The 72,089-nt window shown below is 35.7% G+C and overlaps 4 protein-coding genes across 4 annotated transcripts; 3 read left to right on the top strand and 1 right to left on the bottom strand.

Moving 5' to 3' along the window:
- The first annotated feature begins 1,003 nt into the window (after positions 1-1,003).
- Positions 1,004-1,570, top strand: LOC145578209 (uncharacterized). Its single transcript, XM_081635568.1, has one exon. It carries the CDS (start codon positions 1,004-1,006, stop codon positions 1,568-1,570), a length of 567 nt encoding a protein of 188 aa, XP_081491694.1.
- A 45,078-nt stretch (positions 1,571-46,648) lies between these two features.
- Positions 46,649-54,662, top strand: LOC145579388 (receptor-like protein 4). The gene is made up of 9 exons (XM_081636633.1): positions 46,649-46,933; positions 47,802-48,860; positions 49,507-49,654; positions 52,246-52,317; positions 52,529-52,600; positions 53,330-53,401; positions 53,486-53,563; positions 53,655-53,836; positions 54,150-54,662. The coding sequence occupies exons 1-9, from the start codon at positions 46,852-46,854 to the stop codon at positions 54,263-54,265; spliced, it is 1,881 nt and encodes a 626-aa protein (XP_081492759.1). The 5' UTR covers positions 46,649-46,851; the 3' UTR covers positions 54,266-54,662.
- Positions 54,663-56,711: 2,049 nt separating this feature from the next.
- Positions 56,712-57,506, bottom strand: LOC145579387 (ethylene-responsive transcription factor 12-like). The gene has a single exon (XM_081636632.1). It carries the CDS (start codon positions 57,449-57,451, stop codon positions 56,966-56,968), a length of 486 nt encoding a protein of 161 aa, XP_081492758.1. The 5' UTR covers positions 57,452-57,506; the 3' UTR covers positions 56,712-56,965.
- A 1,564-nt stretch (positions 57,507-59,070) lies between these two features.
- On the top strand, positions 59,071-59,736 carry LOC145578208 (uncharacterized). Its single transcript, XM_081635567.1, has one exon. The coding sequence runs from the start codon at positions 59,071-59,073 to the stop codon at positions 59,734-59,736; it is 666 nt and encodes a 221-aa protein (XP_081491693.1).
- Positions 59,737-72,089: the final 12,353 nt, after the last annotated feature.

Below are 72,089 nucleotides of genomic sequence, written 5' to 3'. Positions count from 1 at the left end.
AAAAGCTACCGCCGAACAGGCCCAAAAGCTAATATTTCTAACTTTTCATAAAAGCTACCTTCACCACTAAAATCTACCATAACTACTATTTTGCCAAACACTCACATTTTTTGTGAAGTAGTGGTTTGATCGAGTCAAACCACTAAAAGTTACGCAAAAGAGAGTGCCGAACACGCCCTATAAGGCCATAACCATAAACCATGTTCATCTTTTAACTGTAAAAAAAATCTTATTAGAGCATCTCCAATGGTGTTTTTTAAGTACCTGCTTGCAATTATGAGAAATAATAAAAGTATTGCTTGACCATTGGAACACTATTGAAATATGAGAAGTATAGCTGAGTTAAACTACACTGCTTGGAAATTTTCAGGATTTATAAATTATTTTAAAATATTGGAGAGTGGGGGACACGGTTAATTGTCCATTATACGTGATCTACAATTGCTATATAAAAAGATAATGCAACATCTTTTTTTTTTATTTTTTTTTTTATCTTTTTCTAAAAAAAAAAAAATACATTTTAAAATATAATTTTCATCTTTATCTCAAGTCTCAACTGACATATATGTAGTTGATGTTGACTAATCTTTATCCTAGCTTATAGGTAGACTTTTTTATTCTTTTTTTTAAAAAAAAATGGACTAACATTCACTCGTACAAATTCACTTGTACCTATATTTTACAAGATTATAGGTATTTTTCATTGAATTTTTTTTTTGACAATTTTTAAATTAAAATTTTTTAATTACTTTATATAATAACAAATTAGACTTTGTCAATAAAAGATTTGTCCAAAATTTTAGCCAACGTACAATATTTGGTAACCACATTTAACTTTGAATTATTAGACTTCATCAATAAAAGATTGCTTAAAATGCATGAGGAATACCATGGCTTTCCGAGCATGCTTGGAAGTCTTGATTGTATGCATTGAGCATGGAAAAATTGCCCTACTAGATGGAAAGGACAATACACTCGAGGTGATTATGGATATCCAACAATAATGCTTGAAGCTGTGGCCTCAATAGATCTATGGATTTGGCACGCATATTTCGGTGTTGTTGGATCCAACAACGACCTTAATGTGCTATGTAGATCAAATTTGTTTCAAGAGAAATTGCAAGGACGAGCTCCGGAGGTTAATTTTACCATTAATGGCACTGAGTATGAAACGGGATATTATCTAGTTGATGGTATATATCCTAAGTGGGCTGCATTTGTTAAAAAAATTTCACATCCTCGGGACTCGAAGAGGCTTTTGTTTAAGGAAAAGCAAGAGAGTGCAAGGAAAGATGTTGAGAGGGCATTTGAGGTACTCCAATCTCATTTTGCTATAGTTCGTGGGCCTGCACGTTGCTGGCATAAATGCAATGTCCACGATATTATGGATGTGTGTATTATATTACACAATATGATTGTTGAAGACGAGCGTCACACTTATAACAAAAATTTTTCTAATGATAAATTTTCACCAAGTGTTGTTGATGATGTAAATCAAGGACATGAGGAGAATTTTGAGTCATATCTTGAAAAAGATGCAACAATCCGAGATAGACAAATGCATCACTAGCTAAAGGCTGATTTAGTGGAGCATATTTAGTCACGTTTTGTTAGCTATAACTTGAATTGATCTTAAGTTGCTAAGTTTTTTTTTTGTTTTTTTTTTTTGTTTTGGTTTAAGGAATGTTGTTTTGTTAATTAGTTTTATTCAGTGTATTTGTCAAATGTTGATTACAAAATATGCAAATAAATTTAGGGAGAAAGGTTATCAATATTTTTTTTTTTTTTATGGAAAAGGTTATCAATTCTCTTGATGAAAATATTATATACTTCGTATAAGCTCAAATAATCAAATCGCAAGCAAGTCATCTTATAATACGAGTACAAAACAACTTATATGAAATTATATTATTGGAGTAAATTTTAATATTGATAGTAGGCACAACTTATGAAATTATATTATATATTGGAATTTTTTGGTAAAAGTAAGTAAATTAGGAATAAAATTTTTAGCTCATGTAGTGTAGTAAATAAAGTATTACATGCAGTTACAAAATTATATAGCCAACCATTGGAGTACTTTGTAGCTTGAAATAATGATGTGGCAAATCAAGCAACAACTTCTTGTAGCTTGCCATTGGATTACTTTGTAGCTTAAATAGGTTGTAGCTTTAAAAGTTAACAGGACAAAGCAAGCTACAAGCCTTTGTAGCTTACCATTGGAGATTTGCTCTTAATAACTATCATCTCAAAAATAAATAAATGAAAAAAAAAAACTTCCCTTTTTTATCATAAAGTTTCACTCACCAATATTTAATTCTTTTTTAAGTTTTTATTCTTCAATCACCATGATCGGTTTTTTTTTTCCATAAGACAATGAAGACACTGTTAATTTATTATGCTTGGATATGATAAACTTGCAAGAAATAATTTGAGAGTATGAACTATTAGATGGAGTGGAATTCTTAATAGTTAGTTTATTAGCAAAAAAAACTTGCCTTCTTTATTTTTATTCTTTTAAATAGTATTTGTATCATCATCCATCCATAAAAGATTGATGAAATTTTCAAATTTTAACAGAAAAAATAATTGTAGCACAATGTAAATTTGTAAAAAGTTACAAATATCAATCATGTAAATCTAATTTTCTTTTTAAATTGTTGATAAAAAAGAATATGCAATCAATTTTTTCTATAAATACAACTATAATTCAGATATAATCTCGTGTTATTATTGCACATGCATATATTGCGTGTATCTCTTAGCTTGTCATAACTAAATATTAATGCCTCGAAGTTTAATCAATATGAAGTAGGTTTTCAAAGACAAATATCGTAAGTGTCACAACCATCACTAACCACCACACTCAAAAGGTTAGTGACTTCATGACTTTTTTTTCCAAAAAAACAACTCTAATTAATTATCATCAAAACGACAAACAATTGGTTCTACGGTATTGATTCTAATACAAGAACAAATTAGATATCTAATTAATGTAGAAATTATCATACCCTTAACACTTAGTTAGGGTCCGTTTATTATCGTTGTGGTTTTCTTTTTTGGGTTTTTTTTTTTCAAAATCATATGATATATGTCATATAATGAATCAAAAATTAGTTTAACTTATTAAAATCATGATGATTTTGAAAACTGACAACAGAAAAGTTGAAACACCTTTTAATTGTTTTCTTTTTTAGTATTTTGTTTTTTTAAAAAAAAATCAGAAAACAAAAAACGATGTCAAACAAGCCCTTATTTAAAAATTTGTTTAGTCATGCAATTCAAAATTAAAATAAGTACCCCCCCTTTTTATTTTATTACTTCTTGCTCCATTTTTCTTTTGTGGCCATATTGTATTACTTGTTCCTGTTCCATTTTCTGATTTCAAATAGTTCACAATATTATACTAATTGGCCTTTTCACCACATACCCCTGAGTTTTTAATTCACCATATACCACTAAAAATTTTCAAATTCACCTTATAACCTTCAGTTTCATGAAAATGTCACAACATGCTCTTTCCATTTACTCAGTTAGTCATTAACGTTAATAGTGCCACGTGGCGGCTTGTAATTGGTTCTTATTAATATTATTTATTTAATTAATTAACTTTAGAAAAATTATTTTAAAAAAAAAACACCACCAACTTAGCCGCCGCCGCTCTCAACCCAGCAACGACCCCCACCCTCGGCTGGCGGTGCTTGGTCCACTTCCCGGTTGGCCGTTGACCATTCTCCTCCCCCATCGGCGACAACCCCGACCCCAGCCACCACCTTAGCACAACCACCACCTTAGCAAAATTCCCCAACCACCACCTTAGCAAAATTCCCCAACCACCACCTTAGCCATATTTCCCTCTCCACCCTACAAACCACCACCCCGAAATCCCTTCGATGGCAACCCAAACCTTCGTACACACGTTGTCGTCGCCCATATTGCCGAAAACCACCACCCCGAAACCCTAATACATCGAAATTGAAACCCTAAATTTTTGTTTAGGGTTTCGGCGTACATGGTGGTTTGTGGGTGAAGATGGCACCAGAGGGACAAATTAGGTTCGCTGGCCGGTGGTTAGGGAAGGGTTTTCAAGGGAGATAGGGGGTTTTTAGGGTTCGGGCACGGTGGTCCAAGGGGATAGGAAGACTGTCACAGGGGAGTTCTTGTCGGATTATGTGCCAGCGTGAGGGTTATGGTCAAATTTTGCGCTAGCATGGGGGTTTTATTCGAATTTCGCGCGCGGCGTGGTGGCTGATTAGGGGGACGTGGGTAGCTGGTTTTTTTTTTTTTAATTTTTTTGATAATTATTTTAACATTAAATAATGTAAAAGGCAACCAATTATATGTTTCCACGTGGCATTGTTAGCCTTAATGATTAGCGATGTTAACGTACATTAGTCATTAACGACATGTTGTGACATTTTCATAAAATTGAAGGTTATACGGTGAATTTAAAATTTTTTGGTGGTATATGTGAATTAAGTAAAAACTCAGGGGTATATGGTGAAAAACTCGTTTACTAATTTCATCTCCCCAACTATCATACTTTAATATATATATTTCTATATTTTTTTCTTCTCTCAACTATCATATTTTATTCTTCCACCAACCCTACATCCTTTATTATTTTACTATTTTTTTCTAAAATTTTGCGCATGGAGAAATGGACCAAGTGAAATACAAAGGGAGAACCCACGTAAGGGAACAGTAAAATTATAGTTATTAATTCAGTATTCGTAGCTATTATCCTTAAAATCTGTAACAAGAAAGTCACGATTAATAATCTAAAATCATACTTGTAGGAAGAAAATAAAATTAGTATATAATCAATACAAAGATCATAACTATTAACAAGAAACAATGTCGATGTCATCATCACGATAATAATTTTAGCCCCAAAATTACAGTTGTTGATTTACAAAATTATACTTAGACCCGGTTCACTTCACCTTATAAAATAATATTCAATAAAAATATGTAACTTCAAAGAAAAAATATAATAGAGAATCAGTAAAACATAATTTTATTTCAATAAAAATAATTTCTAATTAATTTAGTAAAAATAATTTAAGTAATATAAAAAAAATCATATCACGAAAATAAGGTGAAGTGAACAAGGTCTAACACTCTAACTTCTTAAGAATTTTTTTTTTTGGATAATGTATATATATAAAAATAACTTGGCCTCAAGCCCGTCTCTTGGGTGGTTTTTTCTGACCCACAGAACAGCGGCCCCAAAATTTTAAGGCCCAAAAGATAAAGTTTATTGTGTAACCCAAAAAAAAAAATCATTTTCTGCTTAATAGCTTATGGCTATAATGCTCACCATTACCAACACAAAAATTCAACAAACTCTACAATTTTCCATGATTTTATATGATTCTAATCTCTTTTTCCCCAAAATACAATTAATTTTTTTAATTATCACCCTCATATTCCCATGAATAATTTCCTTGACTTGATTCTCCCTTCCCCTTCCCCTTCCCTTCCTCCCCCCTATTCAGCAAGCAACAATGAGGATAAAAAACCATCAAATATCATGTGAATCATGTCTATTAAACTATTTATTTCAATGTCTCAAACAATCAACCGAAAATAATGATGTTTATCAATCATTTTTTAAAATAAATTATAGTATTAGAATTAAGCTTTCTATTCCTTTTCTCACACTATATATTCGTTTTATTCCACGGCAAAAGGGAATATTTGGGTAATGGAAGCAAATGAATTCTTTAATTTTGTTGTTGATGACTTTCCTTAGTCAATTAAAATCCAGGTTGTATCTATTTTGTTTTTAATGCTCTAATTTGAAATTAATTTTTGTTGGTTTTTCAATTCTTGTAATTATCATTGTATATCAGATGACTATATGAGTATGAAATTTGTTATAATAGGGGCCTAAATTTTGTTCTTAGCACAGGGTCTCTAAATTTCCCGAGATGGCCCTACATAACCTTAACACCATTGCAATACTTGTTAATAATGTCGTTGTCTCTTTGTTAGGGGTGTCCGTTCAGTTTTCGGTTTGGATTTAGTGCAAATCCGATCCAATTTGAAATATACTTCGGTTTTCAATTTTCCAATCTGATCTGATCCGAATCTCTCTCCCAATCCAATCCGAATTAAAATTCGATTATTTGGATCCGATTCGAAAATCCGAATTATAAAACATTATTTTTTAGCGTCTAATACAATTATAGAAATAAAGCTTTAATATAAATAAAAGTCTTCAAAATCATGATTAAAATAAATAATTCAACATTTATTCATTAGTTAATAAATACAAAGTCACCCTAATTTATTTTATGCAGCAGTGAGTATTTGAACTAAACTTCAAAAAAAAAAAAGAAATCCACATTAATACAAGCTTAATTTTACAATTCGGTTTTTGGTTTGGATTGGATCCAATTAGGGTCAATCCAATCCGAAAATCCGAATTTTTAAAAAATCTCAATCTAATCCTGTTTAGGGAAAAAATACACCCCAACACGTGGTCCAATCCCATAATGACACGTGGCCCAATAAAAGGGTGACACGTGTTGTAACACCCCCAAATCTCCCTCTACGGAAATACCAGTATAATGCGTATAATTATACCGTAGAGATAGACTTAGGCGTATTACCACCGCGTGATAATGCAAGGCTACTCAAACTTACCAAATAAACCAATACTTTGCAGCAGAAACTTCAAAACTCTACTTTATTTAATAATAGACTATAAATAGTAACCATTGTCATGAATAATAAATACAAGGACCAACACATCCTAATCTAGGTGAACCATTCCCGGGACTCCAAATGCTCATTTATGACTTCACCTGAAATTAGTCAACACTGCTTACCATTAAGGTAAACAGGGCAAACCAAAACAAAATAAGAAATACGGATTAGCAAAATATGCTAAGTACGATAAGTGCAAGATAACTAAACTCAATTTATTAGCAAACATGCTTTTGAAATCAATTCCATCCTTTCCAATGATTTAACCAATAATTCCAACTCAAAATTCCAAACCAATTTCAATAATCAATATCAATAGTCAATTTAATAAACCAATTCCTCTTTAAAACCAATTCCTTTTAATCCAATTCCTTTAAAACCGATTCCTCACCCAAGTGTACACACCCCCCAAGCTAGTCTCCTTATATTACAAGGCTATTCTTGAGGAAAGACCCAGTCATACAAAGTCCAAGGCCTTATTAATAAACCAAATCCGCATAGTGGGATTACCAACATGCTTGTAAAGCATTAATAATAATAATTCAATAAATCCTCTTTAAATCCAATAATTCCAACTTTTAATAATAATAATTCAAACTCCCTTTTTATTTAAATCCACATGCTTTCAAAATCAAACCTTTTAAACATGAATAATAATTTTAATTATTTAAAACATGATATAAAATCAATACTCCAATTTATTTATCAAAACCAATTTATTTAAACATGCTTTTATTTCATAAATCATAATTCAATTCAATTTAATTCAATCATCATAAAATCATTCAAACATGTTTATTCAAACCAATCACTTTCAAGGTATCTAGCCACCTAACGTACCTTGATCCTTGCTTAGCAAAATCACACAAAAAGAACCTCAAGAATCTTGATCGAACACACCCTACAAATAAATATAACCTTAATTAATATAAGGTTAACAAATAATCACAATAATTAAACTAAAAACCTCCCAACTATATGTACATGAACCTTTTAAATTAATTTATCGTAAACACCATTAAAAATCTGATTTATATAATTAAAACTACTCATAATAATTTTTATAAATCCCCTATAATAATAATAATAATAATAATAATAATAATAATAATAATAATAATAATTGAATAAGAGAAGAGAAGAAGAAAAGATAAGGAACCAAGAAAAAGAGAAAAATTGGATTTGTGTTGGAAAGAATAGGCAGAACTTGCAGAGGTTATAACTCCTTCGATATAACTCCGTATTGGGTGATTCTTGAGCCTAACCTCAAGGATTTTTTGAGAGGAACAATCTTCTGCTAAACGTCAATACCCCAAAAACTGACCAGAAGTGCCCGAAAATTGGTTTAAAAAATAAACGGGATGATTTGTGTAAAAAGAGGAGAAGAAAAGTAGAGAATTGGTGTGAAGAATGTGAGAGGTATGGAGGGGTATTTATAGGCTAGCTCATGCAAGAATTATGGCAAGAGAATGTGGGAAGAATTATGGCAAGTAGGGTTTAAGGGATTACTTGGAGAAGTGAGTAAAAGAATTAAGGAAAGTTTGGATATTAAGGTGATTGTGTATAATTGAATATGGAATGTATGTATGTCATGAAAAATAATAAGGAAATTGGAATTACTTGGGGAATAATTAAGAAGAATGAATGGCAAGAAAATATGATGATTAGATATTAAAAAGATGGAGAATTAGAATTAAGGAAAATAAGAGATTTTGGGAGATAATTAAAAATACAATTTTACCAAATAAATTCCCCCAAAATAATTCAAAAGGGCCGAAAATATTGAGCTTACCATAGCTCAAATTTTCGGATTCCTCTAGGTATATTTAGGAAGATTTTTCTCAGTTTTTAAGGAATAAATAATTGTATAAATAATATAGAATAAATAATTAATTAATAAAATACCAATTATTCATCAATAAATGACCAAGAAAAATCAGATTTTCCATACATGGAAAATTCGAAATTCCTAGCTAATTATTAGGAATTTTCGGCCATCAAAAATAATTAATAAAATATTATTTTGCTTTAATTAAAATATCCAAAAAATGTAAATAATCCGGTTTTTAAAATAGGATAAATGGATGATAAATCTTATCCAAAATAATGATTAGTTTTCAAATACTTTTGGCGCCAAAATTCAAATATTATTTTGGCTCCAAATAATTAATTTACTAAAATACCCTTTTTATAAAATAATTCCTAAATAATTAAATAGAAAATACGTATGAAAATACGGGGTATTACAGTCTACCCCCCTTAAAATAAGTTTCGACCCGAAACTTAGCCAAAAGAAACGAAAATCATTTTGAAATTATTGGTTCATGCACATCCTAACTTGACTCAAGACTCCAACCAAACTCAAGTAAGACTCGAAAGCACTCAAAAATGACTCGAAAAGAAGACGCGCGAAACTCTATCGCCCTCTACCCCCCTTAAAAGGAGTTAAGCCCCCGTAACTGAAGGAGTTATGTCTTCGATAAGTGCAATTACTAGATATATCAAAGGATCACAGTTATGGAGATAATAAGTTCATACTATAAGGTTGCCAATGTCTATTGCTAGATAAGACAATTGGACTTTGGGCTTGTCAAATGGTCCAAAGCCTTATAGGATGGATCCTACAAGGTCACACACTAGAGTATTGGGTTAAACAAGTTAAAGGCCCATTATTGGGCCTCATGAGTATATGACACACCTTATGTTTGGGCTTGGATTGTAAGTAGGGTTCAATTAGGATTTGGACATGGTTTTATTTCTAGATATGATCTATAAATATAAACCATGCCTAGGGTTGCATGATATAACAATTTACACACTGTGAATTGTCAGACAAGCAACCAAGAGATCCCAAACCCTAATTCTCTCTCATTTTCGGCCCTCCCTTTCTCCTCCCCTATTCCGTGCGTCTCCCCTCCATTGGTGGTGCGTGGGTGGTGTTGTGGTGTGCTCGTGACTCTAATCTCTGTTGAAGGTTGATTGAAGCGTTCGGTCACAACTAACTAGCATTAGTGGAGGTTTAATCCGTGCTCGTGGACTAAGTAGAGGAATCACACGTGGGGTTCTTTGTCTCCCTTGTTCTTGCTCGATCACTAGTGGAATCACGCTTCAAAGGTACAATTCTTACTTCTTTATGTGTTATGCATGAGATCCTTAGTTTGGTGCTATATGAATATGATTCATGTTAATTCCGCATTTAGTACCTATAATCTCCTACAGTGGTATCAGTTAGCCTCTTGCATTTACATATATTGAGTAATAATTCTTTGATAATCCACAATTTTAATTCAATTAGGATGGAGAATAATTTAATTATGGGTCAATTGTTATTTTAAATGTGATTTAACAATATAGAATCATTAAAGGTGTTTAATTTGCTCCATATTAGCCATAATTTGATCCGTTTTTGCCCCATAAAAATCGAAAAAATTCGAACCCCATAAACCCTAATTTCGAAAATTTCGAAATTTTAAACCCTAATTTGTGAAATTTTGTGTTTAATTTTGATTTATTTCGATGGTAATATGTTTAAGGAATTTAATCTATTTGATTACATGTTAAAATTATGAATTTTTCATGATCAAATTATTTAATTTAAGTGTTAAATTAAATTGGGGATTAATTTCATCAAGAACCCTAATTTCAAAATTGAATATGATTTAGTTTTGGAATTAATTGGACCACATAAAGTTTAATTTATTTTTACAAAAATCTGTTTTGTTTTAATTAATTAAAATCAATCAAAAAAAAGAGGTGAAATTACAGCAGCAGCCACCGCGGCTGGGTGGCGCTGCCACGGCGGTGCTGCTGCTGGTGGTCCAGGAGGGAGGGGCGGGGCTGGGGTCAGGCAGCAAAGGGGCAGCGCAGCAGTGCACCACCTCGTTGCGTGTGCTGCTGCTGCTGTTCCTGCGTCACTGCAGGGGCAGCGCACACCGCAAGGTGTGCGGCCACCGTGGCTGGCTTCGGCTGGCCACACCACGGTGGCTGACGCGGTTTTTTCAAAAAAAAATAAATTTTTTTTTATTATTTTATTTTAGATAAAATCAGTTTTCAAATTTTAAAAAAAGGATAAGTTTAAATTTTGAAAAGATAATTAACAAAATTAAAGTTGTTATTTTTGTTAAGTTTGGATAATTATGGAGCAAAAGATTCTATTTGGATAATAATTGATTAAATAATGTGATTATCTCATAATTATTTATGGATAATAATTGATTTAAAATATGTGATTGGTTAGTAATTAGGATAGAATTTCCTAAATTAGTTAGGATAATCATGGAAAATAAATATGATTTATCTTCCATAATTCAAATAAGATTTGATTCTATCTCATACCTAAATTAAAATATATGATATTTTATGGTTGGTCATGAATAATATATGACATTATCTAATTACAGTAATTAATTAATTAAAATATGAGATGTTTATCGCCATGTTTCCTTTATTATGATTATTTGATGTTATAGTTTAGGAAAGCATGATGAGTGATTTATTATATGGCACATTATAATATATGATATTGTTTATTGCTATATATAGACTAGTATGGCCCATAGATTCTAAATACGATATGCGCATCGTGATGTATTTTTGTAATCTAAATACGGTCTGCGTACCGTTAAGTATTTTTGTAATTTATTTTATTTTATTTAAGTAGTAGATAGAGTAGAATAAAATTACAGGTTGCAGTTGATCCAAAAGCCAATGAAGTGAAGGCCCAATGGAGCAAGATGGATGAGATCCATGGAGGTTCAAGTGGGAGCATTTTGCTTTATTAGTTTTCTTAGGATTAAGGGGCCATACTATGTCATGTTTTGTTGCATTAGTAGATTATGCATGTTTAGGTTTATTTATGTTGCTTGATGATGCGCTAGAGTTCACTATATAATCACAACATAATAAATCTAGATCCCAGTAATATTGAGGCAGCTTTTCCAATTAAAAACCCGATGAAACCTTTGACATTTGTGATGGGTCATGCCAAAGCTGGGCATCATAATTTTCATTGGGGAGTGGGGGTAGGACAAATTCTACACTTTTAATTGGTTATACTCAACAGGGTTACCTAAAGACAAAGTTTAGAACCTTGAAGCTAAGGGTAATAATTAAACATGTGATGATTAATTATTCAACCAAGAATTACAAGAGTTGTAATCAGTAAAGAGTTTACTCACCTTGAAAATGTAATGGTTGATGGCAGGGCCAAAGTCCGGTTAATTATTGCACAAATAAAGGATCTTGGAATCATTTTATTCAATAGGGATCATTTAAAATTGAATAAAATGCTTTAAAGTTACCAATAAATTCTAAAATTACTTATGGTACTTTAAATTTATTAAACATAATTATTGAATTTTGCCTCGTTTTGTTTTTGTTTGTAGATGAATAACTTATATGACAACACAGATTTACCAATGAAACTCAATTTAAGGCTAAATCTCAGAAACTACAGGCAATGGGAGGGCGAATTGAGAAATGTTCTCACAAGCCACAAGCTTGAAGCTCGTCTATATGTACCCATTGAGAACAAGTGTGCTCTTGGTCAGGACCCTGAAATGCATGCAAAATTAGTTTTGGATGCACAAAAGGTCAAGTACCTAATACTGGAATCTATTCCAAACTATTGGTATAATAGGTTCAGACGGTATGAGGTGACCAACTTGCATCAATGTCTTCGTGCTATCTGTAGAGGTGGCATGGGGGCATTGGGTAGTGGAGGTGTCAACGATCCAAATGTAAGAGAGATCGTTAACTCGATCCCTCAGATTTACTATTCCTGGGCTGACAGTTTAAGGTATGAGACTTACAGGATTCATGGTAAGATAATGGCAAAGAAACTCTTACCTGGTCAGTCAGTGAGGAACCATGTCAATGAATTGGTAGATATGATCAATCAAATGGATGTCCTCGGGAAACCGATCGATGATGATTCTGCGCGTGACATTATTTTGTTCTCACTCCTTGCTGGTTTTGACATTGTAAGACTCTCTCATAATGATGAGGGATCATCAGCAAATTTGATCAATATCTTACTTAACCATGCTGAGGAGTACCTGATAAGGAGAGATTGCCAGTGCTTCTTTTGTGGTGGATGGCAAGCCCATACACCAGGGTGTCCCCATTACACACCAGTGAAAACAGAAGGTAAGGAGTTACTTGATGTTTTTGTTGTAGAGATTAATCTTACTTCATCTTCCACTTGGGTATTCGATACCGGTTGTGGTGCTCATATCGTTAATGACGTGCAGGGCTTGAAAGGAAGTAGGAAGCTAGATCCAGGGGAAGTAACACTTCGAGTAGGAAATGGAGCAAAAGTTGATGCACTTGCTATTGGGAGTTATCATTTGAGACTTCCTTCTGGACTCATTTTAGTACTTAATAACTGTTATTTCGTTCCCATCATTACTAAAAACATTATTTCAGTTCCAGTTTTAGATACTGAAGGTTTTTCATTTGAAATAAGAGACAAACGTTGTTTTATTTCGAAAGAAAGTATGTTATATGCTAATGCTAAGTTAATCAATGGCTTGTATGTTTTAGAATATGCAACTCATGTCTACAACATAGATCATAAAAAGCAGAAAACAGATGGTTCAAACCCAACTTACCTATGGCATTGTAGGCTTGGACATATTAACCAAAAGCGCGTTCAGAAATTACATAAGGATGGACTCCTTTCTTCTTTTGATTATGAATCATTTGAAAACTGTGAGTCATGCTTGCTTGGAAAAATGACTAAGTCACCCTTTACGGGTATAGGTGAAAGAGCTAGTGACCTTTTGGGACTCATACATACAGATGTGTGTGGACCAATGAGTTCAAAAGCTAGGGGTGGATATAATTACTTCATTACTTTCACTGATGATTTAAGTAGATATGGTTACATTTACTTAATGAAGAACAAGTCGGAAGCCTTTGAAAAGTTCAAAGAATTCCAGAATGAAGTACAAAATCAACTTGGGAAAACAATTAAGGCATTACGATCTGATCGTGGTGGCGAATATTTAACCCAAGAATTTGATGAACATCTGATTAATTGTGGAATACTTTCACAATTAACCCCTCCAGGGACACCTCAATTAAATGGAGTGTCAGAAAGGAGAAATAGGACTCTACTAGATATGGTTAGGTCCATGATGAGCTTTACTGATCTTCACATATCATTTTGGGGATATGCATTAGGAGCAGCTGCGAATATACTAAACAGAAGCCCAACCAAAGTAGTTGAGAAGACACCATATGAGTTATGGACTGGAAGAGTTCCGAAATTGTCTTATCTCAAGATTTGGGGATGTGAGGTCTATGTAAAACGTTTACAAAGCGACAAATTACACCCAAAATCAGACAAGTGTTTCTTTGTGGGTTATCCTAAAGAAACAAAAGGGTATTACTTCTACAATCGCGAAGATAACAAAGTGTTTGTTGCTCGCGATGGTGTCTTTCTAGAAAAGGAATTTCTATCTAGAAAGCCAAGTGGGAGTAAAGTGCTTCTCGAAGAAATTCGAGACGAGCAACAAATGGATGTGGATAACACCACGTCAGAGGCGAGGGCGCATGAAATGATTAATCATGCGTCTGAGCAAGCTAATTCCACCAGCGAGACTCCTATCGTCCCACTTGAATCTAATTCATGCGAAAATCTTCAAGGAGTTGGAGAGAAAATTTCTACTGTTGCTCCTACCCTACGTAGGTCTACCAGAATCAAAAACAAACAGTTTGTCGAGGTTCTGTTAACTGAGGATTCTGAAATCTTCTTATTGGAGAATGAGGAACCCACAACCTACAAGCAAGCTTTGGTGAGCCCCAACTCAGATAAATGGCTTGAGGCCATGAAATCCGAAATGGAATCGATGTCTGAAAATAAAGTGTGGACCCTAGTAGACTTGCCTAATGGGGTAAAACCCATTGGTTGCAAATGGGTCTACAAGATTAAAACAGACAAGGATGGAAATGCCTACATCCATAAAGCAAGACTGGTTGCAAAAGGGTACAGACAGATTCATGGTATTGACTATGATGAAACTTTTTCCCCAGTAGCAATGCTTAAGTCCATTCGGATTCTTCTAGCGATCGCCGCATTTTTCGATTACGAAATTTGGCAGATGGATGTCAAAACCGCCTTCTTGAATGGGTTCTTGACGGAGGAAGTGTATATGACACAACCTGAGGGTTTTGAAGATCCAGAAAATCCTAGAAAGGTATGCAAGCTTGAGAAATCCATTTATGGATTGAAGCAGGCATCCAGGAGTTGGAATTTTCGTTTTTATGAAGCAATCAAAAGGTTTGATTTTGTCAAAAGTGAAGAGGAACCTTGTGTATACAAGAAGTCTAGTGGGAGCAGCATAGTTTTCTTAGTCTTGTATGTGGATGACATACTTCTCATGGGAAATGACACACCAATGCTTGAATCAGTCAAGGAATGGTTGAAAAGTTGTTTTTCCATGAAAGACTTAGGAGAGGCCGAATACATATTGGGGATCAAAATCCATCGAGACAGGTCTCGAAGGATGATTGGATTAAGTCAAGAGACTTATATTGATAAGGTTCTTGATAGGTTTTCCATGAAAGACTCTAAGAGAGGATTTCTCCCCATGTCTCATGGCATCACTCTCAGTAAATCTCAATGCCCTAAAACGGCAGAGGAGATGAGACGAGTAAGTGACAAACCTTATGCTTCGGCAATAGGATCAATCATGTATGCCATGATATGTACAAGGCCGGATATTGCATATGCTCTAAGCATGTATAGCAGGTTTCAGGCAAATCCAGGAGAAGCACACTGGATAGCTGCCAAGAACATCCTTAAGTACTTAAGAAGGACTAAAGAGATGTTTCTAGTGTATGGTGGCGAAAAGGAATTGGTTATCACAGGTTATACGGATGCGAGTTTCCAAACAGACAGAGATGACTTTAGATCTCAATCTGGGTACATTTTCTGTCTGAATGGAGGAGTAGTGAGCTGGAAAAGTTCAAAGCAAAGCACTGTCACAGACTCTACGACAGAATCAGAGTATATGGATGCTGTTGAAGCAGCTAAAGAAGCAGTTTGGATAAAGAAGTTCCTAATTGAGCTGGACATTGTACCAAGTGCTCAAAAGGGAATCGAGTTGTTTTGTGACAATAATGGTGCTATTGCTCAATCAAAAGAAGCTAGGTCACATTTCAAATCCAAGCATGTAGAGAGGAAGTATTACCTCATTCGAGAGATCGTTGACAGAGGAGATGTCAAGATGTGCAAAATTCATACGGATGAGAATATCGCTGATCCACTTACTAAACCCCTTCCAACTCCAAAGCATGAGAAACATGCTAATGAAGCTGGATTGAGGCGAATGATGTAATTAGAAGTTGTTTTTTGTTTTGAGAAAAATAAATTACATATGTAATACATTCATTTGCAGAATTATGTTTAATCAGAAATTTCATTATTTCTCTTATTTAATTGTGGTTTTAATATTAAATAAAATGTCCAAAATAATTATGAATTAATGGGCTCACTAGGTTAATGACCTTTTGAATGAAACCCCACAGGTGAACGAAATTCATACATTATTTAAGTTCCTAGTTCGGAATCATTAAAGTGGACATAAATGATTTCATTTTGGACTAGCATGTAAGATTGATTGGATAGTGCAGTTTCATGGGCTATGGGAGCATAGTGATAATGCTCGGTCAATCACATGGATATGCATGAATGATGCGGATCGGACTATAGACCTACTTTGAAGTTCAAGTATAGAACTTCCGGATATATTAGTGGATTCCTTTGACATGAGTGGAACACTGATTCTATTCAATGATTGTTTTGACTGTGGTACATTCAAACGTCTTACCGTAACTGGAGATTATAAAGGATGTTTCCCGGTCACTTCATGAATTGAGTGGGAGCTTTTGTTGCCACAAGATTGGATTGAGTCTACCTATTGACTAGGAATGTGTCTTGGCCCCTTGAAGAGGGAGAATTCAGAGAATGCATGGCCGTGCTCAAATGTGTTACATAGTAACCATTTGTTTTGTAATTCTAACTCAGATTTCAAGAAAATATTTGTAGACTAATATGATCATGACATGAGATGAAATCATATTATCAAATCGACACACATTGACTTAAGGAATTTGAATATTGTGCACTTGTCTCAGACAAGTGGGATATTGAAGGAGTTATGTCTTCGATAAGTGCAATTACTAGATATATCAAAGGATCACAGTTATGGAGATAATAAGTTCATACTATAAGGTTGCCAATGTCTATTGCTAGATAAGACAATTGGACTTTGGGCTTGTCAAATAGTCCAAAGCCTTATAGGATGGATCCTACAAGGTCACACACTAGAGTATTGGGTTAAACAAGTTAGAGGCCCATTATTGGGCCTCATGAGTATATGACACACCTTATGTTTGGGCTTGGATTGTAAGTAGAGTTCAATTAGGATTTGGACATGGTTTTATTTCTAGATATGATCTATAAATATAAACCATGCCTAGGGTTGCATGATATAACAATTTACACACTGTGAATTGTCAGACAAGCAACCAAGAGATCCCAAACCCTAATTCTCTCTCATTTTCGGCCCTCCCTTTCTCCTCCCCTATTCCGTGCGTCTCCCCTCCATTGGTGGTGCGTGTGGTGGTGCGTGGGTGGTGTTGTGGTGTGCTCGTGACTCTAATCTCTGTTGAAGGTTGATTGAAGCGTTCGGTCACAACTAACTAGCATTAGTGGAGGTTTAATCCGTGCTCGTGGACTAAGTAGAGGAATCACACGTGGGGTTCTTTGTCTCCCTTGTTCTTGCTCGATCACTAGTGGAATCACGCTTCAAAGGTACAATTCTTACTTCTTTATGTGTTATGCATGAGATCCTTGGTTTGGTGCTATATGAATATGATTCATGTTAATTCCGCATTTAGTACCTATAATCTCCTACAGTAACTCGACCACTAACCTTAGGCAAACAACTCCGGGTATCGTTTCCTCATATCAGCCTCAGCTTCCCATGTAGCCTCCTCGGTTTTCTGATTTGACCACAACACTTTCACAATACTCACATCCTTGTTCCTTGTGCTCCTGACTTTAGAATCAAGAATCTTTACTGGTCTTTCCTCGTAAGTCAAATTCTCATCCATCTCAATTGTTTCTGGTTGCAACACATGTGTCACATCCGGAATATACTTTCCGAATTTGGCTCACATGGAACACATTGTGAACCCTTTCTAGCTCGTTAGGCAAATCCAACTTATAAGCCACTTTTCCCACTTTCTGAATGATCTCATAAGGCCCTATCTTTGGGATCAGTTTCCCCTTCTTCCCAAATCTCATCACACCTTTCATGGGTGAAATCTTCAACAAAACCTTCTCACCAACTTCATATTCTTCCTCTCTCCTTTTCAAATCAGCATAGCTTTTCTGTCGATCTTAGGCTGCTTTAATCTTTTCCTGGATCAACTTGACCTACTTCACCATATCTTCAATCATTTCTGGCCCAAGAACCATAGTCTTAATTATATCATTCCAACAAATTGGGCTTCTACACTTCCGACCATACAATGCTTCAAACGATGCCATTCCAATGCTTGCATGGTAACTGTTGTTGTAATAGAACTCTATCAAATCCAAGTGGTCTTCCCAAGACCCTTGATACTCCATCACACAAGCTCTCAGCATGTCCTTCAATGTCTGAATTGTTCTTTCTGTTTGACCATCTGTTGCCGGGTGAAATGCTATGCTCATTAACAACTTCGTTCCCATTGCCTTTTGCAAACTTTTCCAAAAGTTAGACAAAAATCTTGAATCTCTATTCGAAATGATATCCGTAGGTACCCCATGGTACTTCACCACAAACTTCACATAAACTCTTCCCAACTGATCCATAGTCCAAGTACTTCTCATGGGTATGAACGCTGCTGACTTCGTCAACCTGTCCACTATCACCCAAATAGTGTCATTCCTTGCCTTGGTCTTTGGCAAAGCTCCTACAAAATCCATAAAAATCGAATCCCACTTCCACTTGGGCACCTCCAAGGATTGGACCTTTCCTTGAGGCCTACGATGCTCAATCTTCACCTTTTGACATGTCAAACACTTAGCCACAAACTCAGTCACTTCTCTCTTCATATTGGGCCACCAAAAAGTCTTCATCATGTCCTTATACAATTTATCCCCTCCAAGATGCATTGAATAAGGAGAATTATGGGCTTCGTCCATCAATCTTTGTTTCAGATCTCCACGATTCTACGGTACATGCCATCTTCCCTTAAAACGAATACTTCCCTCATCACCAATGGTGAAATCCAACACTTGTCCTTCATCAATCTTTTTCTTAATTGTCTTTAACTTCTCATCTTCTAATTGACTTTCCCTTATCTCATCATAAATGGATCGTCGAATCACCAAGGCATTCAACATCCTAGTCACGTCACCATGCTCCATTACTTCCAAGTTCAACTTCTGAAATTCCACACACAACTGATCTGGTACTACCATCACATTCACCGAATGTTCTGACTTTCTGCTCAAAGCATCTGCCACCACATTAGCCTTTCCCTCATGATACTGAATATCCAATGTATAATCACTCATATACTCTAACCATCGTCTCTGCCTCCTATTCAAATGTGTCCGAGTGAAAATGTACTTCAAACTCTTATGATCCGTGAAAATCCTACAAGTCACCCCATACAAGTAATGTCTCCAAATCTTCAAGGCAAACACTATTGCAGCTAACTCCAAATCATGGGTTGGGTAATCCCCTTCGTGAACCTTCAACTGCCTCGAAGCATACGCAATCTGTAGACACCCAAATGTGTCTCCCCAAAACCAAACCCAGTGATGAATACCTTTTGCGTCATTTGATTATCGAACGAAGTGAAAGTGTGGAAAGTCTAATGATGAGGATGTTTTTATTAAAATATCTCTCATTCTGTTTTGAAAATATTTCTTTTCCTACTCCTATTTTATGAAAAGTAGCCAGTCCAATTTGGTTTGGTCCATGATAAAGGTCCAATAATGGTGTAGTTGGATTGGGCTCAAAAAGAGCTTTCCAATGATTTATTATAGGCCCAATTCCGATGACTTATGAGGAAGTTATGGATTAAATTAGATTAGGCCCAGTGATTTTCAAAGGTGGCCCGATGATCTAGAGGAGGGCCTATTAACTATTATTTTAAAAAGAAAGGATGTTTTATTTAGAATAAAATATATTAAATCTGATTTCGAAAATTGCTCGGACGCTTAATTACCTGCAACCGGTGTTGAAGGTAATTACGCATGGAAAAGCGTGTTGACTTTTGGACCAGCGTGAGACGACGGCGTCGTCGCCAGGCGCTGACCTTCGTCGCCTAGCAACGAAGCTCGTCGTTTGGCGGTGACTCCTATCGTTTGCGACAGGAGGAGTTTTATTCCGAATATGATTTTCTTTGATCCTGTGCTATTTTTCTTATAAATAGGGGTCGAATCTCCCTGTTTTAAAATCATCAACTCTCAACAATCATCATCTCTCTCTTTCTCTCTCAAAGCTAGAAGCTTTTTTTCTTTCTCTATTCTTTTCTAAACCTTCCCCTTTTACAAAATTCCTCATACATTAGTTCTAGATACACCTAGCCAAGTTCGAAGTTGCCTTCGCCCTAGACGTGAAAGGTTTGATAATTTCTGAGGGTTTGGTCCCCAATCTCTATTTCAATTATTTGATTTAATTGTTTGTTTATTATTTTTCCTTGAAGTTACTAACGTGTGTATTTTGTTATTAGAAAGAGGTACGAGACATCCAAGTAATTAATTTAATTTTTATTCTTTTGATATAGAAAGCATGCTTTGATTATTTTAATTCCTAGTATCATGTTAGGATGTCTTTATGATTCCTAGTATCATGTTTAGGGTTAACTAAAATTTCTAATATCATGTATATTTTATTATGATGCTTCCTATTTCCTTCCTAATATCATGTTAGTATCATGTTAGGGCTAAAGCTTTGATCTTTATTGCTTAGTGACATGCTAGGGTTTGTTATTAATCTTGTTAGTATCATGCCTAGGATCTTGCTAATATTATTATGCTTTCATGAGATTGAGAATATTATTATGATGATGATTGTGATTATTATGTTGCTTGATATTATATTTATTGTTGTTGCTTGATCACGCCCTCTCTTACAAGTTTAAAGGGAATTTGTACTTGTAATCACGCTTAATAAGATAATTAATAATCTTGTTTAGGCTAATATGGTTATAATTCAAGTGATCGCCAATAATATTTTTGTTTGTGGATTAATATTCAACCAACATAGATAAACAGGTTTAGGGTTAACCTATTGATTGCATGTTAGTCAGAAAGCGCACATGAATACGAGAATAATAAAGTAGAGGCCTATTTTTAGGGCAAGTTCAGTCTCTTTTAGGTTGGATTTGTACCTTCATTCCCGAACTTCCAATCTTGGTTCCAGGCCTATTGGAGTTAACGATCTCCTGGATCGTTAAGGGGTGTAACCTTCACCCTGTGAATGGTTTACAAGTTCCTAAAACTTGTTGGCGACTCTTTTGCTCTAACTTCCTTCCCTTTGGAAACCACCATGCTTTAGTGTATGATTACAGTGGGGCTCAAGTGTGGGATGCTTGAAATATTCCCTACACAATCACTCTTCGATTTTGCATCAACACACATCCCAATCCAAACCTCGATGCATCACTATACACGTCATATAGATCACTTCCATTCGGCAAAGCCAGTACAGGTGTTGTGGTTAACCTTTCTTTCAAGATCTTAAATGCCTCCTCACACTCTGGAGTCCATAAGAACTTATGCTCCTTTTTCATTAAACTTGTCATGGGATTTGAAATCCTTGAAAAATCTTTCACAAACCTTCTGTAGTAGCCTGCCAAACCCAGAAAACTCCTTACATCCGATAAATTCTTTGGGGTTGGCCAATCACTCAGCTCGAATCTTGCTTGGGTCCACTGCAACTCCATCCTTGGAAATCACATGACCTAAAAATACTACTTTCTCCAACCAAAACTCACACTTAGACAACTTGGCATACAACTGGTGCTCCCTTAAACATGATAACACTTGCCTCAAATGCTCCTTATGTTCTTCTTTATCCCTTGAATAAATCAAAATATCATCAATAAACACCACTACAAACTTGTACGAAAATTTGTGGGGGCAAAATGGTAAATCCGCCTTTCAAAATCTCAAAGTTCCAAAGTAAGAAAATGAAAATCTCAAAGTTCCAAAGTAAGAAAATGAAGTTAAATATCCTATATTTATAGGCAAATTCATGGGGGCAAAATGGTAAATCCGCCTTTCCCGCTTAAAATTCGAATGTTTACTTTTTGAAAAAGTTAACCTAGAATTCAAAAGGGCAAAAAACCCTCTTCCGTCACTTTAAGCGGAAAAGAAGACGAACGGGCTGACAGCACTTCAGAATAGACGGCCAGGTCAGCCGAATCAAAACTGTTGTCCCGAAATCCCAAGTAACAGGTGTCCTTTCTAAAATAGATAGTCGGCCTTCTACGTCCGACTAACCTCAGGATCCCAGACGTGTCCCAATATAGGAATTACAGGCGGACAGGACCAAGCGTCCGGCCCAAGGGAGAAATCCCCAATAAGACGGATGATACTGTCCGCATATCAAAGTAATGCTCAAAATTTTACAAATACTCGAAAATGTCCGGACGAGTAGAAACTCAGAGAAGGCGGTCCATAGAGTACGAGCCACCCCCTTTGAGGGGAAAATGTTTAAGGAAAAAATACACCCCAACACGTGGTCCAATCCTATAGTGACACGTGGCCCAATCAAAGGGTGACACATGTCCCTATAGGAAAATGACGTGTGTTAGCTCAAAAAGAGCACCTGAAAAGAGAGTAAAGGGCCTCCTTACATTAGGAGGCCCAAATCCCAAGAATGCCGTAAAACGACGCCCCCATCTGACATGTGTCGTCAGCTGATTGCGCAGCCAATCAGGGCACAGAAATCTAGGGTATAAGCCCTGAAGGGGCACAATTTCCCACCCCTATAAATACCCCAATCATTTATGATGGGAGGGGTGGATTGTGACAGAACCTTAAAAAGAGCACTAAAAGCTCCAACTTCTCTCTACTTTCTCTCTCTAGTTTATTCCGTTTTAACTTACTTGATCGTCGGAGGCGGATCTCCGATAAACCAGAGTTCTGTTGTTTTGCAGGTGTCCGAGTCTACTTGCCGGCAGAGCGTGACCAGTATCTCGAAGGATTCCAAAAATACCCCGAAACAGATTCGATCCGAATTGATGATTCAGTTTGGATTGGATTGGATTTCGCTTTTAATCCGAATTATGGAGACCCCTACTCTTTGTTATACTAGACCCAAGTGAGTGTGGTTACATATTCATCAGTACCATTAAAAAACTTGCATGCAGCATTAAGGTTTTTTTTTTTTTTTGACAAAGATGTACCATTAGGCCATGTTTGGTAATTAGAGTTTTGACCAAAAATGAGCTTATTTGACCAAGTTAGAGGTCTACAAAAATCATCTAATTTGGTTGTTTGGTAAAAGAGCTTATTTGAAGAGCCTAAGCTTTATTATAGTAGCCAGTAGACCATCTAATATGTGATGTCATCTAATTTTTTTTTTTTTTAGACAGACGTGATGTCATTTACTTATTGTAAGTATATTGCATGTACCATCAATTTTTTTTTTTGAGGAAGTATGTCAATGTGTTGGTCTAGTGATAATAAAGAAGCCTTCCAAACTAGAGTAGAGATTATTTAATCCGTAGCCTATTAGGGACACTTTAATAATAAGAGGATTTCTTTACCCTTTCTTCTCACTCAGCTCTTAAATATGAGTTACACCGTCATAAATTTCTCTAACTTCTTTGTTGGGAATTTAATCCAAAGTTCTACATGGAAGAAATAGCAAGGGAAGGAGCTATTTATAATAGTGATTCTCAATACACTAGTACAAGAACTTTTGGAAAGGAGCCCAAAAACAAAACCGTGCGGGCTTGACCCAAAGCGGACAATATTATACTAGTTTGTGTATGAGCAAGCATCGGCGACCTAACAAATTGTATTAGAGTCGGGCGTTCGGACTGGGGTGGGTGGCTACCGTGGAGTATGTGACGTGTTCTTGTGTGTCCTCGAAGTTTGGTGATATGTTCCCTTTGTTTCGAAAGTCCTCTTGATGGTGTTTAAGCTGGTGGGACCAATGTTTCCCTATAACTCGCGGTTGGAGCGGGTGGGCATGGTCTGATGATTTGCAAATCATGGTAGCTGGTGGTGTAATCAGGCGGTAGGTTCCGATGGTATATAGGCCCTACTGAAAAAGGGGGCGAGTCACAAATCAGGTTTATCGTTCGAGGGAAGGCCATGAGTGGTGATGTGATCTTTGATCTGAGGGAAGGATTGTTGGAAATTTCATCCCAACTCCCACATGGATGAAATAGCAAGGGAAGGAGCTATTTATAATAGTGATGATCAATACATTAGTAATTTAGTACAAGGTTTTTTGGGAAGGAGCCCAAAAATAAAACCATGCGGACTTGGCCTAAAGCGTACAATATTGTACTAGTGTGTGTATGAGCAAGCATCGGCGGCCTAACATTCATAATTTGTACTCCCCCCATCCCTTAATTAGATTCCTACTTCTCTCTATCATGTGAGAAATAAATGTTAGAAGTAGGAATCTAATTAAGGGACGGAGGAAGTAATATATATAAATTTAAATATTCATAATCTCTCTATTTTACCACCTATCTCATTTTCATGACTTTTGGCCTATATTGGCACTCACTTTTGTAGTATCTAGCGCGGAAAGTTTGTTGCGTTGATTGCGCACTAATCTATGCATTTGAACTAACTTCAACCCAAGCAAGTCTTTCACATTATTGTCAATACTAGTACACAATGATATGGCTAAGTCTCTCCAAGTTCAAAGATCTTCCTACACTCTTTAGGTCAATGCTTAAGTTCGTTTTAGGTCAATGATTCTGGGTGGCGAGAGTTTCAAAAGGTGGTGGTTTCGCTAGGTGGATTTAATGGTTTGGGGATTTTTGTTGGTATGGTAGTTTTTGGTGATTTTGTGGATTGTCGTTGATTTGGGTTCGATTGTTTGGGTTTCGGTGGTGGTTTTGTGGGTATTGTGTAGGTGGGCTAGGGTCTCTGTCGACGTAGATCTGGCTTCGTAGTGGTGTTTTTGGGTTTCGTGTGTCTAAATCTCGCTTCGTAGGTGGTGGTTTTGGGTGGCGTGGATCTGGATCTGGGTTCTAGGTGGTGGTTCTGGGCTTCTGGCCTTCTGGGTGGCGAGATTTTCAGAAGGTGGTGGTGCTGGACGTTTGGTAGTTTATTTTTTAATTCCTAAAATTTATTTTGGCAATTATTTAGAATGAGTGGATGAGACTCGAAAAGTTCTAAGTATTTCATGTGCGTAATTTTGATTAACATTATTGTCATATGCATAAAAAATCTCTTATTGGAGAGACCATCCGTAATGAGTTAAAACATAGGATTTTTACACGTAGGAAATTTGAGGAATATCTTTCACAACTAGAATCGAAATAATGCTGCGAAAAACTGGAAAATTTTACGAACACAGAAAGCTGCTGAGGCATGTAGGAACTGGCGTCTAGAAAACAGAGCCTGTCGCCGAAGATATGACTCTGTCGCCAGGCGACAGGGCTATATCGCGGCGACAGTCTCTGTTGGCTGGCGCTGCGTTCTTCCAATACCGAGCCAGAAATATGAGTTCTAATTTCGACCAGTTCTAGCACTGTTGGCTCGATTCTACTTCCTGATTGAGTTTTTCTCTTTTTCTGAAACCCATATGTGTTCTACATATGGACATAACCCTCTGGGGATTCATGCTCCATCTACCCGATTAAACGCTCTGAGAACCAAAGGGTACATCCGAGAATGTTGAATCCACCAAAACATGGAAGCGAGTCTAACTCACGGGGTCCCATCCACTCGCGGCAACCCTTCTAAAGGTAAGGCTTCCGCGCGGTGCATCCGGACTCATAACCATGGACCCTCTTTGACTAACCCATATCCCGAACTTTAGAGAACTAGAGCCATGGTTAAGTTGCAAACTCATTGCATCATGTCGTGACTACTTGACTACTTGTGCATTATTTGTTGTGCATCCTTTATATATTCTTTCTAATTGTTTGTTTGACTTGTGATTAAGTCTAAATAAATTTATTAATGACTACAAGGACTTTTCCTGATTAATTAATTAATTAATTTGAGTAATTAAAGCCTAATAAATTAATCAGAATTGACTTAGTACAACTTTAGGCCTGTCCCGTAAAGTAAAAATACTGAAAGCAGTCCCAGATTAATACTCCGATAATGGCGCAAAAATCTGGGTTGCAGCGCCATACGCTGCTATGCAACGCCGGGAGATAACCCTGTCGTCTGGCACTGCACTCCAGTGGGCAGCGACAGTCTTGTTGCTTCGGCGACAGTTCAGTATTTTACTCGAGTCATCACGACGAGTCTAATTAAACAGTTTGCTAATCCGTTCGATTATTTTGTTAATAATAGTACCCTTGTTTAGTCCTTAATTGAGTCTAGACACTTAGTCCCATGGTCTTACACAAGAGTCAAAGCATGTCACTTACACCCACAAATAAAGCACACACTAACATGTATATACACTTTGACCATGTCTAGAGAGTCTTGTATGCGCGTGTTTTCCGTCATTTTTTTTAGGGGGGTAGTCGGATATTAATCCTCCAATTAAACACTTGTTTAAACCCATATACTTGATTCCCAAAAATGTATACCCTTTTTTTTTCTTTTTTCTTTTTTTTTTCTTTTTCTTTACAAACCCGTAAAGTCAAAGGCAATTTGAGTCAAGTCATTAAAACAAATAAATGGTTTAATTTACAGCGCGTGGTTAAGAAAGGAAGGGCGTTTAATCAAGGATAACCTCTTCGTTCAAGTTCAGCTTTTTGACAAACCAATCACTTGGAAAAGAAAAGCTAAGAAGATAATGGCAAGTCAAGAAGAAGTCAACGAGCTCAAGAAGCAAATGGCTAGCGTTACTGAGGTGTTGAAGGCTTTGACCCTCCAAATCAATGACCCTGTGAGACAACAACAAATGGAGCTCATGCAAGAAAGCTTGAGCAAGATATCTAATGATTACAGGTTCCAGGGTATTAGCTCGCAAGGGGTCTCTGTGGACAAGGAGCTTCTTCCGCAGAAGTTCAATGCCAACGACATCCCAAAGTTTAAAGCAACTGATAATCCTTATTTTCATTTAAGAGCCTTTGAAACTATAATGAATATTAAGGGCATTGATAGAAAAGTATTTCATTCTTTATTTTCCTCATCTCTTGAGACCGTTTGCCAACAATGGTTCTTCTCCCTTGACAAAGAGAAAACCTCTACTTGGGAATCAATTGTAAACGCTTTCATTAATAGGTATAAATGCAATATTCAAGTTGAAACTGATCATAAGGAACTTGAAATACTTAAACAAAAAGACAACGAAGGTTTCACTTCTTTCTTCAATAAATGGAGAAAAACCTCTACTAGGATTATTAAATTACCAAGTGAGAAAGAATCTATAAGGATGTTCATTAAGAATCTCTAAGAAAAGTACTCTAAGCACCTCAAGTACCAAAACAATCTTCATACTTTCAAGGCTGTCTATGACATTGGAATTAATATCGAAGATGACCTAGCTAAACAAAAAGCTGCTAACAACAACTCCAACAGTGGCTGGAAAGGTAAGAAGATTGACAACCCTTCTTCTTCCAAAACCACCCACTTAAATAATGTTAACACCTTTAATTTGAGTGAAGTCCTTGCTATGAACAATCAAGGACAAAAGAAACCATTTAGGAGGAACTTTACTAACTCCTATTGGTATGAGTTATGACACCGCATTCGATCGACTGAATGCAAAAGGTCTTATAACTCCTATTGGACCATTCGGGGATCCACCTGTTGAAAAGAGGACAGCCAATTGGAACCCCAACGCACATTGCAAGTATCACCAAGGAAGGGGCCATCTCACTGAGAATTGTTGGAAGCTTAAGGAAGCTATCCAATATTTGATAGACAACAATAAGCTACCATTTCCCCCTGCAAGCAAAAAGCCAAGTATTAATAATGCACCTCTCTCCGATTCCTTAGCTATCTCTGATGAAGAAGACCATGTTGATCCTTCATCTCTCATCAAACCTATTGAAGAAATTCATGCTATCGAAGAAGAGGAGGAAACCTTTTTCGATGCCATGAATGATTTTCCTTCTGAACAAGAACTTGCAACCAAGGAAGAAATATGGATTCTCATACAATCAATGTGGGAGGGAATAGACTTGTTGTGTGAAGCTATTGAATTAGTGAAAGAACAAAGAAAGGAGCTTCAAAGCAAGCATGCTAAAGTTCCACTTAGGGAGAAGAAGCCATTCCCTCTCCAGGTAATCGACACACCCAAGAAGAGTAATAAACTCTATACTCCAATTGGGACTTCCTACGCTAAAATGTTCAAAATGCTTTCCGAGAATGGTAAAGTCAAACCTCTCGAACCGAGACCATTTGAATCCCTAACGAGGACATATAAATTCAACTGTCCATACCATCAATCAGGGGGACATACCATTGAAAATTGTTTTAAATTCAAAGATTTAATTCAGAAGATGATTGATGACAAGAAACTAGTTCAAATCCCACAAGAACAAGATATAAGCATTAATGGGGTTTGGGACAGCGATGACGAAGACGTCTATCTTAAGGATATCGAAGAACCTCCACTTTCAGTCGTATATCCCGTAAGCGATTTTTGGGATGAAGAAGATTCACCCATAGACGTCCTCACAAGATCTGGGAGAATGCAACCTCCCATCTCCACACAACCTATTCCTGATGTGCAGCAAGTTCCCATACCTATTATAGAAGACAATGATATTGTCAAACAATTCAAGAAGACCAAAGTCGAAATGAATGTATGGAAACTTCTAGCTACATCTCGAGAACATAGGATGGCGGTAATGAATGCCTTGGATAAGATAGGGATAGATTCCGATACCACTCCTGAGGGGTTGGCTAATTTCCTTACGAGTGATCTCCTTAGTCCTACCAATCTAATCACCTTTTCCGACAAGGATTTACCCCCGGAAGGTGATAAGCATTACAAGGCTCTGAACCTCACGGTAATCTGCAAGAGGATGAATGTCCCAATGACTCTTGTAGACAACGGATCGGCAATCAATGTCTGTCCATTCAGAACTGCAAGGATGTTAGGCATAAGGGATGAGGACTTAACCCCGTCAACACAAGGAATAAGAGCCTACGACAATACTCGTCGCCAAGCTCTTGGAAAAATCACTATGAATGTAACGACGGGAGCAATAGAACATGCCACTACCTTCCAAGTGGTAGATATTAAGGCTTCCTTCAACCTATTGTTGGGACGCCCTTGGCTTCATGACCTCAAGGCAGTCCCTTCATCTCTTCACCAACAAGTAAAAGCTATAGTTGGAGGGATCCCTATTACAATCGATGCTTCACCTATGAGGATTAAAGCTGTCAAAAATCCGATCATTAATGTGGAGCACGATGAAGATGACGAAGACTTGTGGGGCTTTAGTGAGGAGGTCTCCTTAATCGAGGAGGATGAAAGGACCCCTCCTTGTTACGACCCCCACTCCAACATGACGGTAAATGCTATTCTCAAGAGACAGGGACACTTTCCCGGAATGACTCTAGGAAAGAAAAAGGAGATAGCAAAACAAATGGAATCGCCTGGCCTCCCTAAGTTAGATACTTTCGGACTTGGTTTCGAACCAACTCGGAAAGATCTTAAGCAAGCCCAGGAAAAGTCTAAGGCACGTAGGAGCGCTTGCACCCAAAAGAAAGTGATCCCGATGGACCAGTACCCTCTTACTCTCAACGGACAGTTTATAAGAGAAGGAGAGGACTATCCATGCTATGAATTTCCCGAACCTTTTGTTGTAAATGGCATAAGGCAACCTGGGTTCGAAATCTTTTTGGATTGTTACTTTCTAGAAGAGATCCCAACTCCTATTCACAAGGAGAAAGCACCCTCGTGCTTTGACTTTAATGTTATGGGACTCCTCTTTGGGCGTGAAAAGGATGAGCCGAAATATGAAGAGGATAATTCCTCGCTTATCCAAACGGTCCTACAAAGCGAGAACTTTGACCCTTCGAAGCTCATCACTCCAGCGGAAGGTTCAATGCAAGGATGGCGCAAGACAGTCAAGGTGACTACTCCGAATGGAAGAAAAATCTCAATAACAACAGGGCAAGGACCAATGTTTGAAGAATAATCTGAGTCAGAGCCTGAGTCTAAGTCTTTTCCCGTAGAGTCTTCTAAGTCTTTAGCCATAACACCCCCTGTTTCTGATTCTATTCCTAGGATAGTTAGCAATCAAGTCCCTAAGGACATTTCTCTTTTCGATGTAATGATTTCAGAATTCAATAATATGTCTTCTTTCTCTTACTCCTCGTGTTCTTCATTAACCCAAGATAACGAGCATTGCTTAACTAACAATGAAAACGACAAAGAAATTATTAAAGCAATGGAAACACTTGAAAAGAAAACACCAATAATTGAGGATACTGAAACGGTTGATATCTCAAATGATTCAACCATTAAAAGAGAAGTTAAAATCAGATTAACACTTAATAAACAAGAAAGAACCGATTTAATTAATCTACTCGAAGAACTTATCGATGTATTCGCTTGGCCATATGAAGATATGCCAGGCATTAATAGAGAAATAGCTCAACACACTATACCACTAATTCCAGGAATGAAACCTGTAAAACAAAAGCTGCGTCGAATGAAACCCGACGTAGCCCTTAAAATAAAAGAAGAAGTTCAGAAACAAATAATTGTAGGTTTTATTAGGGTATCCAAATACCCCGAATAGGTAGCAAATGTGGTCCCAGTTCCAAAAAAGGATGGAAGGGTAAGAATGTGTGTCGACTATCGAGATCTAAATAAGGCAAGTCTAAAGGACGACTTCCCTTTACCACACATCGATATTTTAGTAGATAACACAGCAAATCATGCACTTCTCTCATTTATGGATGGATACGCAGGGTACAACCAGATTCTCATGGCAGAAGAAGACATGGAGAAAACAACATTCATAACACCGTGGGGTACTTACTGTTACACGGTAATGCCATTCGGATTGAAAAACGCGGGTGCTACTTACCAACGAGTAGCAACGGCCCTACTCCATGACATGATGCACAAAGAAGTCGAAGTATATGTAGACGATATGATTGTAAAATCAAAAGATCGCCCAGGACATCAAGTAGCCTTAAGAAAATTTTTCGAAAGGCTAAGAAAATACAACATGAGGTTGAATCCATCTAAGTGTGTTTTCGGAGTCACCTCAGGCAAGCTCTTAGGATATGTCATAAGCTCTAGAGGAATAGAGATAGACCCAACCAAAATCAAGGCGATCATGTCAATGCCACCGCCCAAAACCGAGAAACAAATTCGAGGATTTATCGGCCGGTTGCAATATATAAGTAGGTTCATATCGAAGCTAACAACAATATGCGAACCAATATTCAAGAAGCTCAAAAAGAATGTGCCAGTAATATGGGACGACGAGTGTCAAAAAGCCTTTGAAAAGATCAAAGCCTATCTCTCAAATCCTCCCGTATTAGCACCAGCGCTTCCAGGGATCCCTCTTAGGTTGTACTTGACAGTCACCAAGGAGACAATGGGGGCTATGCTTGCACAAGAAGTAGAAGGTAAAGAAAACACAATCTACTATCTAAGTAAGAAAATGCTCGAGTATAAAGTACGCTACACACCGCTTGAGAAATTGTGCCTCGCATTGGTATGGGACACAACCAAGCTAAGACATTACATGCTCGTGCATACAGTCTTTGTAGTTTCTCGAATGGACCCACTTAAGTATCTCTTCGAAAAGTCTACACTCAATGGGCGCATATCAAGGTGGATAGTCAATCTAGCCCAGTGCGATGTAAGATTCATGCCTCAAAAGGCTATCAAAGGATCTGTGGTTTCGAACTTCCTAGCGGATTTCCCAATAGAAGATTCGACGACAATACATGACAACAATATTCCAGATGAAGACTTGATGGTCATAGAAGATGATACTTGGACTTTATACTTCGATGGAGCCTCAAACCCGTATGGCTAGGCACTTTAATAAGAAGGTCAAGACAAGAAACATCAAAGTAGGAGACTTGGTGTTAAAAGCACTAAGAAAAAACGTTTCGGACCCAAGAGGCAAATTCAGGCCTAATTGGTTCGGACCATATATCGTTAAAACCATCCTATCAGGAGGTGCAGCAAAACTAACTGACATGGATGCCAACGAGTTCTCAAACATGACGAACCTTGACCAACTTAAAAAGTACTACCCATAATTACTTGAGTTAGACACTCAAGAGAGCTACGTTTGGCCTAATTCCTTAAGAGAGGATACGTAGGCAACCCTTTACAGGATGCGGCCACTTTAAATTTTGCAAGCCTCGCATCCCAGAAACAAGAAGAAATTCGACGAAATAGCAGCGCCACTGAAAGAATTTTGTCGCCTGCCGACAAACTGCAGCGCAGAGCATCAGAGCCTGTCGCCCGGCGACAGACATCAAAGCCCGGCGACATACGCAAAACAGTAGTGCCGCTTTTCTGGGGATATCTGGGCAAATTTCGGCGTTTTTCGGAAACTTTTCGACTTCCGTACTCGATAAAATTTCTGGAAAATAAAATTGCTTTAATAAATTAAATTCAAAAGTTGATTTAATTAAAAATCCTGAAATTTCATTAATAAAATAAAACAAAAATTACATTATTGATGGAATTCAAATAAAAGCATAAAATTGACTTTAAATTTAAAATAGTCTAATAAATTGGGAGTTCAGTAATGCTTCAATCTTTCTTCTCTTTCTTTGACCTTTTCCAATTTTTCTCTGCCTCCTCTTCATCGTCCATGGCTTTAGCTAGTAGGCATCCTTTAGAGGACCTACATTCAATTTTAGAGTATATAGTTTCTCCTTTAGCTAGGACCTCATGTTTCCTTTCTACCCAAACCTTCTTTTCTGAAGTGTCAGCTTTTCTTTTCCCTTTATCCTTTGTAGTACTTTTCTTCTTAGGCATCACAGGTGTTTAAACTCAATTTTCTCACCCAAACGTTCCTTCACAAGAATCACTTTGTCACCTAGACAATTCTTCACATTGGTTCTACTCTGATTTTTCTCCATGTCCTTGGTAGGCTTATTAAGAAGCCATCTTTTCACATCATTGGGCAAGGAAGGAGGAACCTTTGGGTAATCACTTCCCATAAAGGCCTAGCGCTCCAATATGTGTCAAATCTCTCTACTTCTTGTGAGACAGGGAATTCATAGGGACGACGGAGATCCCCGGAAGGAATTGTTTGAAGTAGACCATACTGCCTTTTTACCCTGCAGGGATAACAAAAAGTGATCTTGGTTAAGCTTGGAAGACGGCAGAAGGGTTGCTTGTTGACACCAACCATCTTCTCTATTTTCCACCATGGGACGACCCACTTGATAGCAAAGTTGCAAGAAGCAAAGACTTTATTCCACTCATGGCGCCCCATCTTAGAGAAACGTTTCTTTCGCCTCACAAAACAATTTGGAGTATATTTTCAATATTATCAGGAGGACTAATTAATTCTAGTCTCTCCATTAGCCATATCTGCAAAAAAAATATTCAATGCAAAAATTTAATATTACTATACAAAAATATGTTTTTAATTTCTGTAATTAAAAATATTATTTTTTCTACCTGTAATAAAATTGGAGAGCCCCGAAAAGGTGCTTTTGGGTTTTCTTTAATTCATCAAGACTAAGCATAGTCTCTCCAACAATTAATGGCATTGGGTTTCTTCCAGATTCAATTTGCTCCAAAACAGTTAATATAATTGCTTGACCCTCATTAGTTCTGCCACTAATGAGAAGATATTGGTTAAGCATGCAAAAGAGAAAAGCCCTTCTTCTATAAACATGAAAAGATTCAGAATAAGGTCTATCAAAGTAGTGGCGTGCAAATTCTTTTAGATTGACTACACTACCATCTACAATATTGGTTAGATCTCTGTCTCTTAAATTAAAGAAGCGCTCAAAATCTTTATAATAATATTCGTCTATTCTAGGGATTACCGCGAGATCTAATGAAGGGAAGCCTAGGATGGCACCAAATTCTTCCCAAAAGGGCTAATTTCATCACACCCTAGTCTAAAGCAATGTGTATCTGTGTCCCAATATGCTGAGGCGGTATGAATAAAATCCATGTCAAGATTTACCCCCTTAATACCATAAATACCTCCCATGTGAAAAAAGTCGAGTTCTTTTCTCTCTTTAGCAGTTAAAGAACGACACCACTCACATGTGAAATTGCTAAAACTCTTAGTGACTAAAGACATGATTATTTGTTGAGAAACTAAGGTAATAATTAATCTGTTCGAATTATATAGAAAATCGAAATATTAGGGGGCTATTTATTTACAAAATTGATGCAGTTTGACTCCGGAAAGGATTCGAAGGCAGCGCACTATAGCGCCGAACGACAAACCTGTCGCCTGGCGACAGTAGCAGCGCTCGGCGACAGTGCAAAACGCGTGACGACACGCGGCGCTGCAGCGCTTCCTCGACGTGCTATACAAACCGCATTTTTTTGGCTATGATTCGAATTTTTACGATGACTTTACAATTACGCCCTTTGTGCAAACACCCATACATATTAATCAATATATTTTCTTTCTCTTATTATAGCTTAATCAAATTTAGGTTTGTTCCAAGTCCGATTTATTTTTCATTTTTTCTTTTGGGGGAGAAAGTTGGATACCCTCTATTAGTAATAAAAACGACGGAAATTTTTGCGTGCAAAATTGATCACAAATTTTTTTGCACACACACATATGCACATAAAAATGAAAAATAAATGCAAAGATAATACAGTCATAATGGGTGATAGTCTGTATATACAAATATGTCTAACAAATGTAGCTAATAAACGAGTCAGTCAGGCAAAGTCCTATAAAAGTCAAAATAAATAAACACAGGTACAACTACGGCGCTGGAGGACGCAGATAATAAGGAATGTTCATCATATCAAAGAACTGCGCAGAACGAGGAGTATGCTCCCCACCAGCTCCGGTCTCTCCAGGAGTAGGGAGACTCGACTCAGGACCAGTCCACCCAAGATTGCCAGGGTGATGAATGAGCAAAGGCTGAGGTTGCGGAGGCTGCTGCGACGACGAGCCGACCTCGTACGTCCCACCACCTCGAGGAGCTGACGTCGCCTCTCCTTGGCCCATTGGCCCAGCCTGTGCACCCTCAGAAGAAGAACTCGAGCCCTCCACCGCTTCGGTCCGGGCAGCATCAGATCGGCCACCCCGACCACCAGAAGTAGTGCGGCGACGCCTCGAGCTAGACCTAGCCGGCTCTCTCCGAGCCTCAAGTCTCATCCGAGTACGGGAAGGAATAAGCTGTCCCTGCAAAAAGAAATCAAGTCAGATGCAAAGAAAATAGAAATATAAATAAAGCAAGAATAAAGAGGAAAAGCTACCTCCCGAGCAGTGTCGTCACGACGATAGGAAGCCACGTTCCTCATCCGCACTACCTGGCTCCGAAAGGCGTCTATACACCTCGCCATCGCCGTAACCACCTCACGCGAGAAATGTCGAAGGAAAGTCAATAACAGAACAAGACAGATATAAGCAAATAGCAGGTAAATAACTCACCCGAGTCTGGTGACGAGGGATAGATCGCTCAACGAAACGCTGATCCTCGGGAGCCGGAGGGATCATCTCCTCAATAGGCCCGTATGTCCCCTGGTAGTGGATGGACATACAAGGGGGAACGAACTCAATAGGCTCAGTTTGACAAAAAAGCAAACCAAAGTGAATAAAATACCACTTGGGGGCTACTTTGCAAAGAGATAAAAGACAAAAATCATATCGCCGCCTCCTTAAACAAAACAGGGGCCGGAGCTAACAACGGTAGCAAATCCTCCTCGTAGCATCGCCTCGAACTAGCTTAAGATCGCCAAGGGGTACCAGCAGGTCACCTCTCCGACAAATTAAGCAGCATCGCATCATGGAACATGTGGCGAGGCGGAGGAGCAGGGACGACGAAAATCTCTGAGGAGTGCTGGATAGCAACTCTCTCTCATAGGTACACCGCCGCCTCATACGTCCCCTGAAAGTAGCGACGCTCAGCAGTGTACTGCGCAGCCAGTGCAGGAATAACCAGACCGTCCCATGGCCGGTATAATACCTCAGGTTCCTGCAAAGAATGTCTATAAGATGAAGCTCTAACAAAAGTAATACAAATATGCCAACTATTCAAAAGGGACATACCGAGAGGATCAGCTCTCGAACATGAGCAGTAGTCACCTGGTTACTAAAGCGACCTCCCCAACAAGCGCCAACAGGGAGCTCGCGTGGAGATGGTCTCGCCGGCGCAAGCGAAGGAAAGTACTTGTAGAACCAGATCTATGAAGATAAAGAGAAAATCAGCAGATGATAACGAGAGTTTAGAGCTAAAATTTTAAAGAGATAAAATGTACCTCTACCACTCTCCAGAAGCTAGAGAGAGCAATGTTTCCTGTGTAAGATCGGTGTCGACAGGAGTCTCGCAATCCCCGCAAAAAGTCAGCATAGGCTAAGCTGGCCCAATCGTAAGTCCCGATCAGCTGAAGATCACGGAGAGTAGGAAGGTAGTAAAGCAACACCCGACTACCCTTGTCAGGAGAAAAGGTCCCTGACAGCAAAATGAGTGCAAAGATGGGCACCCGCTACTCTCGGGTGGTCGCATCGTCCTCAAAAGTCATTACATTACCAGAGTCGACCGACGAATGCACCTGGAGCTAAATCGTGAGGGCTCCACCTCAGCACGGGCCCGAACAGCGATCGGACCCAACAGCTCCGTGACCACAGGAGAGAAAACACTAATAGAGCTGTCGAACGGTAGCGCAGTCGAGCGAAACTCCAGTCCCGAGATGAGATTGAAATCGGCTGGGGTGACAGTCATCTCACCCCAAGGAAAGTGAAAAGTGTTGGTGGTATCCCAAAAGAACTCCACCAAAGCGCGAACCACGTGGTGGCCCGCATCGAACGAGTACATGGCTTGCGTAGCTCGGAATAGGGTAGTCAGCCCATAAGACTCCCAGAACAGTCGCAATTCTTCATTGCGGAAATATTTGTCGTACAATGCACTAATGGTCTCGTTGCCAGAGCCGTGGCAACGGGTCCTGCCACCAACAATCCCACAACGCACCCTCTCAGAATTATGATGCTCGAGGGCAAAAAATAATGTCCGCTCGTCCCACTTAGGGAAGGGACCAAGAGAGGTGGACGGATCGGCGTCCTCCTAAACGGGCTCGTGCTCCCGTCGTGTCTCTCGGGACCGAGAACCAGAAGCGCGTTGTCTAGCCATACTATACTATGCAAAATTTACAAAAATTAAGGCTCTATAGTATCTAAGGTTCGCCTAGCCGCATGATACTATATTAAAAAAAAAAAAAAAAAAAGAGTACGTAATACTAAAACAGAGCACAATTGCAATTCAAGCATATATGGCATTTTTCAAGCAATCAAACAACTTCTTGCAATATTATGATAATTATTGTGACAAATTGGACAAGAATGGCTAGCCAAAAACATCAAGAACGAGTCACATTGTTCTCACGACCTTAAGAGGTTCAACAATGGTGAATCGCTCGTTTCTTCACCAAATTGAGTCAAACAAATCTCAAAATACTCCTAAGGTAATATGCAAACATAATCAAGCAATTTCATAGCATAAAATTTGACAAACAAAGCAAATTGGGCAATGTAAGTTTCGAATTTTCAAGAAATTCGTGAATAAAAATGTGCAAAATTCACCAAAGATCAAGTGAGTTTGGAAAATTTACATGGATCGGCAAACTAGATGAACGAAGCTTCAATTTGAAACAAATTTGACCGAATTTGGTTGAGAAACGACCAAGAACGGGCTATTCGAAGTTTTTGTGGCGAAACTCGAATGAAAAAATGCAGTAGCAGCGAAATGAGGAAGAAAGGGGATTTATTGAGAAATCCCGACAGCAGCGTCGCACGACAACTCTTTCGCCGCACGACATAGTGCAGCGCCGAGCGACACAAAGAAAATGCGGCGACAGAGACTTCGCAGCGGCGACAGAACGCTAAGTCTCTCAAAACGATTATTTCAACCTCATGCAACAATTTCGGGTTCCTTAGTACGCCAGTTATCCCCTATAAGCAATTTGACATGATTAAGTAATCGGCTCGATTACAATCACAATAGGTGATCGACCTGATGAAAGATCGTCTCACTTAGCGTAAAGCGCCTAAACATTGGCTTACAGCAGAAGGCACCGACATAATGGTTCACAAACAGCAAAAATGCGCCGACGTATTGGCACCACAGAAATTACAGCAAAAAAAATTTGCAACAACAAAGTTCAAGCGAGCTTTAAGATCGACAAGCGTTGGTCTTCGGTAATTTTCTTTGGAACATTATCGTAACAACTGAGGATGACTTCAAGCGAAGTTATCTTCGACAGCGTTCCCTAGGATATGGAAGGTTGTCAGACAACTGAGGATGACTTCAAGCGAAGTTATCTTCGACAGCATTCGCTAAGATTGTGGAGGTTGTCATTAAGATTTGAGAAGATAGCACGAGATGGGCGGTCTTCGACAGCATTCGCTAAGATTGTGGAGGTTGTCACCCAGATTTGAGAAGATAGCACGAGATGGGCGGTCTTCGACAGCATTCGCTAAGATTGTGGAGGTTGTCACCCAGATTTGAGAAGATAGCACGAGATGGGCGGTCTTCGACGGCATTCTCTAAGATTGTGGAGGTTGTCACCAAGATTTGAGAAGAGCGGTTCGTGATGAGGCGGTCTTCGACGACTTTTGCTATGATTGGGAAGGTCGTCACTATGATTCAAGGAAAAGGCTCGAGATGTAGCAGCATTGGTCGACGACGTTCCCTAGCTTGTGGAGGGTTGTCACAAACAACATGAGGTGATTTCAGGCGAAGTTATCTTCGATCATGTTCCCTGGCTTGCGGAAGATGGTCACAAGGCAATGGAGATCGTTTCAAGCGAAGCAATCTTTGATAGGATTCTCTAGCTTGCAGAAGACTATCACAGCAGAAATTGGAGGCAGTAACAGGCGTAGCGGTCTTCAGGAGATATCCCCTAGCTTGAGGAAGATCGTTAAAAGCAGTAGGATGGCGTTCCCTAGCTTGTGGAAGGCTGTCACAACAACAATGCAACAACACAAATCGGTTACTTCAGAGACGTGTGCTCGACGATGCATGATACCCGTTTCTTAACTCTTTTATCTGTTTAACTAACGCTAGTTTGCAGGTATTGGCGTTACAAGAATGATTTAGGATCACAGAACGTTCAGAATCATTCTCCGTCCCTATCGTTACTTTGACTTTTGTTTTCGAAATTTACGTTTCTCCAAACTCAGTCAAAGTGGGGGCTTCTGTAGACACCCAATTGTGTCTCCCCAAAACCAAACCCGGTGATGAATACCTTTCACGTCGAATCATAATCGAATGAAGCGAAAGTGTGGAGAGTTTAGTGTTGCGGTTAGTTTTTATTTCTTTTCTTTTCTCTCTATTTTCGAAAACCTATTTTATGAAAATAGCCGATCCAGTTTAATTTGGTCCATGGTAGGGGTCCAATAATAGTGTAGTTGGATTGGGCTCAAAAAGAGCTTTCAACGATATATTATAAGCCCAATTCCGATGAATAATGAGGAAGTTATGGCCAAATTGCTAAACTGGGCCCAGTTTGGCATTTTATATGCCGCCCAATGATCTAGAGGAGGGCCCATTATGATTTATAATTCCTAATGCAATTAGGATTGATTATAGTCTTCTAGAATCTTCTAGAAGGTTCTTTTGAATCCTAATGTGATTAGCATTGATAATTGAGTTTTATGAGTTTTATTTAGAATAAAAGAAGTGTTTTAAATAAAATCACAGTTTTACCCCTCGTACACTTAATTTTATCAAAATATGAAAACGTGTGGAAAAATTGTCTGCAGCGCCGCACCACAGGCTGTCGCCTGGCGACATGGGCTATTGCGGCGACAGCATCGTGTTTTATTCCTTTTCGAACTCTGATTCTTTTTTATCATATTTCGGCTGATTTTCGTTATAAATAGGGTCCTTAAACCTCCGTTTTCAATTCTCATCTACAATCATCAATTCTCATTAACAATCATCTCTCTCTCTTTCTCTCTCTTTCTAAACCACCTTTTTCACAAACAAAATTCCGCATTCACAAGATCTAGACACACCTAGCCAAGTTCAAAGTTGCCTTCGCCCTAGACGTGAAAGGTTATAATTTCTGAGGGTTTGGTCCCAAATCCCTATTTCCATTATTTAATTTAATTGTTTGATTTATTATTTTTCCTTGAAGTTACTAACGTGTGTATTTTGTTATTAGAAAGAGGTACGAGGCATCAAAGTATGTAGTCTTATTACTCTATTCTTGTAGAAAGCATGTTTGTTATTTATTAATTCCTAGCATCATGTTAGGATGTTATTATTGCTTTCTAGTATCATGTTTAGGGTGCTTCCTATGCTTTCTAATATCATATCAATATCATGTTAGTATCATGTTAGGGCTAAAGCTTTGATCTTTATTATTTAGTGACATGTTAGGGTTTGTTATTAATCTTGTTAGTATCATGCCTAGGATCTTGCTAATATTATTATGCTTTAGCGTTATTATGATTATTTTTATAATTATTATTTTGATTATTATTATGTTGCTTGATGCTTATTCATTGTTATTGCTTGATCACACCTTTTATGCATGTTTAAAGGGAATTTGTACTTGTAATCACGCTTAATAAGATAATTAATAATCTTGTTTAGTGTTAATATGATTATGATTCAAGTGATCGCCAATAATAGTTTTGTTTGTGCATTTAATTCAACCAACATAGATAAACAGGTTTAGGGTTAACCTATTGATTGCATGTTAGTCAGAAAGCGCACATGAATACGAGAAGAATGAAGTAGAGGCCTATATTAGGGCAGGTTCAATCTCTTTTAAGTTGGATTTGTACCTTCATCCCCGAACACCAGTCATGGTTCCAGACCTATTAGAGTTGACGATCTCATGGATTGTTAAGGGGTGTAACCTTCACTCTGTGAACGGTTTACAAGTTCCTAAAACTTGTTGGCGACTCTTTTGCTCTAGCTTCCTTCCCTTTGAACGCCGCCATGCTTAAGTGTATGATCACAGTAGGGTTCAAGTTTGGGGTAATACTTGAAATATTCCCTACACTAACCGTATTAGTTTATTACTACAATTCAATGCAGTGAGAAAAAGGTGATGACAAAATAGGGTGACACATAGTGCATATATGGCACCAAATTATATTAAAAAGGCACTGCACATGACATTATTATATTATCCATATGTGTTTTAATAATATTATTAGAGATTATATTATAGATATGAATTATGGAGTAATTATTTGTTCTATCACCTAACGTTGACTATGTTGTGCCGTATGTTATTTAAGGACATGTACATGAAATTGAGAGGTAGTGATCCATTTCATAATTAATGCTTGCATAGAGTTTAAAGTTATCTTATAATATCAATAATTATTATAATTATTTAAAATAATAAATTATTATCATCAATACAATATTAATTATTATTTGAAAATAGAGTAGAGCAGTGCAGATTTCTTTTGAGCATAGCAGATTTGATCTGAGCAGAATAGGGCTCAGCAGAGCAGAGCAGAGAAGAGCAGCTCTAAAGAACGGGGCCTACGTTGTGTTGTATGTTATTTAAGGATATGTACCATGAAATTGAGAGGTATCAATCCATTTCATAATTAATGCTTGCATAGAGTTTAAAGTTGTCTTATAATTGTGGCATTTGTGAGTTATTATTATTATTATTATTATTATTATTATTATTATTATTATTATTATAATATGCTAACTCTCATACCTACTAATGTACTGAGAAATCAATTCGTAGGAATTTGCACCTAACTTACAAACTAAATTCAAAGCTAGCAATTAATAAACCAAATTAAATATATATCCCTTAATTTAAGGGTCTGTTCCCATTTATTGAGCTGAACTAAACTGAATTGAACTGAACTGAACTTTTTATGAGAGAAGGAAATTAGGAACTGAACTGAACTAAACTGAGCTAAGCTGAACTAAACTGAAATTAAGCTAAAGAGAACACGCCCTAAGTCGCTACAAAGACGGTTCAATAATCTGTTAGGGATTCCGAATAACAATTACTTTTAGGAAAAATATTGTGTAAAACGGACTCACATGAGTCCGTTCTATTAATAGGCCCGCACGCGGCCCGATTTTATATTCTTCTTCAATTCTTATTCTTCTTCTTCATCTCTATTGCTTTCTTCTGCAAACCTTCAACCATGAAAGGACTCTCAACAATGGCGGCGACTTTCTCAAATTCTATTCTTCGTTAAGAACTTATATGACTTGTACTAATTTTCTGCACTGATGTTCCCAAATAGAAGCTCGGCTGCTTTATCGGCAATATGAAGCGGAATATACTCTGAGTCATCCCATACATATATAGCTGTATTTTACAAGAATAGTCCATTAAAAAGTATTCATACAACTTGAATTGCATTATGTGCAGTAAAACTTCATTATCTTATCAAGCTTTTTAGAGTATGTAGTATCAGAGTAACATATTTTACAAGAAATGTCAGATATTAAGTTTTTAATGTCAGATATTAACCTTTTAATGTTTGATATAAAACTTATAATGTCAAATATAAAACTTTTGATGTCAGACATTAAACTTTTAATGTTTGCATGATAGTAAACTTGTAAGGTTTGATATTAGAATATTATTGTCATATATTAGAATATCATTGTCAGATATTAGAATATTATTGTTAGACATATTTTAAATGTTAGATATTAAGTAATTAATGTCAGATATTTGGTTATTATAGTCAGGTATTAGGTTTATTTTGTTTGGTAAAAAATTAGTATGGTCAGGTGTTAGGAATCTTTTGTTTGGTAATAGATTAGTATGGTAAGGTGTTAGGAATATTAGTGTCATGTATTAGAATATTATTGTCAGATATTAAAATATTAGTGTCATGTATAAGAATATTATTGTCAGGTATAAGAATATTAGTGTCATGTACTAGAATATTATTGTCAGATATTAAAATATTAGTGTCATGTATAAGAATATTATTGTCAGGTATAAGAATATTGGTGTCATGTATTAGAATATTATTGTCAGATATTAAAATATTAGTGTCATGTATAAGAATATTATTGTCAGGTATAAGAATATTGGTGTCATGTATTAGAATATTATTGTCACATATTAAAATATTAGTGTCATGTATAAGAATATTATTGTCAGGTATAAGAATATTAGTGTCATGTACTAGAATATTATTGTCAGATATTAAAATATTAGTGTCATGTATAAGAATATTATTGTCAGGTATAAGAATATTGGTGTCATGTATTAGAATATTATTGTCAGATATTAAAATATTAGTGTCATGTATAAGAATATTATTGTCAGGTATAAGAACATTGGTGTCATGTATTAGAATATTATTGTCACATATTAAAATATTAGTGTCATGTATAAGAATATTATTGTCAGGTATAAGAATATTGGTGTCATGTATTAGAATATTATTGTCAGCTATAAGTATATTAGTGTCATGTATTAGAATATTATTGTCAGATATTAAAATATTAGTGTCATGTATAAGAATATTAGTGTCATGTATAAGAATATTATTGTCAGGTAAAAGTATATTAGTGTCATGTATTAGAATATTATTGTCAGCTATAAGTATATTAGTGTCATGTATTAGAATATTATTGTCAGATATTAAAATATTAGTGTCATGTATAAGAATATTAGTGTCATGTGTAAGAATATTATTGTCAGATATAAGAATATTAGTGTCATGTATTATAATATTATTGTCAGATATTAAAATATTAGTGTCATGTGTAAGAATATTAGGGTCATGTATTTGAATATTAACACATGTGAAGGACATTTACAGTTTCATTCATCATTTGTTTTTAGCTTTAGCAAAAAGGGGGAGAAGTTGATGATTATGTGAGTACCCATCGACATTATCTTCTGAAATAACAAGAAAGCTAAAGATTTACAAGGCATGCAATTTCTTCATAACTACATTAGGTAACAATTAACATTTATTTGCAAAACAAGTTTTCTAGAATCGATAAATTCGAATGGTGAAAGCATAATGAAGTAAATAGTTCAGAAATCAAATAAAAAACCAGATTTTTGATCCGATTTTCTCTCTCCTATAATTTCATTTTTAGTTGTTGTAGGAGAGATGAAGGTTGAAGTATCAAAGAATCGGTAGTTTCTCGATCTAGACTCGGAAGCCGATCTTCAAAGCTCAACCTTCTTCTTCGGAGTATCAACAATGATGAAAAACAATCCAAGAAAAATGGAGGAAGAAGCAGTACTAAGGCAGAGTTGGTGTCGCGGGCCTCGCGATCGGGTTTAGTTTACCCGCGCCTTTTTATTGGTCTTTTGTTATTGAGCCCGATCTCACGTGAGTCCAGTCTCACACAAAACCTTTTGTTACTTTTATGTCGACTTTTGTTGACCCGAATCTAAAACTCTTGATACATGCTTAGTCGGACATCAATTTTTTTAATTTGATTTAGTTGGGCAATGGTTAATATTAATTTACATGTTTGTTTTAACATTTTGAAAAAGAAAAAAATAAGACAATGTTGTAAAAGGACCAACTCAATCAAAAGATTAAATTGATGGTTAAAGTTCAGGATCGGTTTATGTACTTTATCACGCCCTCTCACATGAAAGAACCCATTGGGCTTGAAGTGTAGATATAGCATGGGCCCCACCATACCCTGCGTTTAATATTCCACTTTAAAAGAAGAAGTGAATGAAATTCGAACCCGTAACCTTTGTGTCACGCTAGCTCTTAATACCATGTTAAATACAGGTCTAGGGCGCACCCGCAAACTAAGAAAGAAAGTCCACTTCACAAGTCCAAAGGAGGTTCCATCCTAAAACCGTATAGTAATAGAAGAAGTAGACCCTTAGCCTTATCAAGTGATTAACTCTCTCTCTTCTTCAACCAATGTGGGACACTTATATGTGGTGATGCTTGAGAGGTCTATTCTTCAACACTTCCCCTCATATGTAAGGTTCTTTTTAACTTTGTCTCGTGTAATTTTTCAGGTTAAGAGTGTTTTTTCACTCCCCCTCACATTGACCTACTCAATTTAGCTCGGTGAATTTTTAGACAATTAGGGTCCTGTATCATGGGCCTGACTTTGATACCATGTTAAGGGACTAAATCAACCAAAAGTTTTAGCAGATGGTTGAAGCCCATAATCGATTATATACTGTATCAAATGTAAAAAATAAAATTGCTCTATAACAAAGTACTACAAATAATCAAATATTTGAGTAGTCAAGTAACTTATTAATAGTTGAAGTGACAAAACCAATACCTAAAATAACATTGTCAAATGTGACAAAACAAAATAATGTTGATGCAAGATTTCAGCCATTAATACTCTATCGCTAATTGTGATTACAAAATAATTATATAAAGTTGATGAATTGAAATTTTCAAATTCAATTTCGTTTCTTCAGACTTTTTGCACGGTCTTAGGAGAAAATACAAGTTAAACTATTTTATTGACGAAATATGTCAATTAACTGGTTATATTTGTCTTTTCATGCTATAAGATTGCCATCTTCCATTCTCTCTCCTTCAAACTCTTAATTCGAAGAGTTTCAATGGAGAAACTAAAGCCCCAAGCACTTTTAATAGAGGAGGATGACAAATCCTTTCCCTTGGGATTAACCATATACCCTATTTCATTTTTTCAATTTTGATAGAGTTTTCTTTTAATTCAAGAAAATAGTGGTAAAAAATGGTTGTTTTCAATAAAGGTGCTTCGATAGATGGAGAAGAAGAAAAATACATGAGTAAAACTCAATATTTACAAAACTGTCATTTAGGGCATGTTCTCTTCAGCTTAATTTCAGTTAAGTTCAGTTCAGTTCCTAATTTCTTCTCTCATAAACAATTCATTTCAACTTAGTTCAGTTCAGTTTAGTTCAACTCCAATCAGTTCAGTTCAATTCAATAAATCAAAACAAACCCTTATTCATGCTAACTATTGATCTTTATCATTAGATTGACAAATTTCGACAATAATAAAGATCGACCGGAGCGACCTCGGACCTAGTGCCCTTAGGGACTGTTCTCATTGACTGAACTCAGCTGGACTGAACTGAACTGAACTGCACTGAGCTGAATTGAGCTGAACTGAACTGAACTTATTAATTAGTGATTTTTAACTACGCATTAGTGATCTTTGATTATTTATTATTATACATATGTGTATATACAAATATACATATTAAAATATTTAAGAAAAATATACTATATAATTAAAATATTTTCTTTTCGAAGAGGACGAAGAACTAACCGATTATGAAAATGTGTATCAAAAAAAATATAACCATTTGAACAATGAATTGTATCAATATTATTACTATTATTATTATTATTATTATTGTCGTTATTGTAATAAGAGTTTAAAAGAATGAAATTTGACTTTATATCATTAGCAATATCATTAGACATAAATTATACTGAATTAAAGTGAACTGAACTGAATTGAAAATAAACGTATGAAAACAGACCCTTAAAGTCCACATCCAAACTCAACTTCCATTCCCACCCCGACATCCCTCCAATGAATAACCCCATAAATGGGAAAAGGGTCCTCCAACGAAGAACCGCCGTAATTAAATGAAAACTTAGCACATTGCCAGTCACTTTCATTCACGGGTCAAAAGAAATTCGGACATAAAAACCAAATATGTCATAAATCCTTGACTTCCTCCACTCAAACTAAAGATTAAAATAACTCTCTATATTCTACTCTCTCCTCCCCTTTATACCGGCATCCACGTCCAAACCCAACACTTTCCTCATTCTAATCTTCAATCATTCATTTCAGAAAATTTTGCACAGATTTCGAGATTTGGAAATGTGGTTATGAAGATTTACAAGAAATAGTTGAGAAAGAAAGATTTGTTGGGCATTTGATGCTTCTTCACGATGCTCATTTGCCGCCTTATTCTGCTGCTTCCGCTGCTCATATTCCTTTCTACTTGTTCTATTTCTCAAGCTAAAGCAAAAGGTAAAAACTTTTTCTTCATACTTTACCTTTTTTTTAAATTGGTATGAGTTTAGTAAGTTAAAGTTTTTTTTTTTTTTTTTTGTTGAATTATTGCATGCAAGATTCCAATTTTTTTCTATTTTTGATGGGTGTTTTTTGATTTTTGGGTTTGATTGAGTAAAATTCACTTAATTTGCTTGATGGGTTTAGTTTGACTTCGGTTTAAGAGTTGTGTAGATCTAAAAAATTGTCTAATTTCATTGGTTTTAGCTAAATTGACCAAATTTTGGTGTAGCTAGTAAAGGGCACATTGGTTTTCATTGGAAAGTAGGAATTTTTTGTTGCTTGATTTGTGCATTTTTGTGGATGCTTTCAATTTGGTTATTTGTATATTTGCTCTGTTTTTTCTTAATTGAGATTTGAGAGTGTGGACTTTTTCTAATAATTTAAATTTTTTTGGCAAAATTGTGAATTATAGTAGTTCATTTAGTTGCTTTTGTTCTGTGTTCCTCCCATTTAATCGCCTTCTGCAACTATGTGCAAGGTGCAAAGCAATTTGTTCATTCGGTAGTTTGATCACTGTTGTTATTGATCCCTTACTCTTGGTGAAGCAAACTGCCTCTAGCCAATTATTAAGCATTTCTTTTTGGGCGAACTTATTGATGGAGTTTGTGGCATTTTAAATGTGGACTTCCAACTTCATTTTCCTGAATAAACTAATAGCATGTTTTTAGGTAAGAAGAAATACTAGATAAGATGGAATTAATTGGGGTGTGCTTTGATTAACCTCGAATTTTAATCGAAGAGCTGCATGTGTCTTGAAGAATAAGTTAGGACATTTCCTTACTTGCTATTTAATGTTATTTTGGAACATTATTTTGAATGTCAGGGCCATATGCTCTTAGGATAAGCTGTGGATCGAGGAAGGACATCCGCTCTCCACCAACAAATACATTATGGTACAAAGATTTTGCATATACAGGAGGAATACCTGCCAATGCTACACGGCCTAGTTATATTACCCCTCCACTATCCACCCTTCGCTATTTCCCTTTATCCGAGGGTCCAGAAAATTGTTACAACATTAATCGCGTGCCCTCTGGGCATTATCTTGTGAGGATATTTTATGGTCTGGAAGATGATCCAAACTTTGACAATGAGCCTCTATTTGATATATCTGTAGAGGGAACTCTGGTGGATTCTTTGGGCGCTGGATGGAGTAATGAAGATGATGAGCATGTGTTTACAGAAACCATTGTCTTTTTAACTGATGGTACTGTATCTCTTTGCTTCCACAGCACAGGTCACGGTAATCCAGCAATTCTTTCTATTGAAATTCAGCAGGTAAATGATAAAGCGTACAATTTTGGCCCACTATTTGGCAAAGGAACAATTCTGAAAACTGTAAAGAGGTTTAGCAGTGGGCAGGGGAGGCCAAAGTTTGGTGAAGACTATGGGGGTGACCCGTGGGGCGGGGATAGGTTTTTTAATTCACTGACAACTTTTGGCCAAAGTTCTGACAAGGCTATTTCTGTTGAAAGTCCTATCAAGAAAAGTTCAATTGCTCCAAACTTTTATCCACAAGGCCTTTACCAATCAGCTTTAGTTAGCACTGATGTTGAGTCTGAGTTAACTTATTCAATGGATGTGGAGCCTAATAGTAACTATTCTATTTGGTTACACTTTGCCGAGATTGATCCTTCCATCACCAAAGCAGGACAAAGGGTCTTTGATATTCTGATAAATGGTGATGTTGTATTTAAAGCCGTAGATGTTGTTAGCATGAGTGGGGATGTTAAAACTGCTTTAGTGTTGAATAAAACTGTTGCAATCGATGGTCGGACTTTGACAATCAGTTTGAAGCCCATCAGTGGAAGCCATGCAATAATCAGTGCCTTTGAAGTCTTTCTAGTTCTAACAGCTGAGGCAAAAACTTCATCTGCTGAAGGTACATACCTAACTGTGTCATTTGGCTTCTCTTCTTAAGATTTTGACCTTGCCCTATTACTAGTATGTTTTATTTTATTCTTCCTGGCATTACGGTAGGTGATGTTCTCTTATAGCTCTTGTTACTTATGGTTTTAACTCAACAAAACAATGATTGAAATGGCCTTTTAAATACTCTTCTATGTTTATCAGATACATGACTTAAGGTTGGTGCAAGAAGGCAAGAAGCACACTATGAAATAGAACTTGGGTAGTGATTAATTATTTGATTGTGCCCTAAACATGTGTGGCAAAATTCTGTTTAGCCGACCCCACTTATGGGATTAAGGCTTTGATTGATTATTTCAAAACATTTAACATGCAAGATTGCAAGGTCCATAGCCTTCACTGTTACTGGAAATTTAATACGGAGTACGAGTATTACTAAGAGGGAAAGAGAACAGACAAAAACTTAATGTGGCCTTCCTTCTGCACTAATGCATTTATGTGCATGAGGAGCTAAATTAAATAACTAATATGTATCCTTTTCAGCATTCACTGAAAGCATTAACATCATTTTTTTCCATATATCTGCTAATATCGTTTTTTGGTTAAGACAAATGTAATCATGTAGACATCTATTAACTGTTCCTTTCTCTTTCCTTTAGTTAGTGCTTTGCAATCACTAAAAAAGGCGCTTCAACTTCCTCATCGTCTTGGGTGGAATGGTGATCCATGTGTCCCCCGGCAACATCCGTGGAATGGAGCAGACTGTCGTTACGATGGTGCTAATAAAAGATGGTACATTGACGGACTGTAAGTTTCAATCCTGGTTAGGATTTATATTCTGCAAAAATGTTTGTTTTCAAGCCTCACATTTTAGCTGAATTGATTTTGCTATGTTGCAAAGAACTTCTATGTAATGATTTCATTTGGGAGATTAGTAATGCAATAATATGGTGTTAAATGCAGTCGAAGCACACACAACCGTGTTTGAGGTTCATCCTCCATAAATCATACATCCTCATCCTCAACTGTAGTAGTTAAATCTCCCACCATATGAAATAGTTACAATTTGCAACCTAATTTTACCTCTAGAACTAAGCATCACAATATATAACTCCGCTTGTGTTACCCAGTAACTCCACATAGAGGGTACTATTCTTTGTGTTCTTATCTCCATGAACTGACTTTGGCAGTGTACCACGGCTATGTTTCCAGTTAAGTACCTTTTTATTTATGTCTAGGTTGATCATAAGCTACCAATCGATTGAATCAACTTCTCCAAGCTACAATATGTTTGTTTTTGTCCCAGAAATTTGTCTCTGAGTCGCAGAGCTAGTAGTTGTGTTTTTAAGTTTTCAAACTATTATGCTAGTATCATATTACAGGAACCCTTTATATACAGCTTGCAAAAAAAACTAATTTTGTTGTATTCCTGTAAGAATTTGAAGGTCACATTGTAGGAACTCTTTTGTACTAAGCAAACTAGTAGGTTTTGTTTAGGTAATTATACCTTTTCTTAATATACATCTCGAACATAGCAAATTCATTTGCCCAAAAAGTAATAGCTATTATTATTTTCCCATTATTCCCAAAACCAAACAGCAGGGGCGGCGCTGGCACAGTGCATGTTGGGCGACTGCACAGGCCCCCAAAATAACGGGGCCCCAAATCTATAAAATAGTTTTATGAACAAATAATTAAGTAAAGCTTTCTATGGTTCAGTGGTAAAGAGAGTTCCTTTTTGATAAGGCAATCAGGGATTCAGGGGTTTGACTCTACCCAAAAACAAAGTTTTTAATATTTCAAAAAAAAATCAAAGTTTTTGAACAAATGCCCTTTGCTCAGCTGTATGCCTATACAGGCTGTACCTCATAGAGTCAGAGACTCATAGTACTTCACTTTTTTCTATGCTTCTCTCTCCTATCTAAATCTTATGGAGTAGTGGAGATGTGGAGTACTACTGTATTTGCTTTTTCTTCCATCCAATCTCTTTGTTTTCCAATATTTTCTAGCACAAAATAACACCTAAATTTTCGATTTCTCAAATTCGCTTTATATAAACATATTGTATTAGCTTAAAAAATGTGATAATATAATTGTATTTAAAAGCGACATTTTTAAGTGAATATGTTAATATAATTTTCGATTTCTCAAATTCTCTTTATATTAAATGTGATAATATAATTGTATTTAAATTAGTTTTACGTAGTAATATTTGATCGTATATATTTTTGAATAATGGAAAAAGGCCCAATTTTAAAAATTGCACACGCCCCTGCCAAACAGAACTGTTCTTTATGAATCTACAAGAAATTTGGATGTCATCATTATAACAATTATCAAACAAATCCATGATATCCTAATGTATCCCTTAAGAAATAAGATTCACAGTGAATCGTATATGAAAGAAATCATACGTCAATGAATAGTTTTACTACATAGGGTTGAGATGCAGGTACCTTAAATTGATATGATTTTATTTCTCAAAGTGTCTTTCTGTACACAACAGCATGTATGGCAATTGACTCGTTAAGCCTGCTTACCAGAAAGGGATTAGCAATCATAAAACATTTATAACTCTCCATGCACATCAATTACTTGGAATCTTCTTAGATGTGTAAATTACTCAGCGAGATTGATTGCTAGTATCAAAAGAAAATTTCTAAAATCATCAATCAAATAACCTGAGTTTCCATCTTGACTTCTTGAGCTCAATATTTTGTCCCTCACCATATTCAGTTGCTATATGTCCCATTAATTTTAGTTTGCCTATAGGATGCTATGTTAATGTTTGTTAGAACAAAGAAATTCAAATGGTACGACCTAGTTTAAAAATTGATTTTTGGTTTATATTTAGGATTCCTTAATAAGCTTTAGTCATATGAGAATCACATAAAGGGTGAGATTAAGGTTCATATCAGAATCACATCCATGGTGAAAACCCATTTAACCATCTTTATTCATACATTCCCCTCCTGGTATATTCTGGAGGTGGATTGAAGATTTCATCTGGCGGGTTGCAACTTGCAAGAAGGTAGCCTGTGGTTGTTAGAATGTTTTATCTCCTTTTTTGCAAGTAACAAATATCATTAGTTTAATTGGTTGGCTAAGCAAGATCCATCCAACAACTTATAATCTTGCCAACCCACCCTTAAGGTTATTCTTATCAACTCTGTATGTATGTTTATGTGCAATTGCATGTGCATGTGCATGTGCCCTTACTTGTAGGTCTGTGCATGATATGTGGGTAATTGGGTGCTCGTGTGCATGTGGATTTAGGAAGCCTTTGAATTTTATTTATTTTTGTAAATTAATTAATCTGCAGTAGGCATAATCAATAAACATATTGATGATATTACTTTTTCCTTTTGGTAATGAAATTTCTCTTTTTGCATCCTCAGTGGTCTTGACAATCAGGGTTTGCATGGTTTCCTCCCTCGAGATATATCAAAGTTGAGTCATTTGCAGAGCATGTAAGTTGCTGGTAACTATGATATATCAGTGTTCTTCTGGCTGACAATTGATGGATCACCTCATTTTAATGCAGATATGAGTTGTTTATTCAATATGTTATGTCTTTTGTAACATTATAACTTCCCTCCTACCTTGTGCATTTTTTACATAGTTCATCCAAAACAAATTCATCAAAAAGCACACTAATCCTTTTTTTTTTAATTGTGGTAGTAATCTTAGTGGAAACAGTATCCGCGGGACTATCCCTCCATCCTTGGGAACCATTACAACCTTGGAGATTTTGTAAGTGTATCTAACACTTGCTATTGCATGAAGTACTTCTCATATCCATCTGCCTCTCCGTGAACATGCATATTTTTAATTGGGTGTCAAATCTTTTCTAAATCTTTGAATCTCATGTGAATTTAAAACACAATTTCTGTATTAGCAGTAGTTATTGCTGTTACTAAACTATAAGCTACATTTCTTAGCCTCAACAGATGTTGCACTTATGGACTAACTCTGAAACATGATCACATAGACACATTGCTTCTTTAAGGATCAAGATCAAGGACTAGGGAATTTACTTATTTTCTATCACCCTCACACCTTCCGTCTTATCTTGTGAAAGTTACAACACGTATATACTGAGTCTATGAACTTTTGCTTGTATGCTTGCTCTTGGCTAATTATGACAGAAATTACAAAACAAAGCTGTTTCATGGTGGGATTGAGACCATTGGACTATTAGGCAGAGTGTCCGTAGTCATTGATCTTTATTTTCGCTTAGAAAAATAAAGGAAGCAGGAGATTAAACTGGATAATTTTCCCAGCAAATTTAAGCAATTAGCAGTAGAGTGACAAACAGATAGAAAAAGGAGAAGACACTGCTGTATTATCTAGTTGAATCCCTTCTCTGGATATATAATGTTTTGAAATGTGTAAAACATAAATTTGGTCATCTTCTCGGTCGTTTATACTTCACAATTGTCAAGTGGATATCTGTATTGATGCATTTAATACTTCTGGCAGGGATCTTTCTTATAACTTTCTGAATGGCTCGATTCCAGAGACTCTGGGACAATTACATTCACTACAAATACTGTAAGACAAAACTCTGTGGTTGACTGGTTGCCATAGGAATCTAATTGCCGTTGACTATAATAATAGAAAGTTGTCATAATGCAGAAATCTCAATGGAAACAAGCTGTACGGAAGAGTTCCAGCTGCACTAAGTGGAAGATTGTTACACAGAGCTAGTTTCAAGTAAGTTTGTTTAAGTCATTTTACCAATTAACACGAATCATTCTATGTTAACCCTTGTATGCTGCAAGATTAACTAAATTGGTTTCTGCAGTTTTACTGATAATGCAGGACTTTGTGGCATACCAGGCCTGCGTACATGTGGGCCTCATCTTTCTCTGGGCGCTAAAGTTGGCATTGCCATTGCTGTGTTCTTAGCATTGCTTTTAATTGTTGGCTGCTCAATCATTTGGTGGAAAAGACGGCAAAACATTCTCAGGGCTCAGAGACTGGCTGGTAAGAAAACTTATACGCTGTAGGAATATTTGATGTTAAGACTGTTAGCTGCATGCTATATGATATGCCTCATCTTTAAGTACTCAGGCGATTTGGATTGTATATCACAGTTTAATAAGAAGCAATTGAGGGAACATTTTATGGTAAAGCTCTAAATGAAGCAGCAAAGTGTAGCAATAATAATCGACATGTCTCTCTCTCTTTTAAGTAATTCAGTATTTATATATGGGGACGTAATTTTCATTTGAAGTTTATTAGCATATGCTGTTATGTAATTATAATGATTTCTTTGGGTCATATTCTATGTGCACAGCTAGAGAAGCACCCTATGCAAAGAAGCGAACCCAATTTTCACGGGATGTGCAGATGACTATACATAATCAGAATTCAAGGACTGCTTCTGAGGACGGTCCTATATTATTATCTTGAATGGCAGAGTAGCAGCGTTCATGGACCTTAGACATGTCATTTGTCCATTCTTTTGCAAAAAGATTCAGAGATATGAAGCCACAGTTTTGTTGTTCGATTAACACCGGCAGCCATATTCTTTGGACTTTTGAGCAGCTCTCCTCTGAGACTACTCATGAACCTTTGATTTGGGAGGGTTTTCCAAGAAAATCTGATCTTTGAACATTGTAAATTTGGAGCATCTTGTATATTTTTTCTATTTTTTTTCCATCTCATTTTTCCCATGGTTTTGGCAGATTAAGTGTAACACTATAGAAACTGATTGGTATAGCAATCTGCAGGAAGATATTAGTAGGAGACCGTAAATTACATTACTCTCATGTTATAGTTCATGAATTTTCGATTAACAGTCTCATAATAGCTGTCTCACCCTGTAAGAATTAGGCCTCCTTTGTTGGAGTGACATAGCAGAAAATTGTACTCTCATAAACACAGTATAATTGATGCCTCTAAACAGATTTTGATCATTATTCAGTAGGAATTTGTCTATATATAGGGAAAACTTCAGTCATTGTTCTAAATTTCGATCAAAGCTTCCAAGAAAAGAATGATTGAAGATAATTGACGAGTTAATTACTCACACGAATGCAGTAAGTTTCAAAGGAAGAGAATAATAGAATTGGATGTCGGAGATATTCTTATTTGCTTCGAATGTGTCATTCAAGCCATTACATAAGCACATCACCTTATATCCACAATTCCACACACTGGACATAACTAGCTCTCTCAAATTATTTTAATCAATGGTCTTAACTCAAAGTTGAGGAGTTTTATTTCAAAATTTAACATGGTGTAAGAACTAGCGTGATACAAAGGTCAAGAGTTTAAATCTCATCCACTCTACTTTTAAGTGAAATATTTCGTGTTGGGTATGAGGGGATCCTTGTTGTATCCACACCTCAAGCCTAATGAGCTTCAACCATCAGTTTAGAATCGATATACTCAATCAAGAGTGAATAAAGTTTAACATATGCTAACCACTAATTAGTGTCGAAATCTTGTCGTGACTAATGTTAAGACTTGTGATTAAGTCCTCAAAATTATCCATTGCATGATTAACCGAGTTAATTACTAGTATTTGTATAATGAAGCATAATATGGAAACGAGATGTGCTAACACTTTATAAAAGTTTTGAATATCGAGTTAGTGTATTAATTATTAATCCTCTGTGACAAACTTTTTGTCTCCGAGAAACATAATCTATATGTAAAGGGTAAAGTGGATAAATAGGGTTAGCCTATTGTGAAGACAGACAATCATAAATTGCACGATCGTTCGTGGATTTTTTGTCTTTAAAAGCCTATTCATTTTAAAAGCGTGGCATGCAAAATTCAAGAAATGGGTAACTTTTGTTCCATTCAGCCGTTCAAAGTGGTAAAAAATTGGGTTAAAGAACTCCACTTATCAAACATTAATTGACTATGAATTGTGGTTATGTAGATGCTAGCTTGACTACTTTAAGCTCTAGAGAGGTGCTGGCCAAAATCTAGTACAATGAATGTACGTTTTTAGTTGGCCTTTTTAGTTTCATTATGTTTGGATGAAGTCAAATTTTAAAGCAATTGACAAATGCTTAGGGCTAATAAGCGAGATCTAATTTCTCCATTTTTAATACTTTAAACGCTTTTTTTCACAATATTTAAGAAAAGTAGACCTTATATAATTCTACATATTAAAAATAAAGTTGCGAGCTTTTTAGAAAAGTGTTATAACTTATAAGTATTGTGACGTGGAACATGAACATTAAATAAAAATAGAGTTGTGAGCTTGTTAGAAGAGTATTATAAGTTTTGTGACATGAAACATGGAAATATGGAATATGAACATGAAATGAAAATAGAGTTGCGAGCGTGTTAGAATATTGCTAAAATAGAACATGAACATTAAATAAAAAAATAATTGTACAACCCTGACAAAAAATATTATATTGTGACATTTTCTTTTTAAAAAGTTGTTTGAAGTACTAGTTCTTCTGTTTTTTTTATACTTATAACACACTTTTTTTTATCAATAATGACATATAAATAGTATTACAAGTAATTCCCAACTCTAGCTTATAAAAAAAAGCAGAGGGAGTAGTGAAGTAGTAATCTGGATATCTAAAGAGACAATAGTTGAATAAAAGTAATTATGCGGATCAATATAGACAAATGCTTAGGGCTAGTAAGCCAAAAACGGAGTACAATTTTACTAACTATTGTACTTAAAAAAAGAAAAATTGATCAAATATGTTTTGACTTTGAACCCCTTTTAACCAATTTTCAATCAAAATTAAGGACTACTCTAATACAGTCCTATAGTACAGTAGAAGAATACAACAGCAGACAAAATTTAACATGACTCAAACAATTAATTAATGTACAAATTAAACATAGTACTCTTTGGAAACTGAATTATTAATTATATTACAACTAATTAATACTACAATCAAAATATTACTTCCACTCTCATTCTCTCTAAGCTCTAAACTCTATCCCAAAATAGCATAGGTTATACAAAAATTTATAATGATAATAATAATACTCTAGAATATCAGATTGACTAGTAGTAGTACAAAAATGGAGAGAGCATGAACATCTCAATCAACTACCTTAATCGCATAATTACCACTAATAATACTAATACTACATAGTTAGATAATTAATTAAAGCCAACATTATTCATAGCCAAAGAGGAGGAGGCTCATTCAAGTCAACACCAAGCCCACGCCCAGGCCCACTTCTCAAACCCAAATCCAAGCCCAGCACATCAACTCTAGGCCCAGCATTACCCGACCCTCTAACAGCTGAACCGGACCCAGTTCTCAAATACTCAACGAACCCGCCTTGGTGAGCCGAAACATTAACACCGGCCCAAGAGGTGGTATTGGGCCGGAGATTGAGGTCCAGAGAGACGGAAGAAGGCGGCGGAGGCGGAGGTGGTAGCGGCGGAGAGAGAAGAGGAAAGTTGGTTTTAGCTTTGATGCCACGGAGAGCGCGGGCAGCGCCGTCGTAAGCGAGGGCGGCTTCTTCGGGTGTGTCGAATGTGCCTAACCAAACCCGGGTTTTTTTCCACGGGTCGCGTATTTCGGCCGCGTAGCGGCCCCAGGGCCGTTTGCGGACGCCTCGGTAGTGGGTTTCGGTTCGGGTGTTTGGGGTGGAAGTCATTGGTTTTTAGAGAGAGAAAGAGCGTGAGTGAGGGGAAAGGAGGAGACAGAAGACGAGGTAATGGGGAAATAGATAGACAGGGGAAAAAAGGGGGGAGAATAAGGTGGTATGTATAAAGTTGCTAAAGAATTTTCCTATAAAGTTACTATTGCTACATTTAGGAGTTACTTCTCCGTCGTCTTTTTAAAACTTTTACTCCCTTTATCTCTGAAAGAATGATTTTTATGGTCAAAATCTAGTCCTAAAGTGATTATCATATTTGTATATATTAAAATAATTTTTAATTTACAATACAGAGTAATATTTGTATAAAGTTAGGTTTTTCATGTGCTTTTTATTCTCTCTTTATTTTTTATCGAGTATAAAAGAAACTTACAGTTCAGATTGGTTCACTTTACTTAAGAAAAATAACATTCAGTTAAAATAATTCCATTTCAATAAGAATTAATAGCTTTAAAAAAATATATATATTAAATAATTTCAATCTATATAATTATTTTTAGTTTGCTAAAAATAATATTAAATTCAACAAAAATAATTCTAGCTAATTCAATAAAAATAATTTGATCAAATTTAACAGGATTTTTCTAGTCATAGATTACTCGCTAATGGTTAAAATACAATTTGTGAATATTACAAAGGGAGTTAGTACTCCGTATCATTTTATGATTATATCCACTTTGGAGATGGACAATCATCACAACTTCCCAGTAAAGCGAAAAGAGGTGGTACTTTAATTTGGTGTCTTTCATGCTGCCGTAATAGTCGGCTAGACTGCACATTCCACAAGATTAAAGCTAATTAATTATTCTAATTACGGATTTTCCTTTGGTGTCTGTACGTCAAATGTCACTGCAATTAGCATCTAATCAAACTTTTACTCCGTATTAAAAACGTTAAATCAGATAAGGAATTTAATTGGTCTCACGTGGTAAGCATGAAAGAATCTTGAATTAATGTGCATTCTGCCATAATACTTAAACCACTTTATGTGTCAATTAAAGGCTCCATATTGGGAATTGGTTTGTTTGTGATTTTCTTCATTTCTTTTATCGTTAAAGTTGTTGTACTTTTACTCCCTCCTTTTCAAAACTTCGACCCTATTAGCCTAATTTTAATCTTATAATAATTAATTCATTTATATTAAAATATCCATTAATTTACAACAATATTTGTGTAAAATTAACTTTTTCATATAAAATTTTATTTTCATGTATTTTTAATATTTATCTCTCTACTTTTTTACACAATCCCCATATAAATTTATCTGTTCAATATGTTTTTATTTCTTTTTATTTAAATTTCATAATAATCGCAAAATCAACCCAAAAAGTCCAAAATTTTAGGGACGGAGGGAGTAACTCTTTACATTAGTTTTACTGCCCCCACAACAATTATTCATGTATGACTAGTTCACAACAAAATTTATCTTAAGCCAATATTTTGAATATTTTAATTTTTTTTTTTTTTTTTTTTTTTAGTGATTACTTAAATACATACGTCGTAAGCTGGCTCGTTCTATATGGAATTCACGTAAGTTTCAGCAGCTTGATTGTTATAACTTTCGCACAATTGTGGATTGGTGGGAGTACGGTTTTGGGGAGATTGGTGAGGAGGAGATGGAGGACTTGATTACCCTCTGGGCAATCTGGGGGGCTCGAAATAAGTTTATTATGGAGGATGCAAGGCCGGATCCTGAGGGGATAGTTAAGTACGCGCTGCGTACGAGCTGTGAGGCTAGAGAGGAAGGTGAGAAGGTGCGTCTGGGGGGTCGTGTTGCTGGGCCGATTCACCCCACCTCATGGCTGCCACCTCCTGCAGGAATTTTTAAGGTGAATGTCGATGCAGGGGAGCTGGGTGAAGGGGGGTCGGGACTTGGGGCTGTTGTGAGAAATAGTGAGGGAGTGGTGGTGGCTTGTGCGACGGTGCAGGGGGCAGAGAGGTGGGATCCGTTAGTTGCTGAAGCTAAGGCCGTGTTTTGTGGCCTGCAACTTGCTAGAGATGAAGGCTTGCGAAGGATTGTGGTGGAAGGTGATTGTCTTGCTGTGATTGAAGCATTGCGTGGGCGTACGAGAGGCTCCAATGCGTTCCATTTAATTGTTGATGATATTTTAGATTTTTGTATTTCATTCGAATCTTGCTCTTGGTCTTTTGTTAAGCGTTGTGGGAATAAAGTAGCACATGATTTGGCCCATTTCCAACCTTGGGAGTTTGGTCGGAGAGTGTGGAATGATGTAATCCCACTTCGTGTTTCTGATGTAGCTTCGAATGACTTAATAATATAAGCCTTTTGAGGGTTTGTTTCAAAAAAAAAAAAATACATACGTCGTAAATGTTAATTGTAATATGACTTTAGATACGTACGAGTATATAATAAAATATTACTGGAGTATTGAATATAATGATCTTATACATGAGAATTTTATTGAATAAAATATTACTAAAGAGTTGAATATGATGATCTTATGGTCAACATTCTGATGTAACGATGTGATTTATGAGTATATCATTAAAACAAATTAATTACATAATTATAACAAATTGCCTCCTTCTTCATACGGTATACTTTGACCAATTAATTAGTACATAATTATAACAAACTCGTACTTCCTCCATCCCTTATTTACATTCCTGCTTTCCTTTTTGTGTATTTTAAAATTACATTTCTACTTTCTCTTTTAGTAAGTAGACTTTTGCCAAATATCCCAAATTATCCCTATTTTTCTGTTTTGTAATTAATACTTTCTCTATTTTCTCACTCTTATTTTCTCATTCTCACTCTTATTAATGCCTTTAAAACATTCACAATCCATGTGCATCACTTTAAATGAATATGATTGGTCCTTTTATTTTTCACCAAAAAATGTTATTGGTCCATTTTTTTTTAAAGGATTGATGACATGTGTATCATTAAATATTATTCAATCTTTGTTTTATTCAAAGACATCAATTGATGTTTTGTAATTTTCATTGTACTTTGTTTTATTGTTCTTTGTTTTATTCCAAATTGCTTAATTCCTGAATAATTTTAGAAATAGGAATGTAAAAATGGGCGGAGGAAGTATTATTTGCTACATGCCTACATTAATGAGAAAGTGAGAGTCATTGTCGTTGATCATTTGACCAATTAATTACTCCGTAGTACATAATTATAACAAACTCGTATTAATTGCTACATGCCTACATTAGTGAGAAAATGAGAGTCATTGTCGTCGGTCATTTGGTTTCACATTCATTTTCTAAATATTGTTTCCGATATTAGGTATTCTAATAGTGTAAAATAAAGCGTAAAATATGAGTAAAATAGTGAGGGCAATAATAGTACAACGGTAATTACCTGAGGTGGGGTCGGCATATTTAAAAAAAAAAAAGAAAAAGGACAACACAGGTGGGAATTGAAAAATTAAAAGAGGTGGACTGATAGAGCCGCCGCATGAATTGATGTGTAGCGGAACCCAAACACAAACACAAACACAAATAAAGCCCCCTAATAAAACCAAATAGAGTTGTGTATTTCTGCTACTCAACTTCAAAGTTCAAACCCCCCATTCATGTGACTTTAATGACGCAAGCCCTACCATTTCCTTAACTCCTATCTTTGGCCACTTGTACTTCACTTCTTCCTCTCTTTCTAAACTTCTTTACTTCTTTATCTCTTTACAATTATTGCTTTCGTTTTAGGCTAATAAACTTGGCCATTATTATAAGCAAAGAAGCACATTCAATTTTTATTTTTATTTTTATTTTAAGCAAAATTATTGAACATCACATGCATTGATCCTTGTAAGACGGCATATACTCCCTCCGTTTTTAAATACTTGCTTTATTTCTATTTTTTACACTATTTATTTGTCATATTTTGACTAATGTTTGTGATTTATACATAAGAAAAAATATAATCTTGTGGGTACTTGTTGGAATCGTCTTAATGAAAAGAATAGATTATTAATTTTCAATTGTTAGAATTTATACTTATTAATAGTTAAAGATATTATTGATCAAAGATTAGCATCGACGTATGTGCGCAAGAGAAATGGAGCAAGTATTTATAAACGGAGGAAGTAGTTGTGTAGATCTATGTAGGTGTAAAACACAAATACGGTCGCTAAACTTTTGTATTTGTGCACTTTTAGTCTCTCAACTTTCATTTGTGCATTGGTCATTGTAAAACTACATATAGCTATGTAGATCTACTCCCTCCGTCCCCTTTTGATAGTCCCTTATGGGCATTTTTCACGGGAATTAATAAACATAGTAAAAGTACATTGAAAAAGTAAATTGACATTGAGTATGCAAAAAAGTACAGAGAGAAAGTAATAAAAGTATATGGGGAAATAAAATTTACATGGAAAAGTTAAATTTACACTAATATTGTTGCAAATTGGAGGGAATTTTGGTAAAAATTAATATTAATGGTTGTTAGAAAAAGCAAATTAAATGGGGTGAACATTTTGGGACTAAAATTTACCCATAAGGGACTATTATTTGGGGACGAAGGGAGTATGTAGTTAGATCTATGTAGTTTCAGCAAAACAACAATTATTATGGATGGTTATTGCCCTGAGGGCATCCACAATAAATAACTACATCTAGATAATTATAACAACTAAATAGTGTTGAAAGCCAAAAAATGGTGAAGTTAGTTTAATTTATGTTAGTTTATATAATAAATTTTTAACGCTGAAGTTTCAATTTCTATATTTTACTCCGTATTTTAGAGTATAAATGTATTTGCACACCTAATTATTACTACCTCGATTTCTTTTTATTATTTGTAACAGAAGAATATTTTATATCTTATAAATAATTTCACTTTATTCCAAAAAAAAAAAAAAAAAAAAAGGTAATATAAAAGCTTAAAATTACAATGACATATAATGTATCAATATATGGCTTATTAATGGCCAATTTTATCAAAAAAATATAAAGTATTGATACACTTGATTGTACTATAGTAGTTTTTTTTTTTTAATAGCAATGAAATACTTCGTAAGAGATAAGAGTATAAGACACCCGCAACTCCTTAGCCTATGGCCATTTCGCGGTTTAGAGACATGTTTAGATCAACATTACAACTAGGGGAACCAGCATATACGAAGTAATTAACTAAGTAAAAAGGAGTAGAACCACCTAGTCCATGTTAAGAGCCATAAACCCATAAATTATTCTTTATCCTTGGACAATTGAAGCATTTTGTCGAATAAAGGGCCGTTGGACGAATGTAGCCTGTTCAATTCCTTTTACATTGTCTGGCTAAATTTCTAAGTACTCCATAGATAATACTCCACAATACTATTCCTCTTATGAATTTTCGAATGAAGTACTGTTTTTATAATTCTTTCTTTGACTAGTTCTTGAGTTACTTAACTACATTTAAAAAAAAATTAGGTGAGAGAATAACATTAGAAAGTGTCCTACTACAATAAAAACAAAATATGTGTATTTTGAATAATAGGAGTATGAATATACTCGTATATACTTGTACTACAGAATGTACTGTAGTAAAATGAGTATACAAGCCTAGTAGCTTAAAGTAGATAGGATAAAAAAAATAAAAATAAAAAAAAAAAAAAAAAAAAAAAAAAAGATCTTGGATTATCTCCAGAAAATAAATCTGTTTGCAGCAAAATAATCAAGACGTGTCACGTAATAATTGGGTGAGAAGAGAGAGACAAAATATAGTACACTATAGAGGTTGGTGTCAGTGAAACCTCAGGCTAGAATCACTTCACCTTTATTTATTTTTAAAAAAAAAGAAAAAGAAGATTGGTGTGAAAAAGTATGAAGAGTTGACAGATGGGGTGGGGGGTGGCTCACGTGGGTGAGAGATACAACATCATATTTCGGGGTACAATTACGTGGATGTCCAGTTGCAGGAGACAGCTCCGAGTTTCAGTTTCGTGACTCGCTCCGAGTTCTGATGAGTTATGTTCTGTCCTTTTGTGGGCTTGTGTGGGGCCCAATTTGCGTGTTTATGAATTTGTTGAGCCACCTAATTTGAAAGTTACAATATAATATTTGCTCGATCCGTCATAAATAAAACTATCTTTTGATAATCCCCTAATAAAATGACCTTTGCACATGATTTTTCAAAAATGGGGCGAAATCGGTTGGTAAGCTGTTTAATGGGTTAGTATGACACGTGTCTCTTTGTAATTAGTTTATTGTTTTTTTTTTTAGAGTTAAGCATAAAAGAAAGACCTCACTATTTCCATTTTTCACTTTTAAAGAACTCCTACTTATTTTTTCACCTTTAAGCACCTGTGGTTAGTTTTTCGGTTAGTTAACCCACCTGAGCTCCAACCAAAAAGTAAAATCCTTCAAATTGAAAACTTAAGTCCTTCAAATACAAATGTTAAGTCCTTGGAGCATTTAAATTCATCAAAAACTTAATACTTTGGTTTCAATATATTGTAACTTTCAAGTTAATAATCCATGCGTGATTGAAATTAATCAAAATTAATCATATTTGACTCAAATTATCAGCTGATTAATTTGCATTATTTTTTTGAGATGGAAAAATCAATTACAGATAAAAAAAAAAAAAAAAATTAGTACTAAGCAACACTCTCAAATATACACACAGATCCATCAAAACAACACTCAATTCAATCCAAAATTAACCTCAAAGTAATAACACGAATTTAAAAAATAAAATCTAATTTTCAAAATCAAAGAAAGAAACAGAATGTTAACCCATTACTAATTGAATCAAATTAAATAACAAAAACATAAACTAAAAAAAAAAATACAAATTTGAGTTTTAGATCCTATTGAAAACAAAATCAAAATTGAATAACAAAAACAAACATCAAAATCGATCGAAGAAACCAAATTATGGAAAACATATTACAAAAATTTCGACCTAAATTAAGATCGGATAAATAAAGCTTGACTCTACCAGTTACTGATTGAAGAAGAAGAACAAGGACCTCGACGACTACGCCTTTGAAAGTATTTACAAATCGAAAATTATAAATAAATAAAAAAAATAAAAAATTCAAGGAACAAAAAAATAAATAGAGGATAAGGGATTTAATTTGTAATTATATACCATACAACCTTTAAAAAATCATCAACGAACTTGAATCATACCACTACGACACTACTTATAATTATTTTTTTTTTCAATTAGTTTACAAACGATCGAAAGAATTGTAAAGTTATTAATGAAGATTGAAGAATCAAAGACGGACAATAAATTCTGCTACCCATAAATAAAGCAATGAAAGATTGAAAGTTAAAATGAAAAACAAAGTTGTGAATTAAAAATAAATAAATAATAATTAAAAAAATAAGAGGAGAAGGGGTTTAGGAAGAGGAGAGAGAAATAGTGAGGAAGAAAAACGTGGGGTATATGTGTTCAATTAACCAAGGCTTAACACAACTTGGGTTAATTGTTGTTATTTGTTATCGAAAAGTAAGTGTTAGATCCTTAAAGGTGAAAAAAAAAAAAAAAAAAGTGAGAGGTCCTTAACGGTAAAAAAATATAAAAAGTGAGGTCCTTCTTTTATGCTTAACTCTTTTTTTTTTTTTTTTTTTTACAATTTTCTTATTTTAAAAAAATTAATAAAAAAAATTGATTTTAATTAAAATAAAAAAATCCCCCTTCCCCACAGCCCCTATCCCGTGAAGTCGTGAACTCCCACGATGGCTACGAATCACCGACGCCAACCACCGCCGATGGGTAATCCATCAAAAATCCTCCACGTCGTCAGCCACTGTTGCTGCCACATTCTCTCTCTCCTCCCTCCGCAACACACTCCACTCACCCCACCACCTTCCGCGCGACCTCACTTTCTCTATCCTCACCACCACCACTTTCGGCTTTTGGAGGGGAATGTGGGGTTGTTGGATTTTGGAGGGAGAAGGCGGTGAAACTCGAACCCCTTCACGATTCTCGCAGCTCGAAATCGCAATGGTTGGGTACTTCAGGATTTGGGTCAAGTGTCAAAGAGGGGGAGGGTTGATTTGTCTGGTTGTTTGGCGAGTTGTTGAGCGCTGATGGTGATCTGGTGGCGCTGTGAGGCGATAACAAAGTTGCACCGTCGCAGTAAAGGGAGGCTAAATGGGGAAGGAGGGGTGTTGAACGGGGATGATATCGGAGAAGGGGAGGGAGGGGTTTTTTTTTTTTTTTCTTTTATTAATTAAGTTTTCTAAAATTTAATGTTAATATTTTAAAGGAAATATATTTAAAATTTAAATTAAAAAATCTTGATCAATAACAATGTGACACGTGTCCATCCTTAACCTTTGAAATAGGTAGTCGGTTTTTTATCCTATTTTTGGAAGATTATATATAAAGGTCATTTTATCGGGGGATTATCAAAAGATGGTTTTATTCATGGTGGACCGAACAAAGGTCATAATATTCCTGTCAATTTTTCCTTTTAGTTATTATATGAATAATGAATGTATGTACTGTAAAGATGCAATGAGGATGTGATATAGTCAAAACTAGGAGTAGCTTAGCTTGTAGTTGGATCATCATCAGGAAAGTTCTGATCCGATCATCTAATAACATTTACTACATTATTGTACTACAGTAATGTGTTTTGGTGATTTATTGTACTACAGTACTACTCCATATATGATAAGTGTAAACTAGGATACATAAATACTTCTTTCGTCTGTGTATAGTTTGCGTTGTACAATAGATGACTATTAGGTTAAACCTCATGCTATGCACAGATGTTAAATAATTATAATGACAATAATAATATAGAAAATATAATGAATCGAGTCAACAAGTTAATAATGTGCAAGTTGATATCCCAGGAAGTTAACTTTAGATTTTATATAAAGTTAAAGTCATAATTAAATTCAAACCTTATTCCATATTACAATGATTTTTTTTAAGAAAATAATTTTGGAAGGAAAATATTTAATAATGTATTGTCAAATGTTTTCTTGGTTTTGCTTTTAATAGTATATTTAATACTATGTAGAACAAATGATTTGTTAGCCTAATAGGGATGAACAAACTATGTGTCAATTCGCTTTGTACAGTTTAGGGTTAGTGTCAATCAATAAACCGGACTAATGATACTCATCTATTCCTTTAATAGATTACACTTTAACTATTTTTTTACACAAAAAGTTTTCACACATAATACTTCTTAACAATAAGGGTCTGTCTTGATTTACCGAAAACAACTGAACTGAATTGAGTGGGGCTGAACTAAATTGAACAGAATATAGCTGAAATAAATTGTTTATTAGAGAAGAAAATTATAAACTGAACTGACATTAAAATAAACACAATAGGCCCTAAGCCACTCAAAAAACCCAAAAAAAAAAAAAAAGGCTGTTGGGGTTCGTTGAAGAGCCTTTCTTCGTAACTACGGAATGTTTAATGTAAGTGGAAGTGATGTATCAAGAGGACAGTCGTGTTTACATTGTTTAGGGTTAGAATATTACGGCACCTCTGTTGATGCATGATGCTCTACAAAAAACCAAAAAAACAAAAGGGTTTTGAACCTAGTGATTCCCATAATGTCGATCATGACCCATTAACATATTGACACATGGAGACTTATGATTTACATTTTGTGATGAAATTTGGCAATCTACCAACAAAATATAGCATAGGTTAAGCATTAGGGCTGACCACAAGATGAGATTTTTTTTTTAATATTTTAGATTTTCTTTTTGTTGACAACAGTTGAGATCCTATAATGAAGGAACGATTTTATACTCTTTTTGTTGAACGTTGATCTACAATGAAGTTAAATTGAGTAAACTATTGCGATCCTACTTACTACCTTCGTTTTATAAAATTTGTAATAATTTCTCAAAATGAAAGCTACACATTATGTGTAGCAAAAAAAGAATTTCCTAATATAATAATATTTTTTTGTGAAATTACAGTTATATCTTTACTAAATTTTACTTAACTTCAATGAACAATATATTAACTTTTTAACTCAATTTTTTTTTTTTGGTGTTTAGAGAGCCACAAGGGCAGGGTGAGAATCGATCCCAAGATCTCCTGGAATCGGGAGGGAAGCTCTAACCAACTCAAATTAATTTATCCATAATTAAAACCATAACCCACATTCTCTCTCTCACAGCCACATCCACCACCAACATTACTAATTTTTCTCTCTCTTCCCTTTCAACCACCACCAACAGCAGCCTTATTCTCTCTTCTCTCACAACCACCGCACCACCACCACCACTCAGATCAAGTCGCGTACCATTTCACCTCGCTAGTTTGTCGCCCCCCCCCCCCCCCCCCCCCTCTTTTCCCTTTTTTTAAAGTTGCTGCATCTTTTTCCCTTTTCAAAGTCCGCCCTTTTTCAAAATCGAAATTGGATGTTTTTTTTAATCAATACGAGGTGAGATCTTGGTTGTTGTAAGGTGGTGTTTCAGATCTTTGTGGTGGTGAGGTGGGATTTTGATTTGTTTCCTTGGTGATGGTAAGTTGGGGTTTCAGATCTAAATTAGTGGCGGTTTGTTGGGGTTTCAGTTTGTTGGAAGTGGTAAGGTGATTGTTTCAGTTCGTTTGGTGGTCATCTGGTCGGTGATGGTCGTGCGAGTTAGTTGGAGTTTCGTTTTGTTAGAGGTGGTCGATTGGTCATGCGAGTTTGTTGGGTGGGTTCGTGGGTTCGTTGGGTGGTGGTGCGGATTGATTGGTGGCGTTGCGAGTTGGTTGGTTGGGTTTTGGGTGGTGGTGCGAGCTGATTGGTGGTAGTGTCAGTTGGTTAGGTGGGTTTTGGGTGGTGGTGGTGGTGGTGGGGTTGTAGATCTTAGTGGTGGTGAGAGGGTGGGTTACAAGGTGGGTGGTGATGTTTACTTTCTCTATCATTTAATTAATCACATGTCCTTTTTTATACTAATCTTTGCTTAACAAATTTTGACTTGGGGATTGTGCAACCAAGTTTGTTGCAGACTTTATGAAACGAAAGTAGTATATACTTCGCATTTAATAACAAAGTTTTTCCCTTTTTTTTAATACTTAGTAATAATTTTTTAAAATGATAATATTATTTCCTTCGTATCACAATTTATTTCCTGTTTTACTATTTTGGAGACTTAAAATATTTTTCCTGTTTTTATTTTGGATAGTATGTAATGACTATTATCCCCTCATTTTTTTTTTAACTTATTCATTAAACTTTCTAATCTACCCTTAACTTATCCACTAGCATTGTACTTTTTTCTACTTTTTTTCTCTAACTTTTGTCTAAAATTATACTTTTCACTTTTTTCCCTTTAAATATCTACTTGCCCCACTTGCCATGTACTTTTGTCTAGTTTTTTTTTTTTTTTTTTTTTTTTTTTTTTTTTTTTTTTCACTTTTAATGTACTTTTTTCCAATTCTCATCCCATTTTTAGATATTGTGGAAAAAAAAAACAATAAGAACTATATTATGGATGGAGGGATTACAATACGAGAAACATACTGTATTATAGTTGAAAAGTTATTTTAGAAAAAAGGTATACTTCTTCTATCTCATAATGTAGTTCCTTTTTTTTTTTTTTTTTTTTTTTTAATTTTGGAGTACCAAAATGTTGTTCTTATTTTTATTTTTGGATAGTATGTAAAGACCATTATATCCTCATTTTTTTAATTTTATTCATTATATATCCTAATTTACCCTTGAATTTTACACATGCTTTGTACTTTTTTCCACTTTCTCTCTCTAATTTTTGTCTATAATTGTACTTTTTACTTTTATTAATATACTCTATCCACTCTCTCCTCCTATTTCTTAAATACTGTGAAAAAACACAAACAAAAATTTATATTATGAGACGGAGGGAGTACTAATGCTCTCATTTAAATCACATGACCCATTAAATTATACCCTTAACAATCTCATTTTAAAAATTATATAAATTTTATTTTTCATAAATATTGTGAAAAAAGAGTGTCTTGAAGATTATCAAAATATAGAAGAGAGACCAAAATTCGAAAATTTCACTACTCTCTCCGTCTCTTTATTACATGCCTGTATTTTTTTTTGGGTGGCCAAAATTAAGTGCTTGTTTCTATTTATAGGTTGTACTTTTTTATAATATTATTCTCTTTTTGATGATTTGTTACCCTTTTTTTTTTCTTTTTTTGTAATTTAACATGAATTCCCAATACTTTCCCTCTCTTAATTCCCAACCACTTTTTCTTTTTCTCAATCTCTCTCTAACCCCACATATATATTTATAGTCCCAATAACTAGTTTCAAGCAATTTTTAACTTTCTTAATTCCCGTACAAAACGAGAAATAGGCATATAATAAAGGGACGAGGGAGTAAAAAATAAAGTTTCCCTCCTTTACTCAACGGAGTCATGTATAATAAGGCTCGTGTCAAAAAAAACTGAAAAGCGATGATTGGGTGAAACGTCAAAGTGCGGTGCAGAGTGCGTAGGCGGAGGTCAGGGGGGCAGTCTCGCAGTAGCAGCGTAATGACTAAATCTGATGATGACGTTATTTGATGCTCACTTTTTTCATTTTATTTTTTGAAGAATCATATTATTCTGAACTTGCGTGTTTTCTTCATTACTTCACTGCACCTGTCTATACTCTTTAGCCAGATGCTTGCCACTTTTCATATTATCATCACTTTTTTTTTATTTTTTTTTTAAGAAATCTATTTATTCTTAGAATGAGAAAGACGTTGATCAGACATCAAGTTTCATGGTTTTAAAGTCTTTAGATTTTGATAAGATAATTTCAAAAATTAATTTTTGCATATCATTAATTAATTTTAACACATTCTTATATAAGAGAATATAGAAAACTGTAATCTCACATAAAAGAAGTGTCGAAATCAATTTAGATATGTCGAAATCAATTTTGATATGTCAAAATTATCTCCGACAACATCCATTCACACAAGCATTATCATTCGACAAAACTCGAATTTCACCCGTGTGAGTTTTGAGATTAGAGGTTTAGAAACTTAATGAGCGGATCAAGCCTTATTTGATAACCCTTAGTTGAGTTGGTTCTAATGGAGGGCCCCTTCTTTACTTTAGTAGAAGTACTAGTAGTGCATTTGATTTGTCCATGGATTGACCCCTAATTGGGTCACTAGTAAGTAGTAATCCCACTAACGTGGCAAGACTTTAGTCATTGGTCAAATTTTGGGACCTTTTATTTTTCGTTTTCTCTTTTTATGGTATGGTTGTTGGGACCTTTCATGTGCCCCTATCTTTATTTATACTTTTTCACCCATTAACAAATGTCCTCTTCATTTTGCTTTTCTTTGTCTTCTAGATTATATATACTTTTTGCTAAGGAATAATTGCTATGACTATGAGTAAAATTAGGGGTTTATGGTGACATATATAGCCGGCGCAATATTTTATTTGAAGTACGTACAACAGTACAAGCACAAAGGGGGTGTATCCAAACGCCCTCTTTTTTTTTTTTTTAGGTGCTCTATTAGAGATTGTTTTGGTATTATTCACTAAACATATTTTGACCAATGCTTATAAATTATACGAAATACATAAGAAAGAAAGGAGTAATATTATTTGTTTTCTCCAAATTAAAAGAGGTAGTGTTTGATTTGTTTCCCATAAACAATTAGATATGGTCATGAAAGATAGTGTTTAAAATTAGAGAAGTACTCGGTAAAGGATAAGGATGGTCCTCCACTTAGAATATGGTACATACCCCAACCCCACCTCCATAAAATCAAGCGATACGCTGACGATTCTCTCTTTTGATGGCCAACTGAACCTTTATTTTAATACGGAGTGTGTTACATGACTTTTACATCCCCTACCCGCCAGCTCCCCACCTCCGGCCTTTTTTTATTTTTTTATTTTTTTTTATTTTTTTTTGGTTAAAATCGTGAAATGTCTTTATTTATTCATAAATTTCTTCGGTTAGTGGTAAGTTGATATTGAATTTCTTACACTAGAGTAGATATGGCATTATTAAAACTAAAATAAATTAATACAGAGTAAGGCCTTGTTCATTCACTTTTCAGTTTGCTTCTAAATTTATTTTACTGGATTAAAATTATTTTTATTGATTTTATCTTTTTTTTATAAAAAAAAAACTTACTGATTTACCTCACTTACACCACTATGTATAATGTGAGAGGGAGAAACATTATAAAATGATAGCGGAGTTAAAGGAAAGAAAGAGAAATAATATACTACCTCTGTTAACATTTATTTGCAACAAAGGGAGGTAACACGGACTTCTACACAAAACTTTTTAATCTCAATTATTGAAATATAAGGACATTACTTAAGTGTTAATCCAATTTTAAAAAATAAAAATTCCCACAATTAACCGGAACAAACCACCAAACCCAACACCTAGAACCACCACCACTACCACTGAAACCCAGAAGCCACCGTAAATCACCACCACCTCTGAAACCCCGAACCCACCACCACAAAACCCAGAAACCGACGAACCCACCACCATGAAACCTAGAAACCGACGAACCCACCACCACGAAACCCAGAATCCACCAATTAATCCACCACCACCATGAAACCCAAAACCCACGAATTAAACCACCACCACCACCGAAACCCAGAACCCACCGAACCCACCACCACAAAACCCAAAAACCGACGAACCCACCACCACGAAACCCAGAAACCGATGAACCCACCACCACAAAAGCCAGAATCCACCAATCAATCCACCACCACCACGAAACCCAG

Source organism: Chenopodium album, chromosome 14 (assembly GCF_948465745.1).
Source record: "Chenopodium album chromosome 14, dcCheAlbu1.1, whole genome shotgun sequence".
NCBI classification, from domain to species: Eukaryota; Viridiplantae; Streptophyta; class Magnoliopsida; order Caryophyllales; family Amaranthaceae; genus Chenopodium; species Chenopodium album.
The sequence above is the reverse complement of the archived record's forward strand: the minus strand, read 5'-3'. Positions and strand labels throughout refer to the sequence as shown.

Coding starts and splice junctions, on each gene's coding strand:
- LOC145578209 (XM_081635568.1), top strand. CDS start 1,004: ATGCTTGAAGCTGTGGCCTCAATAGATCTATGGATTTGGCACGCATAT.
- LOC145579388 (XM_081636633.1), top strand. CDS start 46,852: ATGCTCATTTGCCGCCTTATTCTGCTGCTTCCGCTGCTCATATTCCTT. Junction 49,655..52,245: donor AGATGGTACATTGACGGACT/GTAAGTTTCAAT, acceptor TTGCATCCTCAG/TGGTCTTGACAATCAGGGTT. Junction 53,402..53,485: donor TTACATTCACTACAAATACT/GTAAGACAAAAC, acceptor GTCATAATGCAG/AAATCTCAATGGAAACAAGC.
- LOC145579387 (XM_081636632.1), bottom strand. CDS start 57,451: ATGACTTCCACCCCAAACACCCGAACCGAAACCCACTACCGAGGCGTC.
- LOC145578208 (XM_081635567.1), top strand. CDS start 59,071: ATGGAGGACTTGATTACCCTCTGGGCAATCTGGGGGGCTCGAAATAAG.